Genomic DNA, 72,089 nt, shown 5'->3' with positions numbered 1-72,089 from the left:
ACCAGAACTCAACAAAGAATGGATTGTGGTTGTGTAGTCGCTTGATCGCTATGAAAGGTCGCATGAAGATTGATTCGCTTGTTAAGGATATGATCACATTAGTTAGCATTATGCAAGGATGAAAGGATTCTCTTATATAGAGAACACCTTAAAAATGGAGGGCTAGGATTAAGAGGTGGAGGGATAAATGGTCAGCTCAGATTATGGAGTAGGTATAGAAAATGGCAAAATATTAGAGAAGTGGTTAAAGGTAGATGAAGAGAGGAATGACAAGTGTCATGAAGAGAAAAAGATAATGAATTAATTAAATAAATAAAGATCTATTTAATCAATAGAATAAGTGGGGCTGATTAAATAAATAAAATATTTATTTAATTTACGGAAAAGATAATTTAAATAAATAAAAATATTTATTTAATTAAACTAGGACAATTGTAGGTGTCTACAATAAGGATAAAACAAAAAATAAAAAATAATCGCACCTTCTTGACTAGGAAGATGTTGCAACTTATATTCTTCTCTAAACATCTATGCATAAGTGGGTAGATGGGGTGAGGTTCAAATAAAGATTGATGCAAGATAGAGAATTGAAAAGATCCCCTAGATGTAGTTGGATTGAAAGCCATAAAATAGTACATGCTTTTTTTCGTAGGAGACAGTTCATATCCATAGAAATAGGAGATCTATGCAAAGTTGGAGAAACTGCCTTGGAAAAAGGAAGCGGATGGATGTTTTCTAGATTCTAGACATTTACTTGTTGATGTTGAAGAGGAAGAAAAAGGACTATCTTTTTGTAATCTATTTCATAAGCTAGTTGTTTCAATATATATTTTACTATCAGTGTAACCTTTGCACCTCCTTTTAGTGCAAGTGCTAGTATATGGTTGTTTATATACATATAGAATGCATGCCATAATGTAGGAATTCTTTGTATGTTTTGCTCAAATGTTATAATCAGCCATGATATGGGTAATAAAGGATTACAAGGAGGGTCGGTGTCCTCTTCTAAGTACGCCACCTCATGGTAGTAGACTGGGGTTCCCATGAGGCCAAGGGGGTACAAGGTGTTGAATATTTGAGCAACTAAGAGGGGGGTTTTAATCGATTGATTAATTCAAACAATTTATTTTATCCTTTTCACATCTGGATCCAAACCAACAGAATTAATTAACAAAGATATATCATGAAAATAACAACATACAATAGATTACACAATGAACACCAAAAATTACATGCAAACCCCAAGAAGGGAAAAACCACGGAGAATGTTTTTTATTAAAGGAAACGGGTTTTGAAGGGACCCGAAACCCTTAACAACCAGATTTTGAAAGGATTTGGAACCCACTACAAGAAAGTTGTCTAAACAAAATGAACATGAAGGCATGGACAACCCAGGACAAAAGACTACAAAAAGAACAACATGCAGTTAGCCACACAACTGCAAAAAGGACAGCTTGCAACCAGCCTGCAAGCAGCCCTCGGACAAGAACCATCAAGATTTACTTTTAGAACAACTCTTGTGAGAGCAGAGAGTCATGTCAAAAGGAGGCTTAGAGCCCTTAACAGAAATCCAACCCTCTTCCACTTGCATTGCAATGTCTTGCCAGTCCAGCCCACCATTATTCTGTGAATGAAAGCCAACAGCCACAGTCCCAGAATAATCCTTTGTATTCTTCCTTGTTGACATGGCCATGTCAGAAAGGCCACCAGAATTAAGAGTCGGAGTGCAATCGCCAGAATTAGCCTCCTCAAGCCCATTCAATCTCACATTAGGGGTTTTAGCAGGAGACTCAAGCATAGTGACATCCAGAGAGGAATCCCCAAGATCCTACGGTTCCCTAGCAACCACCTCTAAAAAGCTCCTAGGTTGATCAAATTTCTTCTCAATCACATAACGCTGATGAGAAGTGCCCTTCCACCAAGTGGCCATCATAGTCTTTTTCTCAAAGCCACATTGAGCAGTCACATGACTAGTTTTGAAACACCTTCTACATCAAAAGGGAATCCCTTCATAGTCCAAAGGTTGGATCTATGAACCTTTAGAGGAATTAAGTAAAATCTCAATAGGCAACCCTTTTGAAACATCCATATCAATCAATATGCGGGCAAAGGTGGAGTGGAAAACATCATAGGATTCATCATCCACCATCAAAAAATCTCTACTGGATTTACCCACTTCCTCTAATACAGAGTCATTCCATAGATGAAGGGGGAGATTAGGTAACCTAACCCAAATCGGAATCTTATTAAACATTTCAATAGAAGGTTTGAAATCAGAATGCCAAGGCTTAATCATTAGCAGAAATTTGTCCTCCCAGCTAAAAAAATGATCACACGAGATTTTGGTTCTATCCTAAGCATTATCAAACTTAGCAACAAAAAACCCCTTATCCATGGGGAAGATATGAACTTTACCTGTAATAAGGGGCTCCCATTGTTCCGAGATCCATGAGTGCAGCTAAGGGAAGGAAGGCCAAAAACCTCGAAACCGACAGATCACACCATGTAGGGAGAGAATAGAAGCATTTTAAGTGATTTCCTCCGTCTTATCATCTTTCAGATTAATAGAAATGGCATTAGCAACAAGGATGAACCCTCCAAACTATTGTCTACCAAACTTGGACCTCCGAGCACCCTGCCCAATAGACACCTTGTTTTGCAGCAAGCCAGAATCCCTTACCCCTGCGGAGAACTAGCAGCCCAGGGACAGGAGGAAACACCCTTGCCAGAGGCACGAGGAGTGTCATTGTTTGCAGAAGGGTGAGAGGAGAGAGAGCCTTACCACCCAAGCCCCCCAAATCCCTCATAGGAGGAATGACAAGGGAATGCCCAGCAGCGCTAAGAGGCGCAACCCTTTCAAACTTTGAAAAGGTCCCCTGAGCGGGAAGAGACGCAACCATCTTCAAAAAGTATAGTAGCTAAAATAATGAATGGATGTAATTCATTGCGAGCCAAGTTGGTTTGGAATATAACCACGGAGAATGTTAGTTCTCAATATAAAAGACCAATTAAGATGACTTCGATTAAGGTGATTTTTTATAAAGGGTGACTCACTACCATAATGCTCACAGCAGGTGGGCTCACTACCTAGAAAAAGGCCCACTACTGAAGAAAGAGAGAAAGAAAGAAAGAATCCACCACTGAAACACAATCTGCACAAACCGGATTGCTTTTGATGCCTCAATACCAACACACTCACATATCACCAACAGACAGATCTTTCCTTTCCAATCTCACATATCTTCAAAACAATGTCACACTTTTTCTATATCTAACTCAATTAAATCAATCTCATATATATACAATCTTCCGGGAAGCATAATCTTTCAAGTCGGCCAAGACAGAGATCTAAAATAGCTCAACACTAAACATTATGGTGGTGGGAAGGAATGAGTGGTAGACTATACCACAACACACATCAACGGCCAAATCAACACGATACAATCATTACATATTCCAGACCCAAAACATGATATACACGCTACACCACAAGTAATTGCACATCCTCGAATTTTGGACTTAATCCGAACCCAAACATTATTACTCAAAACAACAAAAAATAAAAGTGAGATCAGGATATATATGAATACCGATAATCAACACCATATCCAATAACCATAAATATCCAAACCACCAACACATCTTTCGAAGCACCAAAAATACCAAGAACACATATTCTGAATCACCAATACCAAGAACATCAGAGATATCAATGCCAACCAATATGTTGACATCAATGACAACCATTCAACAATATTACCATCACATCTACAACAATCTACAACAATCTCCCCCTTTGTCATTGATGGCAACATCCATCAACAACAAACACAAAACAATCTCTGCACAACTCTGCAACTGAAACTCTCAAGATCTCTCCCCCTTTGACAACAATGACAAAGGCGAGCATAACTCTCCATATGAAACTCTTGCTCCCCCTAAGAGGAGCCACCCAAGCATCAGCCCAAATAAGAATATGCAAGCTGCTCATTGGACCAATGCACAACCAAATGCACATTAGTTCAAACTGGAAAGGGGTAATTCCCCTAACTTCTGTCGGAGATACTCAAAAGTATCTTTACATAATGTCTTCATGAAGATATCTGTCATATGCTCCTTTGTAGCTACATACTCGAGTTTGACTTCATTATCTAACACCTTTTCTTTCAAGAAGTGATACCGAATAGATATATGCTTTGTTCAGGAATGTTGTACCGGATTCTTAGAAATGTTTATTGCACTAATGTTATCATACATAATAGAGATAGGTTCATTGAATGTTACACCAATATCCTTGAAAGTCTACTTCATCCATAGAATCTGTGTGCAACATGAATATGTTGCAATATATTCTGCTTCAACTATAGATAAAGAAACAGAATCATACTTCTTACTTGACCAAAAACCTAACCAGGAGTCGAGAAAGAATGCTCCAACACTTGTGTTTTTCCTGTCATCAACACTTCCAACCCAATCTGCATCAGTATAAGTTGTCAAAGTGAAATTTGATCTTCAAGGATACCACAAACTAAATTCCTCTGTTCCTTTTAGATATCTAAAAAAAAAATTTACTGCCACAATATGAGAATCTTTTGGTTCTTGCTGAAATTTTGTTGTTAAACATACTGCATACATGATATCCAGTCTGGTAGCAATCAAATATAGCAGTCCTCCAATCATTGATCTATACTGACTTGCATCTTCTTTAAGGGACATCATCTTTTGTCAACTTGCATCTAATGGTCACAGGTGTACACACCGGTTTGGAGTTCTCTAACCCTAACTTCTTCAACAATTTCTTGATGTATTTAGACTGAAAAATGAAAATTTCATTGTCATTCTGATTAACTTGTAAACCAAGGAAGAAATTTAACTCACCAATCATGGACACCTCAAATTCCTTTGCATCTCATTAGCAAATTTTATGCACATACCTTCATTTCCTTCAAAAATTATATCATTAACATACACTACAACAATTATGATTTTACCTGAATTTGTTTTGAAATATAAATTGTTGTCAACCGAACCCTTTTGAAATCCTTGATTTATTAAATACTTATCTATCCTTTTATACCAATCTCTAAGGGCTTGTTTTAATCCATACAGGGCCTTCTTCAATCTAGAAACAGTGTTTGGATCATCTTTCAGTTTGAATCCTTCTGGTTGTTCAATGTAAACCTCTTCTTTAAATTCTCCATTCAAGAATGTTGACTTCACATCCATCTGATAAACTTTGAAATCCTTAAAAGCTGCAAAAGCCAAAAACATCCTAATTGCTTCCATCTAAGAAACTAGGGCATATGTCTCATCAAAATTAATGCCTTCAATCTGAGTACAACCTTTGCAAACCAACCTTGCTTTACTTCTCGCAACCTTTCCATCTTCATCCAGGTTGTTCTGGAATACCCACTTAGTTCCAATCAAATTCTTATATGTCGGTCTATTAACTAATTCCCATGTTTGATTCTTCGCAATCTAATCCAGCTCTTCTTTCATTGCCTTCATCCAACTCTGATTTTTGCAAGCTTCTTCTATAGATTTTGGTGTCTTAGATGTAGATGTTCTTGAGCTTATTTTCTTCTTGTGATGATACCTTTGTTCTTATCTCCAATAATCCAATCCGCTGAATGATTTTTTCTGAACATATCTTGGTGTCTTAGATGTAGATGTCGGAGCTTCATGAGTTTCTTTTTCTTCTTCTCCTTCTCTAATCTTCTTTTCTCTTTTTCTATCATCTAGTTCATCATACTCATATCCTGTCAATTTGTCATATTCCTCAGAAGTGTCTTCATCAACCTTCACATTTGCACTTTCAATAATTTTGTTCAGCCTTTTGTTGTAACACCAGTATGTCTTGCTCCTCATAGAATATCTTGGGAATATGCCTTCATCAGCTCTACTGTCAAATTTTCCAAGATTATCCTCATCTCTCTGGATGTAGCACTTGCTTCCAAATACCTTAAAATATTTCACTGTTGGAGTTCTACCATGCCATAGCTCATAAAATAGCTTTCCATGTCTTTTCCGGTATAGAATTATGTTAAGAGTGTAGACTGCAGTATGAATTCCTTCTCTCCAATAGACTTCCCGAAGTTTTGCTCCTTTGATCATTGTTCTATCTGCCTCCTAAATTGTTCAGTTCATCCTTTCTACTATGGGCAGACAACTATCTTCTAATACCATGTTTCTCACAAAATTTGTTAACCTCATCAGAAGTAAATTCTCCTCCTTTGTCAAACCTCAAACACTTAATCTTTCTATCAACTTCATTTTCCACTTTAGCCTTGAATATTTTGAATTTCTCTAAAGCATATGACTTCTCTCTCAAAAATGCAAACCATGACATTCTAGAGTAATCATCAATCAATAACATGAAATACTTATCACCTTGTATACTCCTTGTTTTGGTTGGACCGCATAGGTATCTATGCACTAAATCCAACAATCTAGTGGACGAATGCTCCTTTCCTCTGTAAGATCCTCTTGTCTGCTTTCCAACTTGACGTTCTCTGCAAATGTTGTTATCCAGTTTGGTCGATCTCGATAAATCTCTCACTGCACTTGATGAACTGATCTTCATTAAGTTGTCAAAATTGATATGACACATCCTTCAGTACCAAAGCTATTTGTCATTGATCTGAGACAACAAAAAATGATTTGTAGCTTCTTCTAGCAGATATATGTATTCACTAGTCCTTTTCCCTATTACAATAACAATTTTGGATCCTTTCTGGATCTCACAACCATCATCCTAAACAACAACATTGTATCCATTTTCGCACATCTATCCAACACTCAAAAGATTATAATGCAAACCCTTCACATAGTAAACATTGTCAAGATTATGTTTCCCATCAAAAGAAATAGAACCAATTCCCACAATTTGTGCTATCTGATCATCTTTGAACCTAACGGAACCACCATCATACTTATCAAGTTTCACAAGCTTACTTCGTCACCAATCATATGATTTGAACATTCACTATCAATAAGTCATTCATTTCTCTCTCTTCTTGCATGTAAAGCAATAGCAACATTCTTAGGAATATTAATCTTTGGTACATCTCTTTCTACCAAAATTAGACAATCACCATCTTCATAATCTGACTCATCATCTGAAATGTCAGCATCATCTTTGACATAATAGAACTCTCTTATTAAATTTGCATTTACCTTCTCTAGATTTTTCTCTTGAATTCTTTTCCGGACACCTAGTAGCAATATGACCAATCTTTCCACATCTAAAACATTTAAGAGGTAACACATCTTTATATTTTCTAGTGCCTTTCTTCAATCTACTTACAAAGTTTGCTTCCATTTCATTTGAACTTTCATCTTCTGGGTCTTCCTCTGAGGCTTTAAATGCAGACCCAGTCTTAACTTTGTCTTTTCGAAACGTTCTTATCTCAAATGCTGATAGAGTACCATACAGCTGCTCTCTAGTGAAATTCTTTGGATCATAGGTTTCTTCAATAACTGAGATCTTGTCATTGTAACTTTTTGGTAGGAACATCAAAATCTTCTCAATTATGTCTTCATCTATCAAAGTGCTGCCAACTTCTTTGATTTCATTTACCGCACTGTCAACCTTCTAAAAATAGCTAGTTATGTCCTCTCCTTCCATTTTCAAATTCTCATATATGTACTTAGTTGTTAGCTTCTTTGATAATTTGACTTTGTCATTCCTTTCATAGATATCTCTCGATTTTTTCCAAACCTCATAAGTAGTATATAATGAAATAACCTTTGTCAATTCAATCTTAGATAAAGCACTAAAGATATCATACCTTGCCTTTTCATTCTCTTCATAAGCTTGAATCTCATCAAGAGTGGTAAGATCATTTGCCGGTTGAACATATTCAATTTCCATTGTTTTCCAAGTATTGTACCCCAAAGATATCAGGTAGCCTCTCCTCTTCACTTTCCAGAAATTATAGTCGGATCCTTTAAAGATAGGAACCTCAAGCGATTAAGCTCTTTTCCAACGAACCAAAGCTCTTATACCAATCGTTGAATATCTGAGCAACTGAGAGGGAGGGGGAGGAGGAGGGGTGGGGGGGTGCAAGGTGTGAAATAGTTAATTACTTCAAACAATTTCTTTTATCCTTTTCACATCCAGATCGAGACCAACAGAATTAATTAACACAGATATATCATGAAAAAATAAACACACAACAGATTACACAATGCACACCAGATATGATGTGGAAAACCTAAGACGGAAAAAAAACATGGAGAATGTTAGTTCTCAATATAAAACACTGATTAAGGTGACACCTATTAAGATGATTTTTACAAAGGGTGGCTCACTACCAGAATGCTAACTGCAAGTGAGTTCACTGCCCAGAAAAAGACTCACTATCAAAGAAAGAGAGAAAGAAAGAAAGAATTCACCACTGAAACACAATCTGCACAAACCGAACTATTTTCAATGCCTTAATACCAACACACTCACATATCACCAACAGTCAGGTTTTTCCTTTCCAATCTCGCGTATCTTCAAAACAATGTCACACTTTTTCTATACCTAACTCAATTAGATCAATTTCATATATATACTATTTTTCAAGAAGCATAATCTTCCAAGTCAACCAAGACAGAGATCTAAAATAGGTTAACACTAAACATTCTAGTGGTGGGAAGGAATGCGTAGTAGACCATGCCACAACATACATCAACGACCAGATCAACATGATACAATCATTACATATTCCGACCCCAAAACATGATACATGCTATACCACAAGCCACTGCACATCCTCAAATTCCGAACTTTATCTAAACCCAAACACTATTACCCAAAACAACAAATAATAAGAACAGGAATGAATACCAATGATCAACACCATATCCAATAACCAGAAATATCTAGATCACTAACACATCTTCCGGAGCACCAAAGATTTTGAAAACACAAATTCTAGATCACCAGTGCGAAGAACATTAGAGACATCAATGTCAACCAATATGTTGACATCAATGACAACCATTCAACAACATCACCATCACATCCGCAACAATCTGCAACACAAGGAGTACTGCCCTTGGGCTTAGAAGGGAAGGACTTCCGGTAATCCTATTGTAAATGCACCCCATCCCTCTATTATGGTGGATCACTATGCCAAGGAATCATAGGAAGTGGAAAAGGATGTCATGGTGAAGAGGAACAGTTATAGGACACCTCACTAGGTACACCACCTCATATGGATGACATGGGTCACATGAGGCCAAGAGGTATGGTGTATCCACTCTTGGGCTTAAGTGTAGAGGATCTTTAAGGCACCCTATCAATTCACCTTATTCTAGCTTCCCTATGGTTGAATTTCCCCAAATAGATTAGAGATATCTTATGATTAAATTAATGTCTCTAACATAGTAGAAAAGTCATATGCTTTGATGTTCATAATCAAGAAAGTCTATTTTAGGAATTTTATTACAAATGGTCCTAACTTGTTTGTAGGGTCTCAATCAAGTAAATAAAATCACTAAACCTATTCCATTTCTTGTTTTACTTAAAAATTATGACTTACGACAAAAACTAGGGCATTCATAAAAAAGGGACATTACACTTGGATACCTTAAAAAATGTGCCACCTACAAAATTCAATCAATCAAACAAAAACCTAGATGAATATTAACTTTTTGGATAAAATTTCAAATAAAACAAAGGCCTAAAGTGACTTTCTCAAGCCTTACAAACTTAATAGTGCAACAAAATAAGCTTCATAGTGCCAAAAATTCTCTCCCAAAACCAAAAAACCTAAGATCTCTAACAAATTAGAAACAAAATTATCCATCCTGCATGCATGGGCTATAATACCATATTAGAATTTACAAAAGTAAAATAACCCAAATTATATGAAAAAATAATCACAAACTCTATTCAACGATCTAATGATCAAAATATCCACCAAGAGTGCTTCAAAATGAGAAATCATGTAAAACACTAATGAGACAATAGACAACAATAACTCTAAACAAAAATGCATATGAGAAAGCTCATAAAGAAATGATAAAACATGCAATGTAAGTAATGGATATAGGTAAGAGAGGAAGCAAATATAACTTGCAAAAGTTAATCCAACCACTAAAAATAAACAAGTTATTCAAATGGAAGTATTATATAGTCTCATTATGATCCACTCATAACAACCTAAGCAAGCTAAACAAACATGTAAGAAAAATGCATAAACCCAAATAAAGAAAAATAAAGACATCCACAATCAAAGTAATGGTAATTTAATAGATATTGACGCACCTATTCATAAAAAAAAAATGGTAATAATCATACCCATATCCTTTCCCTTCATGATTTGGCCCTACAACAACTACATCATTCTTTATTCATCAACTGGTGTGTAAGATGTGTATCTTGAGGAAAACTTAGTAAATAACATTATTTAATCCTAACTCTGTCACCATCCATCCTTAAAAGATGATCAAAATCCCCACACTTCCTTATTTTTTTGCCACCTTTGTTTAAGTCCACAAATGCATAATTGATCTAAAGATCAGTTATATGCCCATAGATAATAACCCCAAACTTTTAAATGCAAAAACACCCAGATATTTAAGGACTAAATTTAATTCAAATTTTATCATATAGCATACTTTAGCACATACATGGAATGTGAAAAGATACCCAACTCACAATGTTTAAGAAAGACCCAAATTTGCATTGTCTACTTGTCATATCATCCTAGGAGAATATTATTCTCATCCCTGGTTCATCACGGTTGAATTAATTCATCAAGGGTCTAACTAAGGAGCCCATGATCCGAAATTCAACAAATTTTGTCAAAGGTGATTCTAAACACCAAGCGTTCCTTGCCAGGTTTAAAGTGCAATACACGGGAACAAGTTTTAGACAGCAGAATTCAACTAAATCAGATTTCTGAACCAAATGCTTAGTTCTAGGCATAGGATCAAACCAAGCTCACAAATGGAGCTCTATTTATAGGTGTAATAAAACACGTATTATAAATAAATAAATTTTATTTTTTTATAAAACAAATTAGGATTTTTAACTTTATCCCAATTCCAATCAGATACAACCAAATTAATATACAAATTGCAACCGTGCCACGCTAAAAACCTTCCACAAAATTCTGTGTAGTGTTGTATATTTCAAATGAAATTATAGCATGGCAATTAAAAGCTTGCAAATTGAAGTATTCCCTCAAGAAAATAACATAGCCCTAAAAACTATAAGTTAACCTACACCTATCAACAAAACTTACTCCAAACAATAATATCCTTGTAAAACAAGCATTGATAAATCATAAAGCTTAACTTTGATTCCATACAGGATAATAATGTAACAAGGAAGCATAATGCTGCTCCAACACCACTGTTCTGTAGCATCAAAAGCACCTTATTACTCAAAAATTGAGGTTAGGTCACTTAATATTTGTAATCTTGAAATCCACAACAAAGGGGAGATGAGAGTGCGAAACATATTAATAACTATTCAATATGTACTTTCAAAATATTTCACCATTACTGCAAAGCTCCATGTGATTTCCGTTGCACTGATTCTCAATATTTTTTTACATGTGTACATTTCAGCATTCAGTTCTTGAAAACGAAGCATAAATACACACAAACTTACAACTCAGCCAGTTTATCCTTAAAAATCTTTTCCAAAGCAAACTATTGCTTTGATTATGACAATGTCTTTGTTTGTACAATCATTGTGAGATGACATTAAGGAAAAACTCTATTCTTTTTTTTTTTGAAATATACTGATAGGTGTTCAGTTGGTCTTTTCCTTTTTGAGGCCATTTCAGAGCCCTTAGTTGGCTTCTTTTAATTTCTCTGTTAAAAAAAAACAATACTTCTATGCATGCTTTTTCATAGCTTTGAACTTTAAAAAAATTTGAATGCTTTTCGAGGCTTTTTGATAAGGATAAGCGAATGTAATCAAAACTATATATCCACTCCGAGCTCACAGATTTTTTAGGGCTTTGGAGTTGGTTTTTGTTTCTGTGCACATTCAGGGACATAGTCTCATCTTTTCAGTCTTTAGGCCCACTGGCCTATTTTGGAAATCTGGGGATTCATGCTGTAAATTTCCATTAGAATCAATATATTAATCTGGCTATGCCTTTTATCGATCAAAAAAAAAATATACTGAAAGATGATTAACCAGCATGGAGGGCCAGAGGAGTTGAGCAATTTTGGCATAAATTAGTGCCTTGCCCCTTCTGTTGAAGCCTTTTGGTCATAATATTGCACCAACTGCAGATCTTTACTCCTTTGTACGTTCCTTTGATTCCTTTGGGAATAAACAAAAAGTTGCGGTGGAAGTTACACTATACATTTTACTAAAATATATTTCTTTAAGATAATATCTAAAAGCAATTATTCTAATACATTCTGAAGCCCTTTATTAAATTCAAAATAACAATGTCTCCATGGCTTATTAAATGTAGAACAACTTCTTCTACTCATATAGTTGGAACAAGTAGTTGTTAACTTTCATTCAAAATAAGTTAAAATAGTACATGATGGAAGATTTCAGAAAAATGCACCTTCCAAATGAATGCACGAGCTTATTGAATTAATTCAATGAAATTGATCAAAAATGCAGCTGCAAAATTTGGTTATTAACCAAATAATAAAGCCTTACTGAGTTTGGATGTAATAACTTCAAGTGCCAGATGAAGGAGGATTCTCAAAAATAAGAATGAATGCACCTAGAAGGCATTAACCAGATATTATTCTGATCCAAGGTTAATTATTCATATTGTTATAATGAACTAACTCGGCACTTCTCTGGTGAAGAACTTTTTCACCTGTTTCATCAAATCAAAAACATTACATACATCAGCATTCTCAGAAAAAGAAAATGGCATTTCCAGAGACAGCTTCTAAATAGAGTTATTCCTTTGAAAAAAAATAGTTCAACTTTACTAACAATAAAAGTTTATGCTTTTATTAATTTGATGAATTTTGGCATAGAAAAGAAATATGGAATAGTTATGTAAAATACCTGCTCCAAAGTCAGAAACATTATAACATTCCATGATCCAAGTCGCCCGAAATTGGGAATAAACCCCTTGTAAAATGCTAGGGGGCCCTGCAAAATTATTGAGAAAATTTCTCAATCATAATCTCGATTTTCACATTGTCCAAAACGCAATATAACAATTATCATAGAAGAGATTTTAAGATCATCAACTTGGTATCACCCCACTAAAAATTTAAATGCATTTATCCACTGACATGCAACTTTTACTGATATACTTGAAAGATCAAATATTTTATTTACTTCCTGAGCATGTAGAACTGATAAGAATTCCATGATGGCTGTGGTGTAATAAGAATTAAAACTTCAACCCAAACACACCATTTAAATATCTAGAGACTAGAACAATACATTCAAGTGATTGCAATGGCAGTTAACCTATATTCTGAAGATCTTGAGCAAATAAAGCTAATAACATGAAGCCCCTCAAAACAATCAATGGAATAGGATGAGAACCAGGAAACTGGTAATTTTGACTAAAATCTACCTAAAAATGCAATCCTGTCTAGTGGGGCATAAAATACATCATGTAATCAATAAGCCAATATCTAAGGAGAATGGACCAAGCTTTAAAACCCTACAACAGTTTCAAATGTTAAAATTTCAGGCATTGAATCAAGTTAATACATTGTACTTTGAAATGAAGACCCCATTAGTTAGAGCACCCAAGAATTAGGGAGAGGATCGAACTTTAGAGTACCCAAATTATTAGGGAGTATACATTTCTATGATTGGTGGATATAAGAGTGACATCAACTAACTATTGAGTCAAAGAGAATGTCATTCAATTCAATGGATAGAATCATGTACGCTTGGAGAAGAATAATATATTTTGAAACAGCCAGCAGCTAGGTTACTATATTTTTTAGTCAATGCAACTATGAGTAACATCTACAAACTCTGCACTGAAGAAGTTTATCACTTTGCTGTCAGATTATTAAATCTCTCATCTCTATCAAAATAGTTCGTTATCTACAAAAAAACTTCAAGATCTTCCAGCATATATTCCAGGGCACAGCCTAAATATATTTCAAATTTCCAGAAATTATAACTTCAAATGGTTTCTAAAACTAGATGTTTTCTCCAAAATAAAACATCAAACAGACAACTCTGCCAATTGAAGTATGTAGAAACATTGTAAAAGATTCTAATTTGCTGAAATTATCATCAGAAATTGAAAAAGAAATCAAGAAGCGACCAATCACTCCAAAAATGATAGAAATGCAGAGTAGGATAAAACAATCAGTAGGATAAGACTTTATACATCATTTTTTAAAGTTTTCACAAAGCAATCTATTGTGCCTTTGTACGCTTTAGAGTTTCCCATCATTCTTGACTTTACCTGCAAGGAAAAGCCATAAGAATAATGATCAGCACATTTTTTAAATACTTAAAAAAAATTAAAGAGTGTTTTCTCTTGCATACGGTTGCTTGAGGCAGTAAGAAAAGATTAGAAACACAAACTCATCATAATGTATAAAACCTCAGTTCAAAAGCAAATAATAGAATGAGCTTCGTCAAGCAAGAAAACAGAAAAGATTATTAAACTTGATGTATAAGCCTCAAATAAAGAAGGAACAGTTATTGCATATTCCATACAATAATATGTAACAAATTTAGAAAAGTTCTGTGCCACTGTTTTACTCTTAGTATGTCGATCAAAGAACAAAATAATAAACACATTAAATATATCAGCAATAATATATTAATATGCCAGTGCATAAGAATTCCTGAATGGCGTTACTCCATAAATGCATCATCAAAACAAGTTAAATTCTTTATTCCCTGTACAGGTATGTCTTCAAAATATCTCTAAAAATAAGTTAAAACTGTGGAAAAATTAGCCGTAAAGCTGATTTGCATTGAACAAAGCATTTTCTGCATAACATGAAGCCCTCAGAATCCAAGGCAACCTTTCAAAATTATTCTCCTAGGAGGATTACTATCTTCTTATCACAGGTTGTCTAAACTTGTTAAACAAATGGGCAGCAGCTGGGTAAAGCTTGCATGATGAAGAATTAGTGTCTACAGAAACAATCCACCATGAGCATCAAGAATTTACAGTATGATAGTTGGTCTTCCACTTTAGCACACGTCTCATAAATATCATAAAAACAATAGACACATTTTTTCAAACAGAAGCTCTGTTGCCCCTATCTCTTTAAAGCAAGGTTCTGATCATAAGAAGCAGTATTTTCAGATGCTTCTCTCAAATGCTTCATTATTGAGAATTGTATCATGCATCTACAATGGAATGCTTGCTTAAATGTCTTTACTTTAATAGCAAGTAAAATGAATCTTTATAATTAAATGCTATTTGGTTCTAAGTCCAAGTACATTTTGTTAAGAGAAATATTTCTCAAAATACCCCTGCAATAGAAGAATTGCTGACACAAGATCATAGCATAAGTATTAACATGAGCATAAGATTGTTGTGTTTCTAATGGCATTCAACACTAGAAGACAACGAGAAAAAAAGCATTTAAATGTGTTTGAAGAATTTGGAGTAAAACTCTCAAAGCCACTCAATCTAACAAAAGTTCATATAAAAGAGAGATGTTCCTTTGATAAGGCCAATTTAAAAAGCCCTGCCTTGCATGCTAGTTTTTAAATTCAGAATTGGCCAAAGTCTCTCATATTCCAATTCTACAACATCAGAATCAGCAAAACATTACCGTGGACTTCTATTCATCTGAGCATATAAAAAACTTTAGATAGAAGAGCAATGGCCAATATGGAACTAGTCAACACGTGGATGATATAACGTTTGACTATCCTTCAACTGAGATTTTGATTTATAATTTTATCATTTATTGACACTTTTTGAATGTACTCACGGAAAAACAATTTTAAAAAAGTAACTGTTCATTTGAAGTTCTGTTGACTGTCATGCAATTCTGATTTTTTAAATCTGTCACCATTAATGATTAACCCATAAGAATCTGAAGTGAGAGATTTTGTAGACAATTATATGTCCACATATCTAAATCGGTCATCATTTATGTTGACACCTTGTGTAGAAGTACCAAAATTCTCATCAATCCAATTGTCTTATCCTATGGCGTAGGGTTCTTTGTATTTAAAGCAAAAAATTCGAAGTATGGCAAACTTATAAGAAAAATGGATAAAATTGGTTTAGTTCACCTAAAAATTCTTATAGTAGAATATTTTGGGTTTTTCAGTTAAAATATATCTTAGAAATGTGTCAGTATTGCTCCCATTGAACCACTTGCTTCTTCTGTTACGATTTATTTTCCTTGCATGGAGTTTTATGCTTCTCAATTCTTTCGAGTGAGATCACCTAGCACTACTGTCTTCATTCTCTCTTAAAAGGAAGGTTTTCCTACACATTTTCTCCATTTCTTTTGAAAATCATTTTGTGCATGGATGCCTAACATGGCTCCATTTGTCAGAATTCATTCATTTATCTATCCTACCCACCTAAGCTACACTTATGGGGGGTATTGGTGCATTATTTTATTTTGGTATTTAGTTTATTACTTCATTGCATTATATGCACCTATGATGAGAAAAACTTGTTTAGATAGATATTTACTTGGATAGATTGCATATGCATCACGTGGCTTATACTTCATTGTTTGGTGAAATCATACTACACGTGACTGCATCTCATATGAACCCATACTAGTTGTGCATTTACATCTCTTAGTGGTGTATCCAATATATACCCACCTCTTGCTCTCATATGAGCAATCTCTAGTACATAATCTCATTGTACTGCACCCATCAAATAGAATAGAATTGTTCTGTTGCATTGGTTCCTTTGTGCCTTTCTTTAGGCCTTCTTGGTCTTGGGTGGCTATCTCCATAGCTAGATCTTACAATATAAAACAGTAATAAAATATCCAAGCAATTGATAAAAAGATGGTATAATAGTAACACAAAAAGACTCAAAACAGGAAAGAGGTTGTCAAAAAAAAGTGTGGTGACAATTAAAATAGGAACCAGAAAGAATATAATGATACATACAACATCAACTGGCGAGCCAATACAAACTGCAACAAAGCCAGCCCCAAGTCCCGACAGCAAATGTGTAATAATATTATCGGAAAAGCCTGGAAGCTTTAACAGAGTCTGCATAGCTTAAACAACACCATGCACAATTTGTGAGAATTTAAATTAAAAAATTGAAATCGAGAGATCCCAAAATTAAAATATTAGCTTCCAACAATCAGCCCTGTACCTGTTTCACTTGATCATAACTTGCCAACTCAGCAGCATTAATTATGGCATTTCGTGCCACATTGGGCCCAAGTCCTGTCCACAAAGCAGCCACACCTTCCTGGAATATATAATAGGATTTGTGAGAAAGGACGGCAAAGAAACTAATCTTATTAAACTTCACCCAGATATGTCCGAAGGGAACTTACTTGTCTGACAATTGTTGCATATGCATTCATTGCTCCCGAATAACGTCTTGGCACCCCAGGTGGTAACTTCCCTTCAGCCTGTAATCGTACCTTCACAAGATCAGTGGGGCTGGCCACTGTGATTCCCACAGCCCCTGTTTAACAGTCCAATGAAGGTTAACCAAAGGTCTCAAAACATAAAATTGTTTAGGCAATCCTATTAGCCGAAAGCGCATAGCACAAACATTGCAATTTGAAGTTTAGTTCCTACAGAAAAAGACAGATTTTATTAAGAAAATTAGTGCTTAATTTGTAATGTCCCCTATTATGTTTAGACCTATTTTAACCATAATTAATCTATTTTTATGTACTATTGACTTAAACTAACTTGATTAAGTGACAAGTCTATCTTAACATGAATCAAATCTGTGATATTCTATCTTTCTTTCGTCTATCAAGTACTTGCTAATTTACCATACTAGATAATTAATCTTATTCTGATTCATTATAAATCATTTACATATTTGTTAATTACTAGTTCTATGAATTATTATGTATTACTGCAGAGCAGTTTCTAAAAGATATTATAATTATTATAATTATTATATTAATATCTATTATTATAACCATTATATTATTCCTTTTTCCTTTTCTGATCTGTCGTGGCTTCCTTTTATATTCCTCTTCTTATGTCATATTACTCGTATTGAATTAACAATATTATATTACATTATCAGCATCATATTGTATATATAATATTAAATTGTATTACCCATTCATGGGCCTAGACAGGATGATCCGTCTCTGCTGTCAGCTAGTGTACATTTTAAAAACCAATGGGAACCATCGGAGGAAGGGTGGATCAAGACAAACTTTGATGGTGCAACAAAACACAATCCGGGAGATTCAGGAGCAGGGGTGGTGTTTAAGGATATCATAGCATGTGGAGCACAAAAGATTGGAGAAGGGTACGGACAATGAAGCGGAGGTTCAGGCAGCACTTTTGGCGGTTTAATGGGGTTTAAAATTTGGGTTTACAAAACTCCATTTGGAAGGCGACTCGTTGATTATTATAAATGCAATTATTAAAGGAGAAACACAGGCATGGTTTTTTAATAAATATGTTAAAAAAATTAAGCATGATTTAAATTTTTTTAGAGACTTCAAAGTGCGAAGGATTGGGAATGATGTGGCCGACATGTTGTCAAAGTGGGCCACATCTTTCCAAGGGATACAGGAATATCACCTTGATTTTCGCAGCCTGCCAACAAATGACATGGTGGCAGAGATTGATTTTATGGCAACTCCTAGATTGGGGCAAGTACGAAGTGGTGGGAGTTGGCTAAGCTAATTGGCGAAGAGTGGCAGCGGAGTAAATGCCAAATCGAGCGGAAGGGATTGAGTTAAAAGCTAGGACAACGCATTTATGATAATGCATTGATGGAAATCGAAATTGCAAGCGATGAAGGACGATGGTGTTGGGCTTGGTGGCGATGGTTTGGTAGCTATATTTTTCTATGTTGGTATTTTATTGTTTGTCTACTAAGTCTTTGTCCACGGTTTTTTGTTCAGAGGCGGGGCGACAGTGTGAAAAAGGTAAGACTGCAGAGGTGGTGATATTGTAATGATTGGCACAATGGAAGCGAGCTTACGTTGAAAACAGAGAAGAAATTAGTGCCTTTTGGAGGCAAGGTCACAGATAGACAATTACAGGATCTCTTTCTTTTCAAGGATGAGAGATTAGTGCAGGCAGTGAAGTTAATTATGGGGGAGGAGATTGCACATATAGGACATAGGTACAGGACAAATATGGATCAGTTCTCATAAGTCTGAGTCGATAAATAATATGCTGCGATCTGTTCTATGACAACGATCTATATAATTATCAGCATGTATTGTGTGCAACGATGATAACAACTCTGATGAATATCAAGCGATTGAGGGGAAGAACGTATTGATAGATTGCCGAGCAATACAATAGTGGTGATATAATTATCAAATCAGTGATCTGAGCAAGTAGAAGACAACGACTACAATGATAGTCAAGTTTCTCAAGTTCTCATAAGTCTGAGTCGATAAATAGGTAATGTCCCCACTTTGAAATAGAATTTAATAATAAAATTAAAACATTAAAAATTAAATTAAAATATAAAATAATATAATTAAATATGATTAATTAAAAATTAATTAAGTTAATGAAAAGTCAAAAGACATGAAAGGAAAAGTTGTGACTCCCTCAACAATGAGATATAAAAGGGAGAAGAAAACCTCATTTTAGAGGGGGGTATAATTTGGAAATGAGAAGTGCGGATCTAATTTAAATAATAAGTGCAGATCTGATTATGAAAGGTTGTGTCCCTTTCAAAGGGTAGAAATAATGAAGAGTTGCACTCTTTCAAAGGTTGCTAATGGTGAAAGGGTATGTCTCTTGCCAAAGGGCATACATGATGAAGAGGTGTGATCTCCCTCAAATTGAGAGATATAAAGGGAAGGAATCAAAAGCATCTAGTGACATCACCATTGATCAGATCAGATCAGAATTGTTATCAAGTTACAGGCAGTAACATTTGTGTTCTTGGTGGTATGCATGGGATGTGCTTAATATGTATGCTTAATATATGAAGCTTGGTAATGTTATTATGCAGAATTTAATAATACTATTAATATAGACTGGTATAAGATGACAAACATATTTAATTTCATTACTATGGCAGACTAGATCTGACACAGATCTGTCTACTTTACAGCCACAATAGGTAGAAGTGGTGTTAATAATTCATATAGTAGGTAATTACCAAATATATTGGTAATATATTTATATATATATATATATTCAAATTAGAATAAGGATAATAGATTTAAATATGATAATGATGTTATCAAGATTTATATTGGCTTGATAAATATATATATATACTTGATTATATTTTCTTAGATTATTTATATATGCTTGTCTTATCTCGTAATCAATCAAAGGAATTAATGGAGGAAGTATGTCAGGGAATTGCAGTTTACCGGTTCTGCCAAGCTAAGTAAGCCACCCCAAGGGATGGAATTGTCATAGTGGGACGTTCCTGCCTCTTGTGGGCCAAGAGGTGAGTTGTCATAGTGGAACGCTGCGTGCTCTTGGGCTTAGTTGGGTTGAGCAGTTTATAGGCACCCTCTCAAGGCTTTCCTACCAAACTAAACTATGATTGGTTATAGGTGGAAAGACATGTTTATCATTCTTTGCAATATAGGTGCTATTAATCCATGTATTTATTCGTCAATTCGTAAGTTTATTCAATGAATAGATTAAGTCACTCTCATAATTTGAAAAAATGATAAACTATATTATGGAATTACTAATTTAGGACGAAATTCAGGTAATCCCTAGTTGGGGACATTATAGAGGAGATTGCACATATAGGACATAGGTACAGGACAAATATGGATCAGTTCTCATAAGTCTGAGTCGATAAATAATATGCTGCGAGCTGTTCTATGACAACGATCTATATAATTATCAGCATGTATTGTGTGCAACGATGATAGCAACTCTGATGAATATCAAGCGATTGAGGGGAAGAACGTATTGATAGATTGCCGAGCAATACAATAGTGGTGATATAATTATCAAATCAGTGATCTGAGCAAGTAGAAGACAACGACTACAATGATAGTCAAGTTTCTCAAGTCAGCGATTGAAGAAATATATAATACTAGAGACATGCGATCTGTATGTTTTAAAATAAGATGATGATTGTAATAAAGCGATTGTATGAAGAAGTTATATGAAGCACAAATTAATTAAAATGATAGTTGTTGTATTAAGAAGTTTATAATATTCAGTGATAATAAGGCAACATACAAATTATTAGAAGATGCAATTGGAAATAGTAAAGGAATAAATCGCAATTACCTTGAGAAGTGCGATTAGATGTTAAGAAGGCATAACAAGCATGGTTGCTTAAAAGCAGCGATTACATCTATTAAAGACACAAGTGAAATTTGATATTAAGAGCAGCGATATATTAAAGAAAGCACGGTGTTTGAGAATCAAGTCCCGTAAGAAGAGATAGTGCGATCAACAATTAAATAATGAAGACATGAATTTGATTATTAACAAACAATGAGTGACTAAAAATGATGCAATTAAGAAAAAAAAATACAACTGATGTGATTAATGAGATTAGTGAAATGAAGCTATCATTATTCATAGACAATGATATAAGCAGCGACTGATGATTGAGAGACAACCGATGATTAATGGAGTTGTGATTCCTTATTAAGAAAGAAGTCAACATCGGAAAACCCAATATCGTTCATTATGTGCAAGTCAATGTGATCATACTGGTCGAAAGGCATCGTGAACAAATATTCCAGTCGAGTTTATGCAAATTGTTATGGAATGATATAATTACCTTTAGAAATGAATAACAGGGAAAAGAATTAATATAACGGATATTCATGCTCTTTAGCGTGGATACTCCTCTACAACACACAAGACTATTTCTTGGTTTGTGACGTGAATCTTGATCAGGATTGTGCTACTTTGTAAGCAAGGATTAATATGACAGTCCAACATTTGTTGGTTGAATGAAAAGCCACTAATTTATTTATATTAATGAAAGAAAACAGTTCATGTGAACATTATTAGAGGAGGGATGCGGCTTCTTAATAATAAGTATGATTACTAAAGAAAATTTGAATCTTTAAAGACCAGGAAAAGACAACTGGTGAATTGTGAGGAAGATTAATCAATAAAGAGGACGGACCAAGAAGCAATAAGAGACTGCATTCAAGGAAGGAAGAACTTGATGCTTGCAGCCATGAGACTGAGATTGTGATTGGAGACATCTCTCAAAGAGGAAGAACCTTATTGTCATTGCAATCAATTTCTTCAAAGAGGAGGATTTAACATTCAGAGGGAGTCTGACAAACCAACAAAGGCAACCTTGGACGAGGAGGTCAGGGGGTTGATGCAAGAACTTGGAGCTTCAGAGGGAGTCACATTATCATTTGTTTAATACGTTTTTCTCTAAGACGGAGAAATTTGAGGTGAAAGCCCTTGTTAATGCATTTTTTCTCTGAGGCGGAGAAATTTGAGGTGAAAGCCCTTGTTAATGCATTTTTTCTCTAAGACAGAGAAACTTGAGGTGAAAGCCCTTGTCCATCTCTGAGACGAAGATGTGCTTCTTTCCACCCTCTGGGAGTAACCATGGTGGATGTCATGTTGAGAGACTCCATGACAACACCACATTGAGAGACTCCGTGATGAACCCTTTGTACTTGTGTTTTTCCATCCTCTGGGGGTAGCCACGGTGGATGTCATGTTGAGAGACTCCATGACAACATCACGTTGAGAGACTCCGTGATGAATCCTTTGTACTTGTGTTTTTCCACACATGGGAGTAGCCATGGTGGACGTCATGTTGAGTGACTCCATGATGACATCATGTTGAGTGACTCCGTGATGGGCACTTGTGCACATATTCCTTTCCACACGTGGGAGTAGCCATGGTGGACTTCATGTTGAGTGATTCCATGACGATGTGTTTCTTTCCACAAATGGGAGTAGCCATTGTGGGCATCACGTTGAGAGATTCCATGATGAACCTTTGTACATCTTTGAGACTGAGATGTGTCTTTTCCACAAATGGGTGTAGCCATTGTGGGCATCATGTTGAGAGACTACATGACGAGGATATTTGAAAAATACCTCCCTAGCTAAGAGGGGGTGTTAGTGTTTTATAGCTGCAGGAGGTATTCCTAGAAGCAAGTCAGCCTATTGCAAATTATTATTTTATATTTATAAGGGCCAACCCAAGATGAAAAGTCACCTTGGTTCTTGAATGAGGCTGACTCTTGTGAAGAGTCGCCTTGTTTGAGAAAAGGCACCTTACTTTGTATATATAGAAGGTGATGATCATTTCATTTTGATCAATCAATTTAATAGAAGAGAAATATTCTTGGCTGGGTTTTTTCTCCCTCGAGGAGGAGGGTTTTCCCAGGATATGTGCTATGTTCTATTTTGTTCATGTGTTGTATTTCTGTGTTTTTGTGTATTGCAAATCTGATCATAAAAACAACAAGCATGGATTCTATTTTTGAATGGGCTATTCCTGGAGTGGGTATTGATGAATCTGAAGGTGTGGAGGTGCTGGCGAATTATATACCTTTTGTTCGATGGCAAGAAGATGAATTAAAGGCACGATTCAAGGCTCTGGCGAAGCGAGGTTGGGAGGCGTTGAAGACTTTTGCAGAGCTGATGAGTGGAAGAAAAGCTAAGAGCAGCACACGAAATGTCCAGGGTGGAGGCGGGTCGTGAGCTGAGGCCGAGGAAGAGAACAATGGACACGGTGATGGCTCTGTCCAGGTTCCAAGAAGACTCTGCTCCAAGCAATTAAATGCAAAGCTATGTTTAGTGTTTCTCAGTTTTGTTAGTTGTTTCGGTCTAGGGCTGCGAATATGTAATTTACTGAATGTCTGAACTGTCTGGTTAATGAGCAGATAATATGCTCACTATGATGTAGTTTTGGGAGGACTTTGTGGGGGGTTTTTGTGTGTTTTTCCCAGATTTTGCTCGGGTGTGTGGTATGTTTTTCGGATGGCCAGGCTGGATGCTATATACTTACTATTATTTCTCAAATTATCAATAAAATATACTTATTAACGACCAAAAAAAAAAATAATATTAAATTGTATTAATAATATTAAATTGCATTAATAATATTACCAGCCTCATAGTATTTCTCCCCAGTCAATGTTACTGCTGATGTATTCCTTATTTCCTCTTTTTCTATCTGCTCTTATTCTTTTTTATCTTCCTTGATCAGTCAGCATACTAAGTATTGTAGTTTATAATGAACTTGCTTTGAGACAGCCATAACTGTTTGCATATATGATAATCTAGTCAACCATCTTTTGATAAGCATATCCATATAATCTGACCCCTCTTCATAAATGCTTATCCCTGATAATAATCGCTATTCTTTCTGTGTTACGATATTACTGATTTTTTGGAGCATCCTTGCTATCCCCCCTGTGATCTAGAGTGTATTCTTCCTTTTTATATCTTCTTACCTCTTTGAAGAGAGGCATCACTTCATAACAATCCAAGGGAGGCATCCGTTGAATACATGTCTTTTGTTTGATTGCTGTCTAAAAGGTAATCACTTCTTATATTCTTCATTAGCAATATGCATCGATACCTTAGGAGATCATGTTAGACGTTGCCTAAATATAATTGTTTTCTCTCTGAATTATTAATACTCATTTATTGGATAGAAATCACACCTTTCCATAACAAAGTGATCCTCTTAATTATGCATTACTGATAATTTTTTCTTTTAGAAGAAATCGAACTCTCTTCTCCTTGCTTTGTCTTCGGTCAACGTAACTTTAAAGGATCGCACCACCTAAGCATGAGTTCATACATGCTAATTGTCCATAGCCATTTCCTCCTTATATTGCTGTCTAATCATATCTACTGCTGCACAGTACATTGTGACGAAATCAGTATCTTTAATTTATATTGCTGGGTATTGTATCCTTCCCTCTCCATTAATCGCTGCATTATTAGACTTATCACTGTCCATTATTGAGGGGACAATCTCTGATACCAGCAGTCTACTTAGTATTTGATTTAATAATTAACTTTATTTATTGATCAAAATGAGTGCTATTCTATTATATATTGTTTTTATTGAATATTTGTTTTATGAATTTATTTATTATTATATTTGTATCTAATTACATTGTTATGATAATGAATGTTTACTTATTAATTTATTATTGATCAATTACAGTTACACACTGTTATTTATTAATATGTAATATTTATTTATAATATTTTCAAATATAATATTAATTTATTTTATTTAAATATTTCAAGAATATTAATTAAATAATAATATTTAATAAATAAATATATATTTAATGATTCCAAGTAATCATTTGTTGATAATTATTGTATTAATTGATAATATTTACTTCATTTAGGTTATATATAATGATCAAGGAGGGGACATGACATAATTGAAGCCTGAGAAGAACTAGTTGTTTACTAAGATAGAAAAAAGTCATAACTGATTCACACATTAATTGCACTTGTACCAAATAAGAGTAATTTGACCAAATACACATTATTGAAATCCTTCCATTCCTTGTGCTTTCTATAATCAAACTAGAGCAGAAAAAATATTTTGAATTTTGCAGCCTTTGTAAATTTGGACCACCTTGATGTGGAAGATTTTATGGTGTGTCTGATCCCAACCAAACAAAAACCTGTATGTTAATTCATAGTGAATAATTCAACATTAATTTAGGAGGTCAACTAAGAAACTAAAGCAAATGACCCAACTGGGAATGCTTACTGTTCAAAATGTGCTGTTCTATAACAAACGTGCTTTCCAACATTCCAATGATTGCATGAATGCCTATATAAGGGTGCTACAGAACTCTTAAGTCTTAAGAGTCGATTGATCTTTGCCATGTGGAAAATACCTTGTGTTATTGGAGGAACATACCAAATGTAAAGAAAATACATAGAATCGTTATGCTATGCTAGATGACCATTTTTTCAAATTTCTTACTTTAAGTAACACTTGGAAAAGATCACAATAACACTGATTCCCAAGGGTCTGTTGATCCAATTTCCACTCATTGGGGCATCAAATTTGAAAACTACCTAACTTGGGAAAATTTATAGATATAATCATCATATTGCTAATTTGTTATCAAATAAGATCAGGTCCCTCTAGAAAAATCTTGGGAACCACTAAATAAGTTCAATTTGCTTCAAGTGAGGATTTACATCCACTGACGAGAACAAAAGAAACCACTTGGATGATCATGCTTTAATACAGGATATCAGACAGACGAACAATTCAAATCAGAGCCAGAGAGGAATGTTGTATGGAGCAAGAGCGGTTAACATTAGTAGGCCTATGGTGTTTTTATAAGCAATCATGGACATAAGCTTCCAGAAGTTCCCAAATCCAGTCAATGATTCCTCGATTAAGAACAGCAACCCCAAACCCATAATCTCAACAAAAACCCCTCAGCATCATTCACTTCAAAATACTGCTTGTTTAGTTCTTTTGTGAAAATAATAAATGTCATTAGTTACAACTTACTACTTCATTTTCATAACTGAGGCATGTGACTTAGACATTCACCTTAGACTTCTAATGAACATTCATGTCCTCTTGTGATTCGGGTGGATTCTCCAAGTGTAACTCCAATGATACTGCCAAGTCCATTAAAATGGATCTGTTAAATCCAACTCATATTGCATGGCCTGTACTCTGCAGTATCCAGAACACTCTCTCAAGATTTATGGTATCACCAAGATCAACAGTTCATCTTGACCAAATATTGCACACGTGCTTCTAATGGCCCGAGACAATCTGGACAGACCAGTGTGATGCCATTCAAGTGACCACTAAACCTTATATGGCCTTTATCATCAAAAAAAATTCTAGGTTCGTAATTTATCATCAAAAAAAATTCTAGGTTTGTAACACCTACAAAGAAAACTGCTAAGGTCTACTTATTGGTGTGAACAAGGTGCATTATCTAACTAGTTCCCATCTAAGTCCTATTCACATTTGGTTATGTTTACTTAGGGCACTTTTAGATTTTTTATTTTTTTTGTGTCTCATGTCATGATTGCGACACTTGCCATGATCCTATGTTATCCTATCTTTCACCTTGCCTATATAAGTAAAATTCCTCTTGTACATTATGTATGTAATTTTAAACCCTAGGTATATTAATCAGATTTATATAATTGATTGTGCCCTAGGTTGTAATCAGATTTGCAGTATTTTATTAAATCAACTTAGATTAATTATGCCCTAGATTGTAATCAGATTTGTAGTATTTAATAAGCCAACATAAATCAGAAATAAAACAGTAGACAAACAAGCATACCCTGGGAAAACCTCCAAGGAGGAAAAACCCAGCATGAAAGACCCACAGGTCAGATTATATATTCTCCTCTAAATATAAGTACAATACTTAGCTTGAATCTGATCTTCACATATCAGATCTGTCCCTTGTATGCTTCAAAGCCTTGCATAAAAACCACTATGTCCTCTTGGACAATTTCGCACCAATCTGAAATACAATTTTGCACCAATCTGAAATAGTTCGCACTCTTCCTTGAATTCGCACAGCAGAGCTAAATCGCCTTTTTATGTGAACTTAATGATTGTGTATTGACTTACAAATTGTCATTTATTTATATGCATCTTTTGCACTTTGAAATGTAAGTCGGCCTCCTTGGTTTTGGCACCAATAATTAAATGGCATGTATTTTGGCATAGCGTGGCAATGTGAAAGGGTCTCGTTACCCTAGGATAGGACCCGGTCCTAAGGGGGGGTTCGAATGTTGCCTTAAGGCAATCCGAACCCCTATAAGCCTAGTTACAATCAACACTCCCTCTTAACTAGGGAGGAGGAGAATACATAATCTGAACCTTTAAGTTCCATCTAGCACACAAGCATAGAATTACATCTTCCACCTAGCACACAAGCATATAATGGTTCTAGCAAACAAGCATAGAAAGTGTAATACACCAGTGGGTCTTTACATTATTACAATTATCCATCTAGCACACAAGCATAGATTGGATGTAGTTCATTCTTGTACACAAGCAAAGAATGATTCAAAGTGCTACCAATAGTCACTGAGATTGAAGCTCCCTCTCAATTAGGGTTCCGTTTTCCATGACACCAAGTCTATCTCTGAAGTACTTGAACTTCACTCTGGATAAAGATTTGGTGAGGATGTCAGCAATCTGTTCATCTGTGCTAATGTGCTTTAGATGAATGGCGCCTCTCTGCACCATATCCCGAATGTAATGATAGTGAGTTTCCACATGTTTGGACCGATCATGAAATACAGGATTTACTGACATCTTTATACAGCTTTGATTATCACAATGAATGGTGGTAGGATCATTGACTTGACCAAATAATCCAACAAGGAGCTTACGAAGCCACACTGCTTCTCTGGATGCAACAGATGCGGCAATGTACTCAGCTTCTGCAGTGCTTAATGCTACCGAAGATTGCTTTCTGCATGCCCAAGAGATCACTGCGGAGCCCAAGTTGAAGCAGATACCTGAAGTTCTTTTCCTGTCCTTGACACTTCCTGCCCAATCTGAATCTAAGTAGCCTTTCAAGAGGATTGGGGTATTAAGTGAATACTTCAGCCCATAACCAATCGTGCCACGTAGGTATCTTAGAATGTGCTTGGCAGCAACCAGGTGAACATGTTTAGGTGAGCTCATGAACTGACTGAGAGCATTCACAGCATAACAGATATCTGGCCTAGTATTGACTAGGTACATCAGGGAGCCAATCAACTGCTTGTACTCAGAAGGATCTGCAAAATCTGAGTTAGCTGCAGAAACACTTAACTTCTTTAAGTTAGATTCCATAGGAGTACGCATAGGTTTACAATCTATCATTCTAAATCTTTTCAAAATATCAATAGTGTATTTTCCCTGACTTAGAAAGATTTTATTAGCTCTTTGCCATACTTCTAACCCTAGGAAGTAGTGCATTAGACCTAAATCCTTCATTTCAAATTCTGAGGCTAATTCCTTTTTACATCTTATGATTAATTTATTTTCACCCGTGAGAAATAAATCATCTACATACAAAACTAAAATAAGCATCTCATCATTATAAATTTTCAAGTAAATGTTAGCATCAGCATCATTCTTGGAAAACCCTAAACTTAGTAAGTACTTATCAATTCTTTCATACCAAGCGCGAGGAGCCTGTTTGAGCCCATATAAAGCTTTCTTCAACCTGCAAACATGAGAATCTCTTTTATGGATTACATAACCTTCTGGTTGCTCGATATAGACTTCCTCCTCAATGACACCATTAAGGAAGGTTGTCTTAACGTCCATTTGATGCAGCTCCCAACCTTTGGCTGCAGCAATTTCTATTATAGACCTAATAGAGGTATATCTAGCAACAGGGGCAAAGGTTTCTTCATAATCTATTCCTTCCTTTTGAGAAAAACCACAAGCTACAAACCTAGCTTTATATTTTTCAATACTACCATCAGCATTATGTTTAATTTTAAACAACCATTTAGAGCAAACGAAAGACTTACCTTTGGGTCTGGGTACAATGTCCCAGACATCATTCTTGATGATAGACCCATACTCTTCATCCATGGCTAATTTCCAAGCATGATGGGACATAGCTTCTCCAATATTGTGGGGTTCAGACTCAATTACATTGCACACCACAGAAATGTAGTTGGCGTGATTTTGGACACTTGCTATTTCTGAAGGTTCCTCTAGAAGCAGCAAACCCTACAGCATCTTGAATTGTATTTCTAACCCAAAGTGGTCTCTTCTTGCAAACCACAATATCCTGAGGTATATCGGTAGATTGCATGGGTTCTGATGAGTCATTCTAACTTCCCGATCTGGAAGATCAATAGACTCCTCCTGTAACTCAGGGTTAGCATCAACAATTGAATCTTGTTTTTCCATTACCATATCATCATTGTTGATTAATGAACCTTTAGATCTTTTGAAAGCAATATCTTCTTCAAAAGTTACATCTCTACTTACCTCAACATACCTTTGACCTGAAATGTAGATCCTAAAGGCTTTGGAAGATTCGCTGTATCCTACTAGGATGCCTTTCTTTCCAGATGGATCCAGCTTGGTTCGGTTTTCTTTAGGCACATGAACATACACAGGGCTTCCGAATATCCTTAGGTGACTGATGTCTGGTTTGATTCTTGAAAAGGCTTCTTCAAGTGTCACATCCTTTAGGACTCGATGAGGACATCTATTCTGAATATAAACTGCGGTATTGGATGCTTCTGCCCATAGAAAAGGTTGCAAGTCCTGATCATGTATCATGGCTCTTGCAGCTTCAACAATGGTCATGTTCTTTCTTTCAGCAACTCCATTTTGCTGAGGGTTGTAGGGAACATAGAACTCCCTCTTAATTCCTGCTTTAACACAAAAGTCATAGAAGCTACCTGAGGTGTATTGACCTCCATTGTCAGACCTCAAACATTTAATTCGATTTCCTGTAGTATTTTCAACTAAGGCTTTGAATTCTTTAAATCTGTTTAGGACTTCTTCAGACTCTTTAGTTTTAAGAAAATAGATCCATGTTTTCCTAGAGAAATCATCTATGAAGATAACATAATATAGGAAACCGCTAGGAGATGCTACTGACATAGGACCACATAAATTTGAATGAATAAGCTCTAACTTTTCTTTAGCCCTACTATCACTTTTATGAAAGGGATTCTTTACATTCTTACCCATTGCACAACCTTTACAAGCATCATCATGAGATTCATTCCCCCGAGAATAACATTTTCCTTCAAGCCCTTCAACCAATCAATGCGACCTTGAAGAGCAGATTTAGCTAGGACCTGAGCAGTAAACTGAGATTAGGCATACCTTTGACCATTTTACCGAGAGTGGGAAGAGCTTGAAAGTGGAGATGACCCAATCTTCTATGCCATAGCTCGCATGATTCAGGGGTCTCATGAATGAGAGCTTGAATTGGATTAGCTACAAGCTTATTAAACTATCACATCTATTTCCAATAATACGAGCAGATTTGAAGTTAGATTTCTTAGACCAAGCGAGTACTTTCCCTTCAGAAAATGCTATTTGTAAACCCTTATCTTCTAAAGCCGAAATGGAAATAAGATTTCTTTTAATACCAGATACAAATAGAATATCACAGAGTTGTAAGGAAATGCCAGAATCTAGTTTTAAAGAGGTAGTGTCAGAACCTTTTTCCGAGTATCGAGCATCATCACCGATTACTACATGAAGATTGGTGTCATTTTCAATCAAATCTGAGAGATGCTCACGAAATCCTGAGATGTGTCTGGAGGCACCACTGTCAAGTATCCACGTATTGCTGTCCGTAGGAACATTGCTGGAAAGAGCAGAGATAAGAAGGTAGTCTTCACTTTGTTCGGCAACTTCATTTAAGTTAGCTTCCCTTTCCTTTGGGTCATTCTGACAATCTCTGGCATAGTGACCATACTTATCAAATCTGAAGCAACGAATGTGAGAGGAATCTCTTGACTTTTTCCTTAGATCATAGGGGGAGGATCTAAAATCTTTGCTTCTCTTTTCTTTCTTCCAATGACCACCTTTCCTAGATTTAGATAAGAGAACATGATTATCTTTGAGAGAGTTCTTGAGTTTTCCTCTTACCTCAATTCGAGATTCCTCTTCGATGCAATCAGATTGAAGACGCTCAAAGTTGGGACGATCAGCTCTTCCACCAATGCTACGAATGAATGGTTCCCATTCATCTGGTAGACCATTTAATGCAATCATAACAAGGTCTTTATCTGAGATTTGGCAATCAAGAGTGCTTAGCTTGTCCTTTAGTTCATTGATCTTCATGAAGTAGGCAATGATTGAGTCTTCTTCTTTCATTTTCATGTGTAGAAGTTGTTGTCTTAGGGCAAGAGCCCTGCTGAGATTGTTGACTTCATAGATCCCTTCCAAGTGTTTGATCATTTCTCTGGCAGATGTAAACTTTGATATGATAGTGACAAGATGATTCTTGACGGACTCAATTATGATCCTTCTAGCCTTGAGGGAATCTTTCTTGAACAGTTTCAGCTCTTCAAACCTGGCATCTTTAATCTGAACACAAACAATAGCTATATGCAACAATCGATCTGCTAAAATCAGACGTACCACCTATTACCAACAATGTTTTTGCTTTCATCTTCAAAGAGAGCATAACCTCCAGGAGTGCAAGGCAATGCCCTATAAGCCATCCAGATTTTACCATGACATCTGAAAGGTATTGAGATGTAATATCAGGAAAAAAAGAGTTATGTGGAATCATAATCATTTCAATTTCCACAATGGTTCTTTAACCTTTGCATCTTTATAACATTATGTATACATCCATGTCATCAGATTTCATAACCCTATTGATAGAATAGACATAGCCAGCGGAAGATAGGCATCTAGACATTTTGAGAGAGAGCATTCCAAGTACAAAACACACTATAGGTGGTTAATAACATTTTTTGTTCCCATCCTAATATCCTTCCTCTGCATCTTTCTTTGATTAATATCCAGTCCCTTATTCATTGTTACTATTCCTTTTGTCCATATTACAAATCTAGATTCACACAGTCTAGAGTGTTGCCCCCTGGATACTCCCTGGGATTTGGAACATTTTCAATTCAATTTGATTCTTTAAAAAACACACAGGTTAGTAAACTTTCCTACTCCATTTCTAATATCTTTCCTCTATATATTTCTCTGATTGATATTCAGCATCTCTGATTTATTCTTAATATTGCTTCTGCAGGTATAACACGTCTAGAATCAAAAAGTTAAGAGTGCAGTCCCCCTGATACTCCCTAAGATCAGGATCATCCTAGGTTCAACAATATTCTTTATAGGGATGTAAAACCATGTAGCCAGAAAACTAAGGATGTGCAACAGCTGAAGTGGAAGACCAAACTAATAATTTGACATAGCACATTAATTTTTACTAACAATTTTGGGCACTCCTTCCAAAATTAAGATAACCCCAGACACTCAGGACAAAAAATTATGTTCATGTAAGACCTAGTCAAGATAATCGCAAATATATTTAGAATGGACAAAATGCTATGCTGATGTAAGGTCTAGTCAAGATAATTACAAAATATAATCAAAATAAGTTCGATGCACAGGAAGATCTTACAACAGATGATAATGGGACTCTTAAAGGTCATTAAATTTCTCATTTATAACTTCGTTGTACTACTTTCACATTATTTATGGTCAATTGTCACATATCTTTGTAACCAAGTTGATCTATGAGTCAAGTTCTGCTCTTTAATTTGTGTCATCAGATCATGTCATACTCAACTTTATTCTAGTTAACTCACTTTATAATTTTTTTTAATACAAGAATATTTTTAAGTGAGCTCACTCATTTGAAGCTGATGTTTACAATAATATTTCATGGGCGTTATATAATTATCACCTAGAGACTTTAAACAATCCAAGTGAAATATTAAGTAGAAATTGTGAAGTCAAGTGAGATTAGTTGTTCCAAGTCATAAACTTGTCAAAAGTTAATTTAGCTCCTAACCACTTTGCCATGTTTATAAAAGCATCTTGAAAAACAACATACTTCACATGGGATCACCCCCATTGAGACTAAGCCCATGCAAATCTCTCTTTTTTGTTGTTGGTAATTAGGGCTGGCGGATTCCAATTGCCTTGGGCAACACTGGAATCCGCCTAAGGGGGCCAGCCCCTTCTCCAACATATAGGGCCAGGCCCTATACCTTTCGGCTACTCCAAAAGGTCCCCACGCTACAAACCCAACACGCCACCATGATAGGGCCGACCCTATCCACTTCGCACAAAAGAAATTAAATAAATTAAAAGACAAATTAAAAGGTTCAAATGCAAGGCAAGCCGACTTGATTAGAAGTGTTTGCTCTCCTATAAATAAGGCATATACTTCTCACAATATCATCAATTCAGTTTCAAGTAAATGCGAAATACATCTTCAGGTAGCGAACTTCTTTGTAAGCAGCAGATCATAGCGAACTCCATTTATATGCAGCAGATTATCAGTTAGATCATAGCGAACTTCATTATGTGCAGCAAATTACCAATTAGATCACAGCGAACTTCATTAAGACAGCAGGTTATCATTAAAGACAGTGATCTCCATTGAAGGCTCAAGCAAAGGACTGCGAACTAGTTGAAAGGTGCAGTTAACCCTTGTTATGCACAGCAAGACAGATTAGAAGGACTGCAAATCTTGATCTCTGTCAGTAAGCTAGTTGTGTAGTCTTCTATGTCATCCTCCTTGTGACTGCAACATCTATGCTCCAGATAAGTGTGTAATTATCAATTGAATCTAAAAACCATAATCAGATCTGAGGATCTTTTTTGGCTGGGTTTTTCCTCCTAGGAGATTTTCCCAAGGTAACTTTGTCTTGTTTTTTATGCATTCATTTCTTACTATGCTTAAATCTGAAAAACAATAAATCTAATTAACCTAGTTAGAAACAAATTCTGATTTTCTGAGTTTTATTTAATCTGAAAGTACTAAAACTAACATGGTATCAGAGCTATAGGCTAGATCAAACTATCAGATTTTGAATTCAGTACTCCTAATATCCAGATTGTTGTCGCATTTGCAGGTCAGGTCAATGGGGCTGAAAGTTGAAGATAGGCTTGATGGGAATCTCAATTTTACTGCATGGAAAGTTCGAATCAAGTTGGCTCTAGAGGAAGAAGATCTTCTCCAATTCATAGAAGCGAAAGAGCTAACTGAACCTACGGATGCAGCCGAGCTAAAACAATTCAAAAAGGATGTTGTTAAGGCCAGGAAGATTCTCATTGATTCGGTCAAAGACCACCTAGTCACCTCTATTGCCTCATTTACCACTGCAAGGGAAATGTTCAGCCATCTACAAGGTACATATGAAGTTAACAATCTCAGTAGGGCAATTACTTTAAGATAGCAACTACTTTAAGATAGCAACTACTTAATATCAAAATGGCAAAAGAAGATTCTGTTATTTCCTTTCAGAACTAAAGAATCAGCTAGGTTTAATTGGTCATAACATGGAAGACAAAGACCTTGTCATGATTGCCCTAAATGGTCTACCTCACTCATGGGAGTCATTTATCCAAACCATAAGTGACAGGACTGAGTTACCTACCCTTGATCGCCTTAAGAATGATTGCATCCAAGAAGAGTCTCGCCTCATCACAAGAGGGCAAACCAAAAGTTCCCATGTAGATGATCATCACATGCTTGCAGCTCAATGCAAAAAAGGGGGAAATTGGAAGAAACCTTTATCCAAAAAGAAATAGGGAATTCAGACCATTTAGTTCCCAACACCCTTGGAAGAAACCAAGAGATACCTCGCGTGTCCGATGCTTTAGATGTGACAAATTTGGTCACTATGCTAAAGAATGTCAGAATAACCCTAACCAAAATGAAGCCAACCTAAATGAAGTCTCAGAACAAAATGATGACTTCTTATTCATCTCCGCTCTGTCTAGCAGTGTTCCTTCAGATAGTAATACATGGTTGATTGACAGTGGTGCCTCCAGACACATCACAGGCTACTGTGATCACCTTTCAGACTTAGTAGAAAAGGATACCAGCCTTCGCGTGGTAATTGGTGACGACGTTCGTTATTCGGTAAGAGGTTCTGGCTCTACTTCTCTAAATTTAGACTCTGGTATTTCCTTGCACCTCAGTGATATCTTGTTTGTTCCTGGAATTAAAAGAAACCTAATTTCCATTTCTACTCTAGAAGATAAAGGTTATCAAATTGCATTTTCTGAGGGAAAAGTTCTTGCTTGGCCTAAGAAATCTAGTTTTAAATCTACTCGTATAATTGGTCATAGATATGATAGTCTTTATAAGCTCTCCTCTAACCCTATTCAAACCCTCATTAATGAGGCTCCTGAATCCTGTGAGTTATGGCATAGAAGACTCGGACACTTGCATTATCAAGCTCTTCCATCTCTTGAAAAGTTAGTCAAAGGTATGCCTAAACTCAGTCAAATCCATGATAACACTTGTAAAGGTTGTGCTATAGGTAAAAATGTTAAGAGTCCATTTCATAAAAGTGAAAATAGAGCTAAAGACAAACTAGAACTTGTTCACTCTGATTTATGTGGTCCTATGTCTATAGCATCTCCTAGTGGATTTCTTGATTACGTAATCTTCATAGATGATTTCTCTAGGAAAACTTGGATCTACTTCTTGAAATCTAAAGAATCTGATGAAGTCTTAAGTAAATTTAAAGAGTTTAAAGCATTAACTGAAAACTCATCTGGTAAAAGAATTAAATGTTTAAGATCTGACAATGGAGCTGAGTACACCTCCAGTAGCTTTTATGATTTTTGTGTTGAGTCAAGAATTAAGAGGGAGTTTTGTGTTCCATACAATCCTCAACAAAATGGTGTTGCTGAAAGAAAGAATAGGGCTATTGTGGAGGCTACAAAGGCTATGATTCACGATCAAGACTTACAGACCTTCCTATGGGCTGAGGCTTCTAGAACAGCAATGTATATCCAGAATAGATGTCCTCATCGTGTTCTAAAGAACATGACCCCGGAAGAAGCCTTCTCAGAATCCAAACCAGACATTAGTCACCTCAGAATTTTTGGAAGTCCCGTTTATGTTCATGTGCCCAAGGAAAAGCGATCAAAGTTGGAACCCTCCGAAAAGAAAGGCATGCTAGTCAGCTACAGTGAATCCTCCAAGGCATTCAGGATATACATCCCGAGTCAAAGGTATGTTGAGGTAAGTAGGAATATTACATTTGAAGAAGACATTGCTTTTAAGAAATCGAAAGGTTCTTGTGTTATTGATGAAGCTAATGACAATCAAGATATAAACGTTGATACTAACCCTGAGATTCAGAGGGAGTGGGTTGAACCTCCACCTCAAGAAGAACATAATGATCCACCAGAGCCCATGAATCCCACTAATATTCCTAGTGACATTGTCATTACCAAAAAGCGGCCTCTTTGGGTAAGAAACACCATTCAAGAAGCCAAAAGATTTGCTGCTCCCAGTGGCACCTTCCGTGAAACTAAGAGACTTCAGGTATTCTCCAACTACATTGCATTGATGTGCAATCTCATTGAAACTAAACCTTGCAATGTTGAAGAAGCCTTGATTCATCATGCCTGGAAGCTTGCTATGGATGAAGAGTATCAGTCAATCATCAAGAATGATGTGTGGGACATTGTGCCAAGACCCAAAGGTAAATCTGTTGTTTCCTCTAAATGGTTATTTAAAATTAAACATAATGTTGATGGTAGTATTGAAAAATATAAGGCTAGATTTGTAGCTCGTGGTTTTTCTCAAAAGGAAGGCATAGACTAGGAAGAAACATTTGCTCCTGTTGCTAGATATACTTCTATTAGAACGATAATAGCTATTGCTGCTGCTAGGGGTTGGAAACTACATCAGATGGATGTTAAGACTGCCTTCCTCAATGGTGTCATTGAGGAAGAGGTCTATATCGAGCAACCTGAGGGTTATGAGATTCAGGATGGATTAACTCATGTGTGCAGGTTGAAGAAAGCTCTATATGGCCTTAAACAAGCTCCTCGTGCTTGGTATGAAAGAATTGATAAATACTTGCTAAGTCTAGGCTTTTGTAAAAATGATGCTGACTCTAACATATACTTTAAGGTAGCCAATGATGAAATGCTAATCCTAGTTCTTTATGTGGATGACTTATTCCTTACTGGTAAAGATGAACTTATTATTAGATGCAAGAAAGAACTAGCTTCAGAATTTGAAATGAAAGATTTAGGTTTGAAGCATTATTTTCTAGGTCTAGAAGTATGGCAAAGATCTAACGAAATTTTTCTAAGTCAAGGAAAGTATACTATTGACATTTTGAAAAGATTTAAAATGATGGATTGTAAACCCATGTCTACTCCTATGGAATCTAACTTAAAGAAGTTAAGTGTTTCTGCAGCTAACTCTGATTTTGCAAATCCATCCGAGTACCAGCAGTTGATTGGATCACTGATGTATCTAGTTAACACTAGACCAAACATATGTTTTGTTGTGAATGCTCTCAGCCAGCTTATGAGCATGCCCAAACATGTTCATCTTACTGCAGCCAAGCATATCCTAAGATACTTGTGAGGCACAGTTGGCTTTGGGCTGAAGTATCCACTTAACACTTCAATAACCTTGGAAGGTTAGTCAGATGCAGACTGGGCTGGAAGCCTCAAAGACAGGAAAAGCACCTCCGGTATTTGTTTTAGCTTGGGATCTGCAGTGATCTCTTGGGCTTGCAGAAAACAATCCTTAGTGGCATTGAGTACTACTGAAGCTGAGTCTATTGCAGCAAGTGTAGCTTCTAGAGAAGCAGTGTGGCTTCGTAAGCTTCTTGCTGGGTTGTTTGGTCAGCCTTGGGATCTGTTGTGATGTATTCACACATCGTCCCATTGCAAATGGGGACCCCTGCTTTTTGCTTTCTAGGGTTTGTTTTTTGGGTCTTTTAGGGTTTTGTCTATTAGCCTTTGCATTTTGAGTGTCGCCAAGGGGATCACCTGGATAGCAGGTCCTGCTTGAGGAAAGTCCTGATCCTGAAATTTGGCTAAGTCTGGAAAGTCTTGATCCTGAAATTTGACTAAGTCTGGAAAACTGAAAATCCTCCAAAAACTAGATTTTGCAATATAGCTCCTGGAGGTCTGAAACCACTCTCAAACATCCTGAAAGTATATATGGAATATAACTTAAAGTATAAGAATTATATTCCATAAAATTATCCTGACAGAGAGTTCAAAAAGTCAAATTTCGCTCCTGACCCTTCCTAAGGGTCCAAAGCGAATTTCGCTCCTGACTCTCTCTGGAGGTCCAAGGCAAATCTCACCCCTGACCCTTCCAAAGGGTCCAAGGCGAAAATCAATCTAGGACTCATTTCTTGCCTTATTTGACCAAATTTTGACTTGCAAGGCATTTTGAAGGGAAAGTTGGGAATGTTTGAAAACCTTGAGAAAATGATGAATTTTGGCCAAGATTAGGAATTTCGCTCCTGACCCTTGTTGAGGGTCCAGAGCGAAATTCATTATAAACTTCATTTGCCACCTTGTTTGAGCTTGAAACCTTGTTCCTGGCCTTAAAAATGATCTTACCTCACCCTGTGAAGTGGTTTGAAACTAAGAGATTGATCAGTTTAGCCTAGATTGTGAATTTCACTCCTGACCCTTGCTGAGGGTCCAGAGCGAAAATTTTATATGAGCTTATTTTTCACTAATTTTGGCTAACTTGTTTTGTGCAGGGTCTCCTGGAAGGAAGGTTGAACATCATTCAAAGGTTTGGACGCTTGAAAAATGGTGAATTTGGGGCAACAAAGGTAAATTCACTCCTGACCCTTGCTGAGGGCCTAGGGCGAAATTTTGAATAGCTCTCATCTTGCATGGAAAAAAATCAAGTTTTGGACATAGATGAAACAAGGACATCTCCCTTTACTCACCTGAGAAAGTGTCATTTTGAAAAAGTGAAGGATTTTGTTGAAAATTTAAAATTCGCTCCTGACCCTTGCTAAGGGTCCAGGGCGAAAATCTTGTGGGAGATGTTTTTTTGCTTAGTCTTGGTTGAATTGGAATGCCAAAGAGGTTTCAAGGTGAAAAATGAAACATTTTGAGTCTAAATTGCAAAATTCGCTCCTGACCCTTGCTGAGGGTCCAGGGCGAAATTCCTTTCAAACACATTTTTTGACCTCTCTTGGGCATGAAATCCTATTCACAGAGCAATACAAGATGAAATCTTCCTTAGCAAAAAAAAAGTTTCAAGGTGAAAAGTGAAGCATTTTGGTCTAGATGGCAAAATTCGCTCCTGACCCTCTCTGAAGGCCCAGGGCGAAATTCTCAAAAACACCTTTTTTTGCAAAGTCAAAATGTTGTTCTATGATTGGAATGGATGAGAAAAGGCATGTTTTACCCATTGAAGATAATTTGGATGATCAACAAAGAAGCAATCAGGCTAAATAGGAAAAATCGCTCCTGACCCTTGCTGAGGGCCCAGGGCGAAAAACCTAACATTGGACCTTTTCCTCCAAGTTTGAGCAAAGCTAAGACTAGGCATGAGTTTGAAATGATGTTGGAATTGCCCTAAAGTGAAGGAAGATTGTTAAGAATGCAAGTTTTGAAGGCAATTATCAAAATCGCTCCTGACCCTTGCTGAAGGTCCAGAGCGAATTTCCAAGGTTCTCTCCTTTTTTTGTGGAATTAAGACAAAATCTTGCTTGGATAGGTGAAGGACGTGATGTGTTATGCCTTAGAGGTGATTTGAAGCTTAAAGAATGAAGGAATATGCTTAAAATTCAAAAGTCACTCCTGACCCTTGCTGAGGGTCCAGGGCGAAAATCATAAAACCAAAATATTTCCTTCAAGATTGTGCTAAGGCAAGGTTAGGCTAAGATAGAAAAGACCTTCAAAAACATGATGAATAATGATTTGCCTCTAAAACTTGATGATTCTAAGCCAGGGAACAAAAATCGCTCCTGACCCTTGGAGAGGGTCCAGGGCGAAAATTTGAAAACCTCTCATTCTACCTTGTAGAAACAAGACAAATTTAGATGGAGTGGATAAGGAAAGACATAACCTAGTGATGAATGAAGTGGATAAGGAAAGACATTACCCTTGGTCCAGATTCGATGTACCTAACTCATGGGAGGTGGCACAAACTTCTATGTACCTACCCTAGCTATCCATTGGTCGAATTTTCCAAAGAAGACATGTGTCCAATTAATACAATTATTTCATTGGTCAGCATTAAGTTTGTTGTAACAAACCCTAATTAGGGTTTTCATTGTAGAATCTTGGCCATTGATCTCAAATTGATCTTAGCCATTGAATTGTATTAAGGGCACTATATAAGCCCCGGCTCTTCATTTGTAAAGGCTAATAGAGAGCAGTTAGAGGGAGTGAATAGTTAGAATAGTGAATTAGTCAGTTAATAGTATAGCAATTAGAGTAGAGTAGAGAGAGAAGGCAAAGATTGTTGCCAAGATGTTGTAAAAGACTTGTAAAACTTCATTGAAGAAATGGTGAAATCTATGGGTCGATTCAACAATTTGCATGGTCTTATACTTCTCAGTTTTGATTTCATGTTATTAGATGAGTGGAAGAAATGTGTTTGATTGATGGTGAAATTCGTATATCCATACTACTAGCAGTTTGCTGATTGCAGACTTGCCTTGCGTAGTCAACTAGAATCATTCAGTTTAAGCTTAACTTCAATTGTCGCTTCTTCATTGATATGCATCAGCCTGATGGTGTCTATGCCTATAGTGATGATCTGAACATCATAAAGCTTTCCTTCGAAGATCGCACTAGCCTTGTGGAGATGGTCCTGGGATGTCAAAACAAGACCTAGTTAGAATTTCATCAAAGATCATTCATTGCTCCTACATTCTTAGTGTTAGGATTAGATCATTTCCTCGCCCTCGTCTTTTTCCCCTTTTTCAAATCTAAGCCGGTAAAATCTTGTGTTCCAGCAATATTCAAAGCAAATCAGACGTTTAGGTCGACAAGTGTAAGTCCCCTTGTGATTCCAGCAAATCACATCATACCATAGAGAGCTTATCCACACGTAGAGATCCTACAGCAAAGAACCTTGAAGTCATCCCGATTGATCCTTTTCGCGATATCTTCAACATTCGAAGACTTTATTCAAGAGAGGATAAGGTACCTTTAGGTATTTTATTCTGTGTTTGGTCGTGTACAAAATACACATCAACAGGATCCTACAGTTATTCACTGTGATAACCAGAGTTGTATTAAAATGTCTATCAATCCAGTGTTTCATGACAGGTCAAAACATGTGGAAACCCACTATCATTTCATTCGGGATATGGTGCAAAGAGGTGCTATTCAACTGAAGTATGTCAGCACTGATGAGCAGGTTGCAGATATTCTTACCAAGCCTCTATCCAAAGTGAAGTTTGTGTACTTCAAGGATAGACTTGGTATTATGGAAAATGAAACCCTAATTGAGAGGGAGTCTCAATCTCAGTGATACATTGTGTTGTATCAAACCACCCTCTGCGGGCAATGTAAGGTGGTATTGTAAACTTCTCAGGGAGAAGTATAATTATTAACCATCCTCTACGGGCAATGTAAGATGGTATTGTAAATGTTAACCATCCTCTACGGACAATGTAAGATGGTATTGTAAATCTTCTCAGGGAGAAGTGTAATTGTTAAACCATCCTCTGCGGGCAATGTAAGATGGTATTAGTGTAATTGTTGACCATCCTCTACAGACAATGTAAGATGGTAGAAAAGATCCTCTCCACCCTCTGCGGGCAATGTAAGGTGGATCCAGTCTATGCTCGTGTGCAAGCTAGGAGATTATGATTATGTAGTTCCATACTTTGCTTGTGTGCAAGATGGAAGATTATGGTTATGATTCTCTTCCCTAATTAAGAGGGAGTGTTGTTGGTAATTAGGGCTAGCGGATTCCAATTGCCTTGGGCAACATTGGAATCCGCCTAAGGGGGCCAGCCCCTTCTCCAACATATAGGGCTAGGCCCTATACCTTTCGGCTACTCCAAAAGGTCCCCATGCTACAAACCCAACACGCCACCATGATAGGGCCGACCCTATCCACTTCGCACAAAAGAAATTAAATAAATTAAAAGGTTCAAATGCAAGGCAAGCCGACTTGATTAGAAGTGTTTGCTCTCCTATAAATAAGGCATATACTTCTCACAATATCATCAATTCAGTTTCAAGTAAATGCAAAATACATCTTCAGGTAGCGAACTTCTTTGTAAGCAGCAGATCATAGCGAACTCCATTTATATGCAGCAGATTATCAGTCAGATCATAGCGAACTCCATTTATATGCAGCAGATTATCAGTTAGATCATAGCGAACTTCATTTATGTGCAGCAGATTACCAATTAGATCACAGCGAACTTCATTAAGACAGCAGGTTATCATTAAAGACAGTGATCTCCATTGAAGGCTCAAGCAAAGGACTGCGAACTAGTTGAAAGGTGCAGTTAACCCTTGTTATGCACAGCAAGACAGATTAGAAGGACTGCAAATCTTGATCTCTGTCAGTAAGCTAGTTGTGTAGTCTTCTATGTCATCTTCCTTGTGACTGCAACACCTATACTCCAGATAAGTGTGTAATTATCAATTGAATCTAAAAAACCATAATCAGATCTGAGGACCTTTTCTGGCTAGGTTTTTCCTCCTAGGAGGTTTTCCCAGGGTAACTTTGTCTTGTTTTTTATGCATTCATTTCTTACTATGCTTAAATCTGAAAAACAATAAATCTAATTAACCTAGTTAGAAACGAATTCTGATTTTCTGAGTTTTATTTAATCTGAAAGTACTAAAACTAACATTTTTCATTTCTTATTTCATTTTTATTTATGCCTAATTTTTTCTTATAAATGATCTTAATACATTATGTAAAAATTTAGCTTAATTCTTCAGAACACTTATTTCAAGGTCGAGAAATAGGTCACTCCAATGTGCATGCTTGCATTGTGTTACAATAATCTACTTCGACATTGTGATACTTCCAAATCTGTGTTACAAGCATACATTTGCTGCATATCTATTTTGAATTTACAAGACGAATAATGAAATCATATATATTTTGGGCAGACATGTCTGCATAATGTCATGTTTAGGCATCATGGAAAGTTGTCATTTCCTGTATCCATATATTGTTAATTGAGATTGTTGATTAACAGCACTGATTCTTATACTGCTGGAAAGAATTGAGCCAAATTGCAGTTCAATAGGATACAAATTCTTCCATACCCTGTAATTACTTAGATCCATGAAGCTGGTAAGAATGATTGCAAGTGGAGAGGTTGGTACATCTATTGTTACAAATAGAGCACCCATTTCACCTTTACCTAATCTCAAATTTTGACTGGAATCAAGATTGAAATGATTGGTGGTCAACATGCAATGTAGTTCCTAGCAAATGAGAAGTCTAACAATATTTAAGGTACTCCATGGTTGCATTAAAATTTTATCAAACATGCTCTATTTGTCAAAGATAATGACAATAAATAATAGGCAAATGACTTTTTCTTAAATTATGCTCCTATGGCATATTTGGAAGATTTTGTTTCTCCTCTAAAGGACTGTTGAAGACCAGGGAGTACAAACACAAAAGCCAAACCAAGTACATCTTCAAGACACCACATCAAGCTGTCTCAAGCTAAGCAGCCGAGAGAAGGAGATGACCAAATCATCAACCAAAAGCACAATAACAATCACAACACTTAAGAAGCCAACAATTCACCAAATGGATAAGTTATCTAAGAAAAACCTCAAGCTCATTTTTATCATAAACACACCTTATTTTTATCATTCCCAACTCTGAAATTTCAGTTAGCAATGTGGTTGGTACTTACACAGATACATCCCATAGTCAAACCTCAAAAAAATTGCTAAAACAGTGCATACTATAACATGATAACACTAGCTCTTGTTTGCATTAAATTTTAATCTTGTTATATGTTTTGAAGGTAGAAAGTGAACCAAATGAAAAATCAACTTATTCGGTTTAAAGTGATACATTATTTAAAAAAGGTTAATCATGTTCTCTAAATGGTAATAAACAACACACATTAAGCCAGTTTTAAGTACCACTTATTAGGATATACTAATGTTTCTTTAATGGTTGTTTTAGTCATCTTACTCATCTTAGTCATCTTAGTCATCTTTAGTTATTTCTATTTTCAGCTTCAGTTTATTATTGTTTCTTTTAGAAACATCGTCTCTTGTAAATTCTTTATTTAGAGCTCTCGCGCTATTGTTTAAATCATCAAATATTTTAACATGGTATCAAAGCAGACCAATGGAAATTCATAAAATTTGGCGAATTTTTTCTCAAAAAATTCGTAACCTCTTTTTATTTGGAATTTTTTTCCAAAAATTTGTTTTTTCAATTTTTTATAAATCGTTGAAGGTTTTGTTGAAATCTTTGCAGAATTTCGTCGGCTCTTTTAGAGCTATAATTCAAAATTTTTGTGGGTTCATGAACTGTGTTCATGGGTAGTTTGGGTGTTGCGTTTGAAGATCGTGGAGGTTTTCTTCTGGTTTTTTTTGTGCCCATGGATTTTTGGTTTTTGTTCGTGACTATGGTGTTTCAGATCTGCAACCTGCATTTGTATTCTACATCCTGCGACCTACAGTTTCAGATCCTCTGTACCTACGGTCTAGGGCTTCGTGGAGTCGGACCTTGTTCGATGTCTTCATCTTCCTGCAACAATACGACTAGGGCACACAATCTGCCTTTTTTGTTAGGTCGCCTGGAGATGTTCTATGTGTTTTATTAAAAAAAAAATTCCTTTGAAAAATTTCTGATGGGTTTTAATAATTTTTTCCCTTTAAAAAATTTGGGGAGGGTTTTAATAATTTTTATCCTAAAAAAATTATTTTGTTTGGTTTATAATCTTTTACCTTAAAAATTATTTTGTAAGGTTTATAAATTTCTCCTCAAAAATTATTGTTTTTTAATATTTTGCCCCAAAAATCATGTTGGGTTTTGCCTGATTTTATCCTCAAAAATCATGGGTACAAGCATTCCTGTCTTAGGGTTTTTACTGTTTTTCCCGGAAAAAAAAAAGATGCTTTGTAAACTTTCGTTTCTGGGTTTGGCATTTTTTTCCTCTAAAATCATTGCTTCTTGCAGTCTGTTTTGGGGCGTCATGCTCATCTACAAAAGTTTGTGGACAATTTGTGTTATCCAGAAGGTCTCCAGATTCTGGGAGGGTCAGTGGCAGGCTCATCCTAAAGGCTCATGTCGCAAAACGTTCCAAGAAGGGGGCAGCCTTCTTTGTTTTTCTCTTGGTAGTTAGAACAATGACCATTAAGGGAGGGTATTAGAATATTGTAACGTTTCTTTAATGATCGTTTTAGTCATCTTAGTCGTCTTTAGTTAGTTTCTATTTTCAACTTCAATTTATGATTGTTTCTTTTAGAAACATCGTCTCTTGTAAATTCTTTATATAGAGCTCTAGCTCTATTGTTTAAATCATCAAATATTTCAACACCACTAAAATGTATTAGAATGTAGAAAAAGCATCTTGTCAAGTCCCTTGAAATTGCTTGTAGTTGTGGTATATTATCGGATTAGGTGTATAGTTTGCATGTGTCAATAAAACTACATGTGTTAATGAACTTACATTTGTAGCATGCACTTACTGTTATATCAAGGTTGGTACCTTAATAGATCAGCCTACCTTTATGTCATATGCTTGAATAGTGCATAAATATAAGTTATGTTTCTCACCACATAATCAAATTCATCCATATTCTACTATTCCATTTTATAGCAGTATTCCTCTTTTGACTCTCTGTTGACACATCCACGTATTGGTGTTCTTCCTTATGGAGTTTATTATTTGTTCAATTATGGACCTGAGTCATTAACCTCATACAATGGATTTATCAGCCTGGCAGGTTTAATAGCTATATATACAGTCTTTGAAATGCCAATTACAAAAACGTATGATAGAATGATAATAGCTAAGGAAACTAAATGAATAACCCAGACCTGAAACCAAACACTAAAACATTTCAAGCTAACTCGGAGCTGAAATTTGACTCTGCTACAACAGCCTCAACACACCCATTCATCAATAGAAAACATTTTAACCCTCAAATAAAGCTCAGGCAAAATCAAATCAAATTCTTTAATTTTATTTTTGTAGCAAAAAACTAAACACAATTCTTTACCTGTTGTGAGAGCAGCAAGAATCTTCTTGTGTAAAGGAACATCCCCAACATGATCTTTTCCAACATATAAATTTTTAACCTGTGCAGAAATAGTTTACATTGAAACAGTTTGCCAATTAGTATGATTGGCATAATGAAACGGGCAGAACAAACGAATTTAAAAAATTGACTTATATTTGCATTCAATAAAATGTTGATTTACTGAGATACACACTGAAGGAATTAAAATTTGATATGGAAAAACATAATCAATGTACCTCTGCAGATTCAATAGAAGTTTGAACCAAATATAACTCATCAAAGAATATTTGAGCGAGTAAACATAATCATGCAAATGATATTGCATTCCTCCAAATCTGAGGTTTGCAAGGCTGATAGTAATGAAAACACGGTTGTGTTCAGACAAGTTCCAATTTGATCTCACTGAACCAACCTAACCTATGTGGAAGAAGATGGACCACCCTTGGTTGGGATCAAAGTGCTCTTAAAATCCACAAATCTGCCAATACCTTTGCTCATAAGAATATCTACATAGAGAATTCAAAGTAATTACTTGTGTTACCAGGTCCTATTTTGCCCCAGGTTTACGTGTGGGTTTGGTCCAGGTTCGCCCCCAAGTATGCCCAAGGTACAGCCTGGGCGCCCAAGTTGCCTATGGGTTCTTCTGTGAGCGTCCAGGTTCCCTGACCCACAAGGAACTGAATGCTCGGGCAATACCTTGGGCATGCTCAAGAGGAGCCCCGCATATACACAACTAGGGACACCAAAAAAGAGAATTCATTCAGAAAAACATTTTTTTAAATCTATAACACCCCCAATGCCTCCATTTGCCCTAAAATGAGAGTCTTCTATATTTGCAACTCATTTGACAAACACAAAACATTAAGAACAGCATTTGTTTCCTCCAAGCTGCCATTGTTGGGTTTTGAAGGATGCTTCACATTTTTTTAAGGTGAGGGCTACAAGGGAGTAACCTACATCAAAAGATTAGGAATTGGTGCACAAGGAAGATTTAGCCATCAAAGATGAGTACATCTTTCAAAAAAAAAATTAATTTAAAAGAAAAAAAAATATTGAACTTTCAATGCATAATAAAATGTTACAATGTCGGTTTTTTTCCCTAGTTGTAGTGTTGTTAATTTATAATGTTTTTATTTTAGGTTCATACAAAACGGCTGGAAGTTTTTATTCAATTGCCCGAAATACAAAGAGTTCTTTTAAATTTGCTGCATTGTCAACTCTTTGGTGACATACAACAATGATTCAACAACTTCCTAGTGGTGGGGGGTTATCTTTGGTGTTGTAGCTAGTGTGGAAAAGAATATAAGAGCTCATATTTTCAAGTGAAAGATCACTTTTTGCGCTATTCCTTTATAGCGAATAAAAGTGTGTCCTAGGCCAAATAAAAAAGGGTTCCCAAAGGAACAAATACTGGCTTATATTAAAGAACAAGAGGATGTCAACATGGCAAGTAATAGATCAAGGCTCTTGCACATCCTCTTGCCAAGAGAAGCTTGCACAAACCTCCTAGTGGCTTATCACAACCAACAGGCCCACACCCTTTCATGCTAATGCCACCATCTTCTGAAGAATAGAATGTTTTAGTTTTGCTTAAAAAAGGCCTATTGGAGAAGGCCTTCAAAAATAAAAAGGAGGAGATTGCAAATCAAAGCATTGCTCGTTGCATTTATGGTAATGCACTTCCCTTCCACCTTGTTAGATCACCTTATTGGCAGGATATGGTGAGAACCCTCTATAATATACCTCCTGATTATGTTAGCCTTGAGTATGAAAAGGTGTGAACCACCTTACTTGTGAACGAGAAAGTTTCAGTAGAGACATCACCAAGAGTAATCAAGGATACCTGGTCTGAAATAAGTGAGTCCATCATTTCTAATGGATGGAAAGATTGCAAAAATAGACCATTGATCAATGTTATAGCAATCTCCCCTAAAGGGGCAATGTTTTTAAAGGCAATGGATTATGAGGGCAAGTAAAAGAAGTAAGTTTCATTGCAAATATCCTCATAGAATCCACTGAAATGATGGGGTCTAAAAACTTTGTCCCAGTCATAATAGACAATGCTAAAAATTGTAGGGTAGTTGGGTCTATGGTAGAGCCAGAGGGTACATATAGTCACATTAGTTGGGTCTGTAGTGGAGGCTACATAATACATATAGTCACATTTTCCAAACACCATGTACAATTCACTCACTCAATTTGATATTGCAAAAGATTGGCAAGAAATTCAGTGCGTCAAACAAATCTACACAAAGGGTAGGGAGATCCAAATGTTTGTGTCTCATCATGATTTGTCATAAGGCATCTCTAGGACCTTCTCCAACTTGGAGTTGTTGAAGGTAATTTAATTTTTTTTTATTTTTATTTTTTTCTTGTTGTTGATATGTGACATGTATTTTTTTATGCCATGCTAGGTTGTTGAAACTTGGTTTGCATCTCACACCTAAGTTGCCGGTTCGAGTTTGAGCACCGGTTCGAGTTCGAAGAACCGGTACCAGTACGCCGATACAGCAAAATTTTGAAAAGGGGTTTGGGTTCGTTTGGATTCATTAGTACAAAAACGTGTAAATTTTATATATATAGCCTATAAGCATGAATTAAGATTAGCATGTCACATAGCATCATATAAACAACAAAACCAACATAAACTTGTAATCATAGCATCATGATCATACCATAACAGCATCATTTACATCAAGTTTAATATCAAAATGACAAAATATTCAAGTATCATTGTTTCAACTTTCAACAATTTAAAGTTTAATCATCAAATGGATTCTCTAATTCATCATCCTCATTCTCCTCCTCATCATTGACATTGACATTAGATGAACCAATGCCAATGCCACTTACACTTGCACTATAAGTTTGCTCGCTATCCGAGTCATCAAATGCAACAAGCTGAGAAGTGAAAGCATCAAAATGACAAAATATTCAAGTATCATTATTTCAACTTTCAACAATTTAAATTTTAATCATCAAATAGATTCTCTAATTCATCATCCTCATTCTCCTCCTCATCATTGACATTGACATTAGATGAACCAATGCCAATGCCACTTACACTTGTACTTGCACTATAAGTTTGCTCGCTATCCGAGTCATCAAATGCAACAAGTTGAGAAGTGAAAGCATCCAAATCAGTATGCTCTAGCTCTATATCCCACATCTTCGTTTCCCCTTGCTTGTACTCATGTTTCTTGTGTGAAATGAGCCAAGTTAATATTTTAAACTCACTTTTAGGGTTATATTTTAATTTTTTTATGTGGTGGATTTCAAAAAAAATTAAATTTTGCAAAAAAAACACCTTTTTTGGGCCATCAGACCCTTGGGTTTGACCTGGGTCCTCTTGGGTTCGCCCTAAGTCCTCTTAGGTTCAACTTGGTCCAAACTAGGCCTGTGAATCACAGACCCTGTCTAGACCATAGGCGGACCGGACCAAGACCCCGTTCCAGTACCAAGGGTCTAGGGGGCCGAACCCGATAACCTAGTCTCACACAATTGTCTGAAATACAAATTGTGAAGGTGTGACAAGCCTTGAGTTCTATGGTCATCAACAAAATATGGAGTGTATGAAGGCAGTCAAGCACAAAAAGAGCCCAATAAAGTAAAAGCATTGATCCTAGATGAGTGATGGGATCCTATGGAATATGTTTTGAATTTCACTAAGCCCATTATCAAAATGATTAGATATGTTGTTATTAATCACCCATGTTTGGGTGAAATATATGATGGCATAGACTCCATGGTGGAGAAAATAAGAACAATATTAGAAGCCAAGGAACATTACCCAACAAAAACATTTTTCAAAATTGTGCAAAAGATTATCGTTGACTGTCGCCAAAGAATTATAGCAAAGAGGTACTTTCATTGTCGATGAGGCTGCCACCGTATAAGAAAGAGGAGGTTGTTGCTGCCTACAAGGCTACATTAGAAAGATATTTTCAGATGAAGATATCTAAAGTATTGCCTTGAGCGAGTTTGGCCAATTCATACCTTCAAAGAATCATGATGTTTCTACTCTTCTAGACAAAAATAGGAAAGATGCTCATGATTGGTGGTATCTACATGGTCAAGGCTCCATTTACTTGCAACCACTTGCAAGTAAAATTCTCTCCCAAATATGTATCTTTTTATTTTTTATTTTTCATGTTTTTCATTCGATAGCATAAGATGGAATACTTGGCGAGTATTTACGCCATTAATTTGCAAAAGAAACTCGTAGAGTTTTTGGCAAGTTTTCACAAAAAATCGGCAAGTTTTCGGCTAAAACTCAGCTGCATAAAAAAAAGAGGCCCAAACACATCAAAAAATTATCTAATTTTTTTTTTTTTCAAGTCAGTCTCATTCTCCTCGTCAAAATATATACATGAAATATAACATTTAAGTATAAGTCCTTATACTTAAGTTATATTTCATGTGTAGTGCATGACGCACGATCAACAATCAAACACTTGTGAGCACTAAATATCACATCAAGTTGAGGAGAATGCCACATAATCTGACTCACAAAGAGAAGGTTTAGTTCCATGCCAGGAACATAGTATACATTGAGGAATATATGATTCCTCCCACCAAACTATATCTAAACATTGCCCTTGCCGACAACGGTATACTCTTCACCTCCTCCAAATATGACTAAACCAATATAGGGAGAGAATTTTGTATACCAATCACACCTGTGAGTGAAATACCGAGAAGCACCAAAATCTATATACCAGGCAGAAGATTTCACATGGTCTGCAGGTCTTTTAGCCATAAAGGCGTAAAAGGCAGACTCTTTCTACTGTGTGCTCAACGACATTGGCTTTAGGCTGAGACCCTCCATGCTTCCGTTGTTCAGAAGCTATCCGATTGCGACAGTAGTTGCATTGAACCTTCTTCTTTGAACCATCCTGAGACCGATTGGAGTCTTTCTACTGAGATGACTGCGATGACTGAGATTTACCTTTATCCTTGTGAAAGGATTTGGTTGTAAAGGCTTGTTCTGAGGAGGACGAAGTGGCACTGCTATCAAACTATTGTTTCCAATGATCCTGCTACAGAAGTTTGGTGCACAACTTTGGAAATTTCAAATCAACATTTGTTGAGGTAATGTTGAGAGTTTCTATGAAGTGCTCATAGGATTTTGGCAGACTCTTAAAGGTGATGACTACCATATCCTCTTCCTCCATTTTCCGACCAATAGCTTCAAGCTAATCTCGAATGTCCTTAATCTTCGTGAGATGCTCCTGTAAGGACATACGTTCATCCATCATGATGGAGAACAACTAGTTCTTCAGGAAGAATGCCCGGCTTTTGTCGAATGTCTCATACAATTCCTTCATATGCTTCCAAATTTCTAATGCTGACTTGCTAGAAGGAATCTGAGGTAATTGGTCATATGTGACAACGAGCTTGAGAAGCATAACAGCTTCTCGATTTCGATCATCAAACTTGTCCTGATCTGCTCCAGCTGTGGTAGGACGAGACTCTTTTCCCAAAACGAGATCATCAAGACGGCGATATTCAAAAATAGTCAGCATGCGTTGCTTCCAGGTGTTATAATTCTTGTCATTGAATCTCTAACTACCTTCCAACATTAAGTTGGTCAATGACGCCATCTTGCATGCTTCCCAATGCACAGAAAACGAGAAATATGAAAAGGCGTGAAACTGAAACAAAGGCAGAATCAAGTAGACTTTGAAAAAGACGAAGTACAACTAACACAAAACCTGAGGTAAAATTCCTGATTGCCCCAAGAAAAATTTGACAACCACCCAGAAAACTTCTCGAAAAACCCACAAAGAATATGTAAGTTAAATTTGATTTCGACCGCAAAATCAGACGATTTCAATAAAACCTAGTCGGTTGAGAGTCACAACCCTAGGTTGGTAAAAATATTTGCAAGAACCTGTGAAAAATTGCGGGTTTGCAAAGAAAAACAATTCTTCAAAACCCTCGAGTTGCAAGAAGATCACAACACAGAATAATGATCACAGGTCGAAGCGGAGGTTACATAAACATTTTTGTTGCCACCGAAAACACAAAGAAATTTGAAAAAAAATTGCCCTACCGACGGAAAATCACACAAAACACAACCACACACGAAGGAAATCATAACAAATCGCACAAACAGACGGAGTGATGTCACGAAATGCAGAGCCACGAAATAAAAAGCACGACGCGCATAGAGAAATAGGGTCGCGTCGAGCAAGAACGGCGCCTAAAGAAAAAAACAACATGCGATTTTTAAAACGCGAAAAATTGCGAGTTGCAGAGTCACGGATGAAGAGCACGAAAAAACTAATACTCATAGCAGAAAAAAAAATCCACCCAAAAACGCGACGCAGAGAGAGGGTCGCCTAGACGTGAACACGAACAGGAAGCAAATCGTTTCAAAAAAACTTTAGAAATTTTTCCTAAAAAAATTCCTTTCGAAAAATTTTTAGAATAGCTAAAAATCTCAAAAAAATTATCTTTGCTCTGATGCCATTAACTAATAATAAATAATATTATTCTAATAATATATTGGCAAGATGTTTGAGAGTGGTTTCAGATCTCAGGAGTTATAATGCAAATTCTAGGTTTTAGAAGATCTTTTAAATTTTTCAAACAGTCAAATTTCAATAATCAATAGGCTCCTATCAACATTCTCTTGCTCTCTCTATCTCACCCACTTTATCTCCCCCAAATTTTAGACCTATCTATCTCCCTATCACTCTTCCTCTATTCCCTCTCTCTACCACTCTCTATCTCACTTTCTCCTCTCTCCCCAAGATCTAGACCTATCTCTTTACCCCTCTCTCACCCTCAGACCCCTGCGAAGGGTGCTACCCTCAACCTAATTTTGGCAAGATGGAGAAGCCACATCGGAATCCTAGTACTAGACCATCTTGTTCTATCTCTCCCTTGGTTTTCACTAGAGCTGGGAAGAGGAAGATGTAAAATGTTTTGATGTAATATTTACTTTTAGTTTTACAGGAACAATTTGCTATTTCATTTTGTTTCAATCTATCAGCCATCAGCATTCTACAAGAGGATGCCATTTTGTACCCAATTTGCATTTAAATCAATCAAATATATCTAGACTCAACTTGTTTCTCTTGTGTACTCATTTATTGACTCATTGGATGCATCTCCTCATTGAATTTTGCAAAAAAAATGCATTTAAGCAATTTTTTTAGCTGTCAAGTTTTTTGCCAAGTATTTGCCAAGTTTTCACTGAGTTTTTTTTTGGGCCTTGGCGAGTTTTTGCTTTTGGCGAGTAGTTCAACTATGCTATTATGCTATATATTATATTTTATAATAATATAACTTTATACTTTATATTTTGAATTTATAGAATTAAAAACTAAATGTTGTATGCAAACTCAAAAGGTAGCAAGTTCTTCTTTAGCTGAGCGGAATTGGAGTACATACTTCTTCATCCACTTGGTCAAGCGCAACCGTTTGGGTGCAAAAACAGCAGAGGATTTGGTTAATGTACACACTAACCTTTGTCTCTTGTCACATAAGACAACTGAATAAATGAGGGTGGCAAAGAATTGGATCTAAACCCTGAGTGCTGATTTAAATACTACAACTAGATTAACTTGCCAAAGTCTCTATAGATGAGGCAGCTTTTGAACATTACACAGCTAGTGGGAGTGGCACTCTAATTAATTGTGGTTCAAAATCAAATGAAATTGAACCATAATGTTGACCCTGATGCTTTTGATGAAGAAGAATATGAAGACTATTATTGAGACTTGAGTATTTTCATTTTTGCAAATTATGAATATGAGGTATTTAAATATTCTATTTATTGGCAATTATGAATTTATGAATATCACTATTCTTATAACTTACAATTTTAAACATATATTATTATTATATATATTCCATACTCATTTCTACCAAGGAAAATGAAATTGTCATAACACTGTACCAAGTTCCAATATCCATACCTGCACCCATACTCGAACCAATAACTTAGGTAATTACTAATTCTTGCTTCCTTCCACTTCTTCACTTGGACAACTTGTTTGTTCTATTTTATTGAGAGCTTATTATTGATTCCTACCTCACACCCTTTTCCCACCTATCCAGCATTACATCTGACTTCCTCATCCATCTTCCTCTGTTGCAATAATTATTTGTGAGGCTTCCTTCATACCCTCCAATTTATGCCACATCCATTCATATGTTCTTTTCAGCTTCACAGTTGTAAATCTCATTTTGAAATGTCTTCCTCTTAAATCTTCAGTCTGCTAATGCATAACTGATTAAAAAATATTTGACACCAAATGACCTCAAATGCTGATATTAACACTCATAAAGTGATCCAAGAACATTCAGGCTGGTCTCACAGTCCACATCACCATATCAGTCCTGCATACACTACAATACAGAAATGGAGCCCTGAAAGAGCAGAAATCTTTGGTAACCAACCAAGAGGCATCATCAAGACCTAGAGACTTTCTGACACAACATCCTACAAATCAAAAAAGTGGTTACAAAACCCTGACTGATTGGAATGTGGACTGTTCTTGGAACTGAAATGACTCATGATTAATCTGAGATTCTAAGTTGGCAATTCCCTCAATTCCTATTGATATGGAGATCGTTAAGAATCCAAACCCGTAATTACATACTTAACAAATGCAGTTCACCTCTGAAGTGGGCTCAAAGGGATATATACTGCTCCATTTCTTTGCAACATTGTACGAATGTGTTTTAAATTTTTAATATTTTCATGATGAATATTAGGGCTATTATTTTCTTAACTCCATTTTCATTGAACCTCTAATGATGCTTCAGCATTTGTTCTTACATTTCCATTGCATGTTCAACATAAACTGTAAATTAATTGGTTAGATCCATTTACTAGTTTGCTCATAGGTTGTCCCTTGGTTACTCCTGGACTTGGCATGGATCATTGGCATCAAAGCAATCCACCCTGCCCTAAAATGCATAGCCTACCAATCAGTCTTCATATACCCTCATCAGCCCTAGCTGGCAAATCTACTCATTCTGAGTGTCTGGAAAGAAGGCATCAAATCTAATTTTGTCTCTAACCACCCAAATAAACAACAATAGAAAGCTACAATGCCTGAGGATGTGAAGAAACCCACTTTGGTGGAAGTTCAAACGCTCATTCAAGAAGCTTTGGAAAAACAAGGGGAAGAGCTCTTCTCATAATCTCACAACCTAATTCTTCAAATAAGTCCTTTGACTGTAACCACCACCAGTTCTTCATTCCCATACTAAAACCTTCCATACACAAATCAATCTCGGCATTCCATTGTTCCCAGGCAAAAACAATGCTGAAGCACTAGATTATTGGTTTCAATAGCTGGAAGCATACTACACTATCAATCTCTTCACAAATGTTCAAAAAACAACCTTTGCAACAACTAAGATGTCCAAACCAATGCTTGATTGTGGGAATGTCATAATGAGAAGAAATAGAGATTACCAATTTGCTGATGCATGGTCTAAGTTTGTCACCATCATACATGAATTAAACAAAAGTTCTAGCCAAAGTCAACGAAGAGATCAATTGACATGAGATCATACAAATGAGTTATATGAACCCTATGCACAATTGAACATCTATAAAATAAAGCCTCACTAAGTCCTCAAGTACACGAGGACTCCATGACTACATACAAGCCACCATAGATTTCTTGCTTTTTGAAACCTTGGGGCATGCCCGTCAGCAAGACTTCTTGATTGAGAAGTAAACCAAGATGAAACAAAAATGCTCATCGTCTTTTGGCCCCTACATAAGAATCAAAATATAGGTAACAATCAAAATCGCATTCTGCAGCAATAAACTCACAAGTTGCAACAAGAAACCTTCTTTTGAGCTATAGGGGACTACTTAACCAAAAGCTACTACCCCTAAGCCCAACAAAAGAAAATGAAGGAAACGGGATAGTTATAACAAGGTTGACACCCATGATGATCACTAACATTGTGCACTTAAGTCTTTGGTCACCCAGGCTTCCCTTCTTGTGGTCAAGAACGTGTATAACACATATCATAAGATTCCAACTTGCTTGAACATCAACAGCATGCCAACGACCATCAATGTTGAAGAACAAGCCTTTTGTTCCACACCAAGTATTGAGTCAAGGCACAACCAGTCCATATCATAATTGTGTTGGAAGCTAGAAGAATATTGTCACACATGCTAGCTTGCCGGTTCGGGTTCGGGCACCGGTTCAAGTTCAAGAAACCTGTACGCCGGTATGGCAAAATTTTGAAAAGGGGTTTGGATTCATTTGGGTTCGTTAGTACAAAAACAATTAAAACATATATATATATACTATTATTTATTATATACTAATAATATAATATACTATAATATTTATATAATATAATATAATATATATTATATTATATTAAGTTTCATACAATAAATAAAAAATATCTTATAAAGCATGATTCTCGATAAAAAAATATCGACGTCTATCCCTCAAATATATTAAGTTTTCGTAGAGCTGCGTTGGAACGATAGTGAAGGATTTCCCACGCTTAAGGCTCAGGCGTCGAACAAAAGGCATAGGCTCCAGATTGAGGGATGCCCCGGGTGTAAAAAGTCAGCAAAAAAATCTCATCGAATTTCTTTAAAAAGCCAAAACAAGATCTCAAAATTTCATACCCCGAGCTCTCCCGAAATGTCTGAACTTGCAACCTCACGCACCACGTTGGACTCAGAGACTGTTATTTTTAAATATATTTTAATTAAAAACCCTAAGCACTACTCCGTACGAATATTTGGGCGAAGTACAACGAATATTTTAGGTCTTCTTTTTCAGTCCGCCGAATTTTGAACATCATAGCTGAAATTAGGTGAACCCGATAACCCAGGGCTGCGGCATGTCAGCAGCAGGAGGCCAAAACATTAGATAAATTTTGCCAAAGTCAGTCACCAAACCGAACTCGAACCGTATATGAACCACAAACCAGAACCGTATTTGGGCAATATGGGGGCCTATATAGCCGAACCCGGTAACTTAGCACACACAACATTGCAAAATTGCCTAGTCCTTTTCAAAAAAGTGTACCCACAATCATACACCCTAGGGTGGTTCCAGCAAGAACATGAACTCAAAGTGAAATATCCATGCACATTGAATAATATCATATTATAATGCACCCATGCACAATTCTCATACTTGTGAAGCAGCACCACTTGAAATATGCAATGTTCTTCTTGGAAATCCTTACCATATGACTAAGATTCTACCAATAGGGTTAAGCCATAATTCTCATTGATCAAGGTCAGCAATTATGAATATCACATTCTCGAGTCCCCTCCATAGACAAACATCTCATTGATATTTGTGAAGCAATGAAAAAAGGATCATATCTCATACCTAGAAGTCATACTACTAATGATCTTGCCCAAAGCCTACTGGGAACACTGCAAAGAAGCATACACTTGCAACTAAAGCCATTCTATTTGCAAAGAAGCGGTCACAACTTGACAGCTTTCTATAACAATACAGAGATGTCTTTGAAGAGCACGTAGACATCCATCACATTGCTCTGTCAAGCATCAAAATGGTCTCATTCTAAGACACCTAATTTCAAACAGCACTCTCTCTTGCAAACTTATTTGGGCAATTATGAAATGCACAAATGATACAGAACCCCATTGACCCATGCAAAGATTTAGCCGAACTCTTCACCTTGTAGTAGTCCAATCATCCTCACACCAAAATATGATTTGTGGCATCTCTCCATTGACTACCATTACTTTAATACAGTTGTTAAAAATAAACAGCCTCCACCTCACATGGATGATCCTTTGAAACAACTCTAAGTACATAATACTTCACAAATACCAATCTCAAATCTGATTATCACCAAGACATAGTCAACCAAAAAGACATCTGGAAAAATTTGTTAAAGACAGAGGAAGACCTATACAAGTAGTTGGTATTAACTTTTGGCAGGATCAAAGAACCAGTAACCTCCATACCTCTTGTAAAGGACATTCTAAGATCCTTTACACAATCTTGTCATTGTCCATTTGAACAGCATCGTCATCTACAACAAGACTTGGAAGAACATGCCACAAACATAGAGAAGGTTCTTGACACACATCACCCTCACAAGTGGCAAGCCTACTTAGCTAAGAGTGCCTTTATTGTCACTCAAGTTCAATACGTAGGTTACATCACTAATTGTCAATGCATTCTAATAAATCCCAAAAATATAAGGATCATCCACAAATAGCCAATTTTGTCATGCCCCCACCAAAATAGAAGATTGAAGCTTTAATCAACAATCAGATCGCAGCCTTTTCCAGTCAAACTTAGGCGATTATGTTAATAAACTAGCAGCCCTTAATTCAACAGATCGCAGCCTTTACTTAAATAAACCAAGGTGCTGAAATTAATAACATCTCAAGGGGACCGACCTTATAAATAAACCTGGGCAATAGAATTAATAACAATTCAAAAGGACTGACTAGGATTAAAAAAAGAGTATATTTATTGGCAAGAGGCCAACTAAAGTTTATTAATAATTATTAGTGGCCAGTAATTAAAAATGGAAGAGTAGCCACTATTTAAAGAGGCAGCAATATTAAAGAGGTGTCTCTCTCTCAAAATTAAGGGTATAAAAGGGAGGACAAATCATTTGGGAAAGGCATCAAGTGAAAAATCAAATTGGACAACAACTGAATTCAGAAATCAAGTGAAAATTGGAAAATAAAAAGGAAATTGAGTCATAAAAGGCAGACATAAATACAGCCTTCAGCAATAATAATATTGTGAGTAAATTATTCCTTTTAGGAGTATTCAATAGCAAATTCATATAGCTAATTGTTTTAAATTTATTAGAAATGGCTTGCAGATAGGAAGGACAGCCAGCCTTCCGAGTTCATGAGATATCAAGCACACTACCCCGACATGGATGGACCAGAAATCCTGCCATTCTCATGGGCTGGGACGCAAATGGTGCTCCTGGGCTTGCTCAAGGAGGACAGCCAGCCTACAATATGGACCCAAGATCCAGGAGGCAAATGAGTGCTCTTGGGCTTGAGGGTCTTCTCAACTACCACCCCAAGATGGATGGACAAGGAATTCACCCATGCTCTCACAATACAAGGGCAATCATCCTTGGGATTGAGATTTGCAATCATTTCCAACAAATTCCTAACATAGTTACTATAGGAATATGCCATGGAATAATTATTAATACTATTGAGGTACTTTGATTTAAATAGGATTGATGCTCGTATGGATTTATATGTTATCATGAAATCTTGATATTTAATGTTAATACTTTGTAAATTTGGATGTTATCACATATTCTTACTTCTTAATGATTATTAATTAATATTGTTTGTAGGACCTAAATCAGGGTTATCTTAAATAGTGACTTACAATTGATTATATTAATATTAAGTTATATTGGTAAATGAATTGCATTCTTCAACTTAAAGTTGGAATTGTTGCCCAAGAAGAGATATTACAAATTTCTTGTAACTCACAAAATTCATAAATTTTCTCAAACTCCCAAATTTATATTGGGATTGTTGTAGGGATTATGCCATATCAATGCGCGTCAAGTATCACACTCAAAGAAATTAAATCCAAACTATACTTTAAAATTGTCCTTGCAATTCCTAACATCAATGAACCCTTCAAAACTAGAATTGTTGCATCAAATTATGCACTCAATGCAGTACTCCCTCAGCATGGGCATCCTATTGTATACCACTCTAAGAGATCAAGTGGCACAACAAAGAAGTATTCTACATATGGGAAGGAGATCTCCACAATCAAATTGTCAAACAGATGTAGTACTATCTCTTAAGTTCCATCTAGCGACTAAGTACGAGTTGACTGCCTAAGCAAAACTACATCATTACATTTTAGCAATGCTCGACATTCAAGACCAAAATATCATGGATTAGGTTTCGCAATACTTTGCAAATATAGATTTCATGCTCACCTCACCTATAATGCCCTTTAAACAAGACAAGGTTGTATATTTTAATTTGCAAGACAAGCTTCTTTACACTCTTAGCCAACTAGGTTCCATTTGGATTCCTCATAGTAGTCTCATCAAAGAGGAACACTACTGCAAATCAGTTGGCCATTTTGAAGTCAATAACATATTGGCTGCACTCCAACAACACTTTTATTGGCCACATGAATGGAAATCATCAAAGCTCACATCTAGTCTTGTGTTTTTTACAGCATTATCATAAAAGCAAATACCATGCTAACAATTTACATAGCTTTTATAGTTTTATCCCAACAGGAGAACATTGATCCTAACTGCATATCCGGTTTGTTGATTATCTAACATTAACAACATGATGATCAAGGTTGCATGTAAGTCTATTGAAGCACCTAAAACAACTAAACTTTTCCATCGTGTTTGGGTAATACTTATCCAATCAAGAACCAAAGTCTATTGCTCATTTCTAGCAAGCTTTGTATTAACTGGTTCACACACAACAAGATAGGTCAATTATCACACACATCCATTTATTACAAACATATAATAGTGTTCATCATCATAATTGTGGATGATAACGTCCATTCAAAATGCCTAGGACATAGGTCTCCACAGTTCTAGAGGCTCACCAACATAGAAGCATACAGAATGTCATGATTAACATTGAACACCTCACACTTATCATATCAGTGACAAAACCTAGTTGCATTTTCAGAAAGACTTGTTCCAGAGTCCTCACTGCAAAAATCAAACAACTACGATTTATTGAATTTACATCAGTGACAAAGCCTAGTTGCATTTGTTGTAGATCTTACACTATACTTGGACATGCATCTCATGTACATAGATTTATTGAATTTGTATACAAGACCTATGCTCGAGCCTTTTGCAGCGAAACAACTTTTGGACTTAGATCCATAACACTTTACTTTCTTTCTACCATTCTCCCCCTTAGAAGAAAAATACCTTTAGGTCATTGCATCAGCTTCATCTAACCAATTACCATCTTTAACTTCTCCATCCACTACTGACACACACTTCCACTCAAGATTCCTTTCTACTACCAACTAGGTACTTGGGCTACGTCAAGGACTTTTGCTTCTACTGCATCAACCATTCCCTCTTAAAGAACAACTGCTTCTGCAAAATCAGCCTCTTTGTCTTACAACCATTGTCCCATCCATCTCCTTTCCTCCTAAATGTAAAATTGAAATCAAAGACCACCCCATCATCCCTATCACTAATGAACTCCTCAAAACTCTTCTTATGAGTGGTCTTTTTGTTGCATTTGATGGTGTCTCTCTCTTGCTCTAACGTTCCTCAAAGATTAAACCCACATCCTATTGCTCATCTTCTTCTTCATAATCCTCAACAAAGGTCTCCTCTTCACCCCTTCAATCTTTCTTATCACATTGATCCCTCCTCTCTTCCTTAGAGGTTCATATGTACTGAGGCATCTTGATTCTCAGCATATTTGACGACCCTACAGCTCCCCTCTTCACCACTTTCATCTTCCCTTTTAACTTTAAGGAGCCTAAAAATCTATTGATGTTTGGTATCGCAAGCAATTTTTCTCCCTTACTTCATAGTATCATACTATAGTTTTAAAACTCATGACTCAGCAAAAAAATCTACAGACATAATTTTGACTGGACTCGGCAACTTGGTAAAAACTAGACAAATTAAAAAAAAAAATACTTCGATTCATTAACTCAGTAAAACTTGGCATGGGCAAGTAAATGTAAATGGGTATGTTAATCAACTGTGATATTTTCTCATGAATGGCAGGAGTACTTAACGAGTTTTAAATCCATGCTTTATACATGATAAAGTCAGAGCTAATACCTACAGAAAAATAAAACTCATTCACCCAGGGACTTCACAATACTCCAACGTTTGCTTCCTCCTTTCTAGGATGCATTGCCAAATTTATTTATTCATTTATATTTCATAGTTCACTGATTTATGCTGACATAAGCCAGGTGACTTCTTTATTGATTAACAGAATTCTATATAAGGTCATGTTATTCCAAAAGAAAAGATGAAAAGCTAATAGGGAAGAAAAATTAATGACAAATAGGCCGTTATGCATTATAGTGGGGTAGGTTTTTAATGGAAATAAATTTGTATAGAGATCCATAGACTATGTCTTTGCCAAGTGCAACAACCATGAACCCCTTATAACCTTCTTTGCCCAAGTTGCCACCCATGACATCACCAGAAAGTTCTTTCCTCTTCCATGTTCTGCATGAAACAGATCTTTCAAGAATGCTACAGATAGTTTATTTTCTATTTTCTATTTTCTATTTTTAAGTAAACAGGGCATAATTATTGTGATGTACGAATAAAAAAACTTTGCTTTTTCAATCTTTTTAAGAGAAATATTCAATGGGCATTCTGCTATAGAATTTAGAGGAATTATAGCAGGTTTACAGTTGGGCTATAAAGGTAGCATCAAAACCACCTCCTTGGCCTTGTGGGTGGACATCAACAATGTCTTCATTCTCAGCTCTGAAGAACAGGATAACTTAAAAGCGGAAACTGCATTGTTGGTGTAAAAAGATATGAGTATAAATGACCCCCTAGAACAAATGAATCAAGCCCTTTCTATATTTCATTGTAGCAGTGGCTAGAATATAACATGAAAACATGAGTCATTGAGTAGAGATCAAAAAAGGAGGCTTGCAAAGAATTCAGGTGCCATACCACTGTAACTGAAGGAGAACATGGATCTTGAAGATATTCCAACTAAAAGATGCAAAGGTTTCAGACAAAATCATAGGCTAAGGTTGGAGGAGAAAGTTGGAACGGTAGAGGACATCTCAAACCAGCTTTGGTAGTTGAGAGATCTCAAAAAAGGAAGTGTTTCTGGTTTCTGTGTGAAACCACCAGTTTTGCAAAGGCTGTGTTTCCGTAAACACCACTGCTAGGATAGTTTTGCCCTGGTAAGCTGTGATTTCATATGAGTCAAGTGACAGTCTTGACATCAATGATTTCATAATTGCCTCTGCTGAAAAGTCATCACTTTTGAATACTAGTTAGTACTTGTGAACCAGACGGGGTCCGGGCCCATACGGTGGGCTAAGGTTTGGAACGACGAGGTCTTTTCCTACCCTTTGGCAAGCTAAGGGCGGGGTCCTTGGCATTGTCACCAGACAGGATCCAGGCTCATGGGGTGATGCTATGCCCCCACTTCGAAATAGAATTTAATAATAATAAAATTAAAATTCACAACCAACCAAAAGAAAATTAGAATTCACAAGAATAAAAAAGTAAAAATAAAATAAAAATATAAAAGAATATAATTAGATATAATTAAAATTGAATTAAGTTACTGAATGGTCAAAAGACATGGAATGAAAAGTTGTGACTCCCTCAAACATGAGATATAAAGGGAGAAGATTACCTCATTTGAGAAGGGAGAACTGTGGAATAAAAAGTGCAGATCTGATGGTGAAAGGTTGTGTCCCTTTCAAAGGGCAGAAACAATGAAGAGTTGCACTCTTTCAGAGGGTGCTAATGGTGAAAGGCTGTGTCTCTTGCCAAAGGGCAAACATGATTAAGAGGTGTGACCCCTCCCTCACATTGAGAGATATAAAGGAAAGGAATCAAAAGCCTCTTGTAGACATCACCATCGATCAGATCAGATCAGAACTGTTGCTAAGTTACAGGCAGTAACATCCTTGTTCTTGGTGTCATACTTAAAGAAAGACTAATAGGAGATAATAAACAAGGATTGGGTGTTATCAAGACAAAAAGGCAGGCATCATGAGACGTAGCTGGCACACACAGGTAAGTAGAAATTATGTTTCTCTGTCGGTGTTTATACGCACAGCTTAATCAGAATAGAAGTTCTAAAATATAGAAACACAAAATGTGCATCAAGCATTCAATAATAATAATAAGGAGAGATCTATAATGTTGTTTTGCATTAAGCAATGATATCTTCTACATCATACAATGAATCTGATCAACGATAATATTATATAGTAATAAAAGATAGTACTACTAAGAATACTGATCTGGGTATACAATGATTTGAGCAATATAGCATTATCTGAGTACTAAATTTAATAATCTGAGTACTGAACTTAATAATCTGAATACTGAACTTAATAATCTGAGTACTGAAATTTGATTCCTATTGTAACTTGAAATCTGAGCGCTGTTAATCAATCCATGATGATTATAGTATTGATAGGGGTAACGGTTCATCAAGACACCCTATCACATGTGGAAGATTGGGGGAACGGTTTGATAAGACACCCTATCGGGTTGGACTTGATAGGGGGAACGGTTGATTAAGACACCCTATCCGGTTGGAATTGATGAGGGGGTGTGATTGATCAAGACACCCTATCAAGCATCCATAATAGCTTACTGTGCTTGAGGCTTCATTAGTAGCCAAGTAGCAGTGTGAACAATTAGTAAATCATGGTTTGTAACTTCTGTATTAACAATTATTTATAATCAAATGTGTGCTTATTTCATTCTCTCTTTTATACATTAATCATTTCTTTTCTTGGTTATAGTGTTGTTATGATTACTTATTTATGTAGCATGATTTGTAGAGTGTTTCCTAACTTTGTTTTGCAGGTCTTTATTCCTAAAGAGATAACGGTACTTTCCCTCTAACCCTCTTCCTATTGGTTAAAAATCATATCTAGGGCAAATCTAGGGCGAAACTAAGGTCTCTTACAAAGGGGGCATTACAGTGGTATCAAAGCTTTGATCTTGCCATCCTGCAGGTAAACACGAATCAATCAATCATTCTAATCAAAAAGAAGGAATCTAACAATACATGTATTTGTGTGTATTCTCCGTGTATGCAAATATCCATGTGTATGCTCCGTGTTTTTATGTGTATGCTCTGTGTTAGGTTCATGCCTGATATGTTTCCAGCATGTTTATTCTATGTGTGTTTCCAAAGCCATTTCATATTGGAATCATTTTTGAACACTCCATGATCATTGCTTGAGGACAAGCAAGCAATTTTGAATGGGTCGGACTGTAATGTCCCCACTTTGAAATAGAATTTAATAATAAATAATAATAATAAAATTAAAATTCACAAGAATAAAAAAGCAAAAATAAAATTAAAATATAAAAGAATATAATTAAATATAATTAAAATTTAAGTTAATGAATGGTCAAAAGACATGGAATGAAAAGTTGTGACTCCCTCAAACATTAGATATAAAGGGAGAAGATTACCTCATTTGAGAGAGGAGAACTGTGGAATAAAAAGTGCAGATCAGATTCAATAAGAAGTGCAGATCTGATTGTGAAAGGTTGTGTCCCTTTCAAAGGGCAGAAATAATGAAGAGTTGCACTCTTTCAAAGGGTGCTAATGGTGAAAAGTTGTGTCTCTTGCCAAAGGGCATACATGATTAAGAGGTGTGACCCCTCCCTCACATTGAGAGATATAAAGGAAAGAAATCAAAAGCCTCTTGTGGACATCACCATCGATCAGATCATATCAGAATTGTTGCTAAGTTACAAGCACTAATATCCTTGTTCTTGGTGTCATACTTAAAGAAAGATTAATAGGAGATAATAAACAAGGATCGGGTGTTATCAAGAGAAAAAGGTATTAGAATATTTAATTATATTTTAGTCACCTATATTTAGTTCTTTGTTTAATGGTCATTTAGCTTTTTCTTTTTAGTTAATTAGCTTTTAAGCTTTATTTAGCATTTAACTTTTTCTTTTTAGTTAATTAGCTTTTAAGCTTTATTTAGCGTTTAGCTTTTCAGTAATTCACTTTAAACGACTTGTTCTTAATTTAGAACGTCGTCTTGTAATCTCTATATAAACGCTTGTATATTGTTGAATAGATTATCCGATTATTGAATCATTCATTCAATTTATTTTTTATGTAAGTTTGGCGAATTTTTTAATAAAAATTCATGGCCTTCTTTCTGGAATATTTTCCAGATTTTTTTTTTAATTGCTTTTTTATTAAAAAAACGATTTTGATTTTTCGAAGGCTTTTTGAGGGTTTCGAGGGTTTCTGGTTTGTGGGCGAATTTCTTTGTGCTAGACAGCAGCTCATGTTTTTTTTAGGGTTCTAGAGATTTTCGGGCTTGCAACCTGGAATTTTTGTTTTTGCAATTTTCGACTAGGGTTTTGTACCCTTCAATTCAAGTCGAAATTTTATTCTAGTTGCAGATTCTTAGTGGGTTTTTCGAGACCTCAACTGGGTCATCATCATATTTTTCTGGGTGCATCGTTTTCCGTGCCTCAATTTTTGAGCCGTCAGATTTGCATTTTGATTTCAAATTCTTGGTGGGTTTTTCAAGAGCTTTTCTGGGTTAGTCTCAGATTTTTCTGGGTATCTCGAAACTTGTGTCAGCAAATTTGCCTTGGAATTTAAAAACAATTCACAATTTCTGCAATTTCTGTGGACGTTGGGATTTTTGCTGTTTTTTGGGCACACTTTATGCAGTTTTAAATGTGCAGAAAATTTTAATTTTTGGGTTTCTTCCAAACCCCAAAATTCGTGCCTTGGAATTCATGCCAAAATTCTCCTCCAGGGTTTCAATTTTTTTGTGCAACTGCTTCTATTTTTATTTTTGAATCAGATTCTTCTGTCTCATGCTTTCACTAGGTTGACCTCGTTCAACTTCCATTTTCGTGATGGCATCTTTGACCAACATCATGTTGGAACACAGTCAAAAGTTCAACAACTGTCACAACACCTGGAAAGAGTGCATGCTCACGATATCTGAATATCATTACCTTTATCAGATTGATTTAGGCCAGACCTCGTCTTACAAGTCCCAGGGTTTTCACATTTTTTTTCCTCAAAAATTGTTCGAAGGTTTTCGAATTTTTTCCTTAAAAATTATTATCTGTCATCTACAAAAAGCTTGCCTGGGTTTTCTAATTTTTCTCCACAAAAAATCATGGGAGGGTTTTGCTTGATTTTTCCTAAAAAATCAGGGAGTGTTGTTTTACCACGTGATGTCTGTTATTTTGCCGCGTGAGGTTTGTTGTTTTACCACGTGATGTCTGGTATTTTACCACGTGATGTTGTCTGGTGTTTTCCTGCATGATGTTTGATGTTTTACCGCATGATGTTTTGTGTCTTACCACGTGGTGTTTTGGGTCTTGCCATGCAAATTTTCAGGGTTTTGTTCGATTTTTTCCACAAAAATCGTTTCAAGGGTTTTTACCATTTTTTCCACAAAAATGATGATTTGTATCTTCAGTTTTGGAGAGTTTGCCGATTTTCCTCAAAATCATGGTTTCAGGTTTCAGTTTGGTTACCCAACGTCAAGTTGGATGGATTCTGGTATTCTTGGTCATTAACACTTTTCAAATCCAAGGAGGGTCTCCACCGCGGCAGAGTGTTATTTTCATTTGTGATCAAAAGATCTGCAATGTCTTCTATAGGGTAGTTAGTAGATAGAATGACCATTAAGGGAGGGTATTAGAATATTTAATTATATTTTAGTCACCTATATTTAGTTCCTTGTTTAATGGTCATTTAGCTTTTTCTTTTTAGTTAATTAGCTTTTAAGCTTTATTTAGCATTTAGGCTTTTCTTTTTAGTTAATTAGCTTTTAAGCTTTATTTAGCGTTTAGCTTTTTAGTAATTCACTTTAAACGACTTGTTCTTAATTTAGAACATCGTCTTGTAATCTCTATATATACGCTTGTATATTGTTGAATAGATTATCCGATTATTGAATCATTCATTCAATTTATTTTTCAAAAGGCAGACATCATGAGACGTAGCTGGCACACACAGATAACTAGAAATTATGTTTCTCCGTCACTGTTTATACGCACAGCTTAATCAGAACAGAAGTTCCAAAAAACACAAGATGTGCATCAAGCATTCAATAATAATAAGGAGAAATCTAGAACGTTGTTTTGCATTAAGCAATGATGTCTTCTGCATCAGACAATGAATCTGATCACTGATAATATTATATAGTAATAAAAGATAGTACTGCTAAGCATACTGATCTGGGTATACAACGGTTTGAGGCTTGAGCAATATAGCATTATATATCTGAATACTATAGTTTAATAATCTGAGTGCTAAATTTAATAATCTGAGTGCTGAACTTAATAATCTGAATACTGAACTTAATAATCTGAGTACTGAAATTTGATTCCTATTGTAACTTGAAATATGAGTGCTGTTAATCAATCCATGATGACTATAACATAGATAGGGGGAACGTTTATCAAGACACCCTATCACATGTGGAAGATAGGGGGAACGGTTTAATAAGGCACCATATCGTGTATGACTGATAGGGGGAACAGTTTAATAAGACAACCTATCGTGTATGGTTGATAGGGGAATGGTTCAATAAGACACCCTATTTTGTATGGCTGATAGGGTAACGGTTTGATAAGACACCATATCGGATTGGACTCGATAGGGGGAACGGTTGATTAAGACACCCTATCCAGTTGGATTTGATAGGGGGAACGGTTAAGACACCCTATCCGGTTGGACTTGATGAGGGGGAACGATTGATCAAGACACCCTATCAAGCATCCATAATCATTAGTAGCCAAGTAGCAGTGTGAACAATTTGTAAATCATGGTTTCTAACTTCTGTATTAACAATTATTCATAATCAAACGTGTGCTTACTTCACACTCTCTTTTATACAATAATCATTTCTTTACTTTCTTATAGTGTTGTTATGATTACTTATTTATGTAGCAGGATTTGTAGAGTGTTTCCTGACTTTGTTTTGCAGATCTTTATTCCTAAAGAGATAAAGGTACTTTCCCTCTAACCCTCTTCCTATTGGTTAAAAACCATATCTAGGGCAAAACTAAGGTCTCTTACAAAGGGGACATTACAGGTGAGCTAGGACAACTGGGACGAGGTTTTTAACCTACCTTTGACAACTGGGACGGGGTCCTTGGTTTCGTCACTGTTAAGGACGGTCTTTTAGCTCAGCAGACTTGCAAGGTATTTACAGGGAATTCACAATTTAATCAACTTGGGTACTATGCAATGATGTAATAACTTGAATATATTTGTATACATTGCAATCTCTTGATAAAACTATTATATCTCGAGTGAATTATATTATTTTAAAGAATATCCCAAATAGGGGACATTAGAAGATTCTAAATACTAATAATAAGTAATAACTAACAATATTACACACCGGTAAGTTGCTATAGTGACTTTATTACAAAGGTAGGTCTTGTATTCTAACAACATCCAACTCCATTGAGTACTTTCTTATACACTAAAACCTGAGGGTAAAAGGCAATGTGTGTTGGTGTTGGAAATAAGCCACACCTGGATTGACGATCGACTGGTCCAAGAGGGGCCAGTAGCTCAGTGGTAGAGCACTCCAGCAGCGTATGGAAGGTCCTAGGTTCAAGTCCTAGATGGTCCATGTCTCAACATGGTATCAGAGCCAGGTCCAGGCTAGGAGCCCCAAGCACACGAGAGGTGTGGCTTAAGGGGGGTGTTGGTGTTGGAAATAAGCCACACCCGGACTGACGATCGACTGGTCCAAGAGGGGCCAGTAGCTCAGTGGTAGAGCACTCTAGCAGCATATGGAAGGTCCTAGGTTCGAGTCCTAGCTGGTCCATGTCTCAACAATGTGTAATAAAAGATACATAAGGGATACAAATTTCAGTTTCCATAAAATGATACATTCTGAGATCACCAATGGTGCATGTATCTATGTTCTACTCTCACCGAATTCCCTTTCAGCGGCAATATGGAAAGTGGGAAATGGTTGGGTGGGCAATGGATAGCAATGTGTCCATGTGGAACAGAGGCAGACACTCAGTGCAAATAACAATGCAAATAACAAAGACGTGTTTATAATACACAAGATTGTGTTGCCTGTGGAGCAGTTGAAAGTACAAACGCTTCTGGCTTAAAAACCAGGCTTAAATCCCAGCATGCATTACCAAGGTAATTACGTATTTTTCACTCTACGTTTCTTGTGGACTAAAGTACCCTTCGAGGAATTAAAGAGGGTCTAACTTAATTAAGAAAGCAACGGCTGTGCTCTGTCACATTAAAACACAAAAAGAGGAGAGTGAAAAAATGTACTCACAGGCTCATAAAGTCCGATCCGTAGTCCACCAAAGAGGCATTGACGATGTAAGCCAGGAACTATGCCCTTCCACAGAGATGCAATCCCTTCTTCCCTCGCAATGGTTGTCATCGTACCAAACATACCCTTGTATTTCAATGCTTCCCCTCCTGTTTGTTTTCCTTGCAATTGAAGCCTCACCTTTGCAGTATCAATGGGTATCGTACATATCTACAGAAAAAAATAAAAAATAAAATCATACCCAAGCGATAGAAAACACATATGATCTCTTGAAAAATCATCAACAGGTTCATGGTTCGAATCCCACTCCACATACTCACCGAAACCATATAGAGAGAAAGGGAGGGAGAGAGAACATGGATGATAAATGTTTACATATATTCCACACGTCCAGAAAATGGGAAGAAAAAGAAAACATGGATCTAACATATAATAAAATCCCAATCCCACGATGGGGAGAAGAAAAAAAAGCTGCGAGACGCATTTACAATAAACATGAAATGAACTGTACCTCAGCCCAACAGGCGCTGAATGCACTGCTGGCAAATGTTCCAGCCAGAGATATCTCTTTTTTGGTTTTGGGCTTCACCTCCGCCATGATTTTGTTAAGAAAAGGAAATACTGGAAGATCTGGAAAGGTGGTTTTCTTCTTTCTTTCTCCTAATCAAGGAGCAGAACGAAGTTTTTTGCGTTTCACAGGGTTCTCCTTTGTTATTATGTTTGTTATTGCCTTTTTATAGTAACACGCCTTTATTCCCAACTCTGCAAAATGCCAAAATCAAAAGTAATGTTAGGACAAACTACAAAATTTGTTTTTGACCAGGAATTTAGATGCTTAGTATTAATCCAAGAACAAATTCCAAACGAATGCATCGACGCTTACATTTCTTTATTTTCACTACCTAGTGGAGGAATCTGATGATAAAATTGCTTTGATGATATCTTCACCCATTGGGCTTCTTCAACGGTGTCTGACAAGGCTAACAGAAGTTAGAGAAACTATCGCTATGTCTGTGTATTTAATAGGTTGGTAGTGTGGCATGATGTAAGTCTTTCCTTTAATAGAGATTCTTTGTACGTGGACTAATTTCATTAGGTATCTAAGCGAAGGGAAATATGAAAAATATGCACAAAATTAAAAATATTAGTTTTTTTACAAAGCCATGCTCAAAATCATTAGTGTAGATTTACCTCACTTTAAGGTTTATAATGTTCCTTCTTTTGATATGGTTTGTGTTGACTCAAACTTTATTTTATAAATAAAATGGGGAAAAAAATTAATAAAGAGGTTGTGGGTTGATAAAGTAAGTATTTAAATAAAATAATATTTAATTTTAATACTACGATACTCAGCAAAGAAAAAGCATGCAAAGTCTAAAATATTTGTGACTTGATTAAG

General features: G+C 36.1%; 1 protein-coding gene across 2 annotated transcripts; it reads right to left on the bottom strand.

Moving 5' to 3' along the window:
• Positions 1 to 12,366: 12,366 nt before the first annotated feature.
• LOC131052668 (mitochondrial uncoupling protein 1) lies at positions 12,367 to 71,718 on the bottom strand. Of its 2 annotated transcripts, none has more exons than XM_057987243.2 (10): positions 71,574 to 71,718; positions 71,202 to 71,452; positions 70,691 to 70,900; positions 46,659 to 46,737; positions 17,425 to 17,558; positions 17,238 to 17,336; positions 17,024 to 17,128; positions 14,298 to 14,375; positions 12,998 to 13,084; positions 12,367 to 12,800 (listed from the first exon to the last, which is right to left on the bottom strand). In XM_057987243.2, the coding sequence occupies exons 2-10, from the start codon at positions 71,286 to 71,288 to the stop codon at positions 12,765 to 12,767; spliced, it is 915 nt and encodes a 304-aa protein (XP_057843226.1). In that variant the 5' UTR covers positions 71,289 to 71,452; positions 71,574 to 71,718; the 3' UTR covers positions 12,367 to 12,764. The 2 variants fall into 2 exon arrangements, with proteins under 2 accessions (XP_057843226.1, XP_057843233.1); XM_057987250.2 differs by having other exon boundaries at positions 71,593 to 71,709.
• Positions 71,719 to 72,089: the final 371 nt, after the last annotated feature.

This window comes from Cryptomeria japonica, chromosome 8 (assembly GCF_030272615.1).
Source record: "Cryptomeria japonica chromosome 8, Sugi_1.0, whole genome shotgun sequence".
NCBI classification, from domain to species: Eukaryota; Viridiplantae; Streptophyta; class Pinopsida; order Cupressales; family Cupressaceae; genus Cryptomeria; species Cryptomeria japonica.
This window is presented reverse-complemented; position numbering and strand designations above follow the sequence as displayed.

Coding starts and splice junctions, on each gene's coding strand:
- LOC131052668 (XM_057987243.2), bottom strand. CDS start 71,288: ATGGCGGAGGTGAAGCCCAAAACCAAAAAAGAGATATCTCTGGCTGGA. Junction 17,559..46,658: donor TCTTGCTGCTCTCACAACAG/GTAAAGAATTGT, acceptor ACTGTTAAACAG/GGGCTGTGGGAATCACAGTG. Junction 14,376..17,023: donor TTGGCTCGCCAGTTGATGTT/GTATGTATCATT, acceptor TTTTCCTTGCAG/GTAAAGTCAAGAATGATGGG.